Source organism: Elephas maximus, chromosome 16, assembly GCF_024166365.1.
Source record: "Elephas maximus indicus isolate mEleMax1 chromosome 16, mEleMax1 primary haplotype, whole genome shotgun sequence".
In the NCBI taxonomy this organism is placed as follows: Eukaryota; Metazoa; Chordata; class Mammalia; order Proboscidea; family Elephantidae; genus Elephas; species Elephas maximus.
Window position 1 is genome coordinate 41,728,390 of NC_064834.1, and position 72,089 is coordinate 41,800,478.

The following is a 72,089-nucleotide window of genomic DNA, read 5'->3' on the forward strand; positions in this document are numbered from 1 at the left end:
TTCTGCTGCTCCTGGGCTTTCAGCTAGTTTCCTCAAACCCTGCACTCTTCAATAAGTCTGAGAATTTGAAGGGGGTTGAAGGAAACCAAAATTACTTGCAGGCTACGTCTGTTTTCTACATTTCATATCTCCCTGAGACAACAAAGCACAGAGCCATGTACCTGCTTAAATAGGAGGGCGGAGGGATGGGAATGTGGAGAGGAGGGCAGGAAAGTACAGAAAGAAAAATAAAACAAGTTGGCATACCAAAACATTATCAAATCGTAAATAACTAAAATACCTTTAAAAATCAGTAAGAAAAAAATAATGGCTCCAGCAGGAACATGAACCATTTACAAAATAATTTAAAAAATGAAATACATACCATTTATATTTTCATAATGATCAACTTTACTAGTAATTAAATAAATGCAAATCGAGGCATTTTTTAATTCTCAAACTAGCAAAGATTAAAAAGTTTGATAATATTCTGTATTGGAGAGACTACAAAGGCACTCCAGTTAATAGGAATGTAAATAGGATGAGACTTCTCAAGGATATTAGAAAATGTTTGAAAAGCCTTCAAAATGTGCATAGCTTTTGACCCAGAAATTCCATTTCTATGAATTTATCCACTGAAAATAATTATACAAATTGGCAAAGAATGTTTCCACAAAGGTGTTTATAACAGCAACCTGAATGCCCAGTAATAGGAAATTGGTTTTAGACATGGGCTGCAGTGTGAAACGGCACCCTCTGAAATCGTTAGAAGTGCAGTCGATAAGTTAAAACACGTGGATAAAATAGTATTAAAATAGGTTTACCGAACAATCAAGCAATCTTTCTCCTATTTACCCAAATGAACTAAAAATTTACGTTCACACAAAATTCTGCACACAAATGTTTACAGAACATTGCACGAATCTGCGAAAGCACTGGAAGCAACCAAGATGCTCTTCAATAAGTGGACGAGAAGCAAACTGTAGTACATCCAGACAGTGGAGGACGATTCAGCAATGACAAAAAAAAGAGCTATCAAGCTATGAACAGACATGGAGCAGTCTCATCTTCAATGCACATCGCTAGGTGAAAGAAGCCAATCTGAAAAAGCTACATGTTGCACGATTCCAACTATACGGCATTCTGGAAAAAGAAAAAGTATACAGACACTAAAAAGACCAGTGGTTTCAAAGGGTAGGGGGTAGAGGGAAAGAAATGAATAAGTGAAGCACAGGACATTTTAAGGGCAATGAAACTATTCTGCATGATACAGAATAGGTACATGGCTACATGGCAGTATGCCTTTGTCAGAAATCCATAGGATTACACAGCACAAAGAAGAAACCCTAATATAAGCTATGGGCTTCAGTTAATAATAATGTATCAATATTGGCTCATAAATTGTAACAAATGTACTACACTAATATATTAATAGAAAAAAACTGCAGAGTGGAGAGAGGAGGGAATATATAGGAACTCTGTACTTTCTGTGTAATTTTTCTATAAACTTAAAACTGCTCTAAAAAATGAAGTGTATAAATAAAAAGACTAAAAATTCTTGTTGTTTTTGTTGTTAGGTGCCACCAAGTCAATTCCGACTCATAGCGACCCTATACAAAACAGAATGAAACACTGCCCAGTCCTGAGCCATCCTCACAATCTTTGTTATACTTGAGCCCATTGTTGCAGCCACTGTGTCAATCCATCTCATTGAGGGTCTTCCTCTTTTTCATTGACCCTATTTTACCAAGCATGATGTCCTTCAGGGACTGGTTCCTCCTGACAACATGACCAAAGTACGTAAGACTTAGTCTCACCATTCTTGCTTCCAAGGAGCATCCTGATTGAACTTCTTCCAAGAAAGATTTGTTCGTTCTTTTGGCAGGTCCTGGTATAATCAATATTCTTTGCCAACACCACAATTCAGAGGTGTCAATTCTTCTTTGGTCTTCCTTATTCATTGTGCAGCTTTCACATGCATATGAGGTGATTGAAAACACAAAGGCTTGGGTCAGGCACACCTTAGTCTTCAAGGTGACATCTGTGCTTTTCAAGGTTTTGAAGAGGTCCTTTGCAGCAGATTTGCCCAATGCAATGCGTCTTTTGATTTCTTGACTGCTGCTTCCATGGCTGTTGACTGTGGATCCAAGTAAAATGAAATACTTGACAACTTCAATCTTTTCTCCGTTTATCATGATGTGGCTTATCGGTCCAGTTGTGAGGATTTTTGTTTTCTTTATGTTGAGGTGTAATCCATATTGAAGGCTGTGGTCTTTGATCTTCATCAGCAAGTGCTTCAAGTCATCTTTAATCTCAGCAAGCAAGGTTCTGTCATCTGCATTACATAGGTCATTAATGAGCCTTCCTCCAATCCTGATGCCCTGTTTTTCTTCATATAGTCCAGCTTCTCAAATTATTTGCTTAGCATACAGATTGAATAGGTATGGCGAAAGGGTATAATCCTGATGCACACCTTTCCTGACTTAAATCACACAGTATCCTTTGTTCTATTTAAACAACTGCCTCTTGTTCTTGTGTACAGGTTCCGAATGAAAACGATTAAGTGTTCTGGAATTCCCGTTCTTCGCAATGTTATCTATAATTGTTATGATCCACACAGTCAAATGGCTTTGCATAGTCAATAAAACACAGGTAAACATCTTTCTGGTTCTCCGCTTTCAGCCAAGATCCATCAGACATCAGTAATGATATCCCTCATTCCACGTCCTCTTCTGAATCCTGCTTGAATTTCTGGCAGTTCTGTCGATGCACTCCTGTAGCTGCTTTTGAATAACCTTCAGCAAAATTTTACTTGCATGTGATATTAATGATATTGTTCAATAATTTTTGCATTTGGTTGGATCACCTTTCTTGGAAATAGGCATAAATATGTCTTGGTGGCACAGTAGTTGAGAGCTGGTCTGCTAACCAAAAGGATGGTTAGCAAATCCACTAGCAGCTTTTTGGAACCCTATGCAGCAGTTCTACTGTGTCCTATAGAGTTGCTATGAGTCAGAATCAACTCAATGGCAATAAATTCTACTCTGTATAAATTTGTACACATATAAAAAGTCTAAAGTGCCATATAATATTAATGCTGGTTCTTTCTTTGTGTTTATTTTCCTCTTCAATTTTTGTTGTATTTTCTGTGATTTCTGAGTGTATATTAGTTTTATAATTAGATAAACATTAAACATTATAGTTATTTCCATTTAAAAAGAAAGGGAGGAAAGATAAAAGGTGGAAAGGGAGAAGGATGAAATGAAGTGGGGGAGGATGTCTCTTCCGATAAAACTGAAGTGACGTAGCCTAATACAAAGTTTTGGCAGCTCAGAGTGCTAATGGGGGAGATTATAACAAGATCAGTATAAATGACAAGATCCTCAAAGGGACATTGTCCTTTCCTTCACCTGTAAGTCTTCTCTATGCTTGAGTACCATTGGGCCTGGCCTGATGGTAAATTATGGTAGATACACCACTTATACCTCAGATGTTCCCTTATCCAATTCTCCTGGTCTTTCTTCCTTAAGGTTGCTCCGGGATCCTAACCTTGGCCCTTCTACTTAACTACATAATTAGCAGAACTGCATATTGTTGATCTCCATGTTCCTTGCTCCTGTGTTCCTACCCTCTTACCTGTCAAAATGTATACACTTTGATCTCTGCTAAATAGTAACAAATGTTAATGAGCTGATAGATTAACCATGGCTCAACAAAATTTTGTTGAGCAAACATTTTCTTTATAAGGCATTGCACTAGGTGCTTTGGGGAAAATAAATAACAAGCATGGTTCTTACACCCAAGTTTGGGAGACTATAAATAAAATAGGAATAATTAATGGCAACGGTGCAAGCTAGAACACAACGCAATGTGTTTTAAAAAAACAACAAACAAGCCGATTCCAACTTATAGTAAATATGTACTTAAAAAAAAAACTTTAGCAATGTTTAATCAGTGGCTAAGACGAGTGGGAGATTGAGATGTCATAAGACCTGAGTTTGAGACTCGAATTGCTGCTTCCTTGCTAAGTCAAAGTCTTTTAATTCCTTTGTGTCCCAGTTTCTTCATCAATAAATGAGATAGCATGCTGTTAATAGCTTCTCACAGAATTTAAAGAGATGAAATATTCGTAAAATATTGCATCCATGAATGCATAACCATGATCAATGTCCTTCAAAACATCTGTTTACATTACTATGTCCCAGGTAATAAGGCTGCATGGTCTATCTGGTGGTGCAGTGGTTAAGAGCTTGGCTGCTTATCAAAAGGTCAGTAGTTTGAATCCACCAGCCACTCCTTGGAAATGCTGTGGGGCAGTTCTACTCTGTCCTGTAGGGTCACTATAAGTCAAAATTGGCACAACAACAATGGTTCTTTTTTTTAATGAGGGTCTACCTCCGTGTTAAACCAACTCTGTTCACTTCTTCCTGCCCTGGCAAGTACCTGGGTTAATATCAAGCAGGAACAAGACACCTGAGTCACCGAAGCAACCACACATCTAGGGAGAATATGAGATACCATCACTGGATCCCTGGTCCCTCAATGATAACCAGTCATTTCTCTGAGTGATTAAGAATTTCAGGCTACAGATTTCAGTTGAGTGATATTGATAAGGTAAATACCGTGTGAACTTTTTTTTTTTTTTTAATGTTCTCTTTAACTCATGGTTTCTCAGTATGGAGAAGTTTTCAGAAGTCACAGTGAAAATAGAGTAAGACAATCTCCATTTTATTTGTCTCAATCTAGATGAACAATTTTCAAGTGTAAAGGGAAGATTCAAAATTATTTTAAGGACTTGAGCTCTCTCTTAAGATTTCCCACTTAGTTGGACTTTGGTTTTAAAAAGGAGTATTTCAAAGATTGTAATAGAAAAATGCCCAATTCCTTTAGAAATGGCCTATCTTTGAAATCACAGATGTGATGGTGGATTTACTGTTAATCTTTGAGAGATCAAGGAGAATGGGGGCATTGCCAGAAGACTAGAGATTTACAAATAACATTTTAATTTTCAAAGAGAAAAATGAGGTAAAATTCTACAAGTTATAGATTCTCTGAGCTTGTAGTTCAACAATAGAATCCTCAAATTGCTTATGTATTAGGTGATTTATGAGCCTTGAAAATATAATGTTATGATACTGGTTCTCTATAAGTAAATCATACCGTAAATATGGAAGAGCTTTGTAGACTTGTTTAAGTCCATTAGAATGAGCAATAATGCTTTCTGTTTATTTAATATTTACTGATTTCCAAGACGCTTTCACAGTATTTTTTCTAGCTGTACAACAGAGCCATAAGCTAGACATGGGTTTTTGTTCCAATTTCAAACAGGAGGAAACAGACAAAAAGTGCTTAAGAGTCATGTAGGAGCAAAGCTAGTGAATGGACGAGCCCAATTATGATCCTAAGCTTTGTGATTGCTGATCCAGCACCAGGTTCACTACAACTGCACTTCCTCTCCAGTGGTCAAATGTACAGACATGAAGATATTTGGGAGAGCATTTGTAATTTTCGAACTGTTTAACAATAGAATGATTCGTTTTACAAAAAGTAGAGTTCCCATCAGCAAAAAAAAACCAAACTAACAGCTAGGTGACAGATAATTCTCCTATTGGCAAGCCACTCAAGTTCCTTCATTTCTAACTCTTAAATTAGAAATTTCTGGAATGCTTGAATGAGTCAAAAAGACCAGATTTCTCCTGGTCATTTGCTTCCTGCCATAAATTACTTAATTTTTCAACCATTATTACAGGAATTGGCATTGGAATGACTTCAATCTAAGTAAAAAAAAAAAAAAAAAAACTAGTGCAATCACTGATAATTTCTATATAAATATAAATCTTTGTTTTCAGGGTTAATTGGTTCTTTTTTGGTTTTGATCATGCTGTATGTCATCCGTTTGAAGATTGGCCATAATAGTTTTGCATATTTTAATGGATCTAATCAAGATGCAGAAGGATAGACTGTCAGCCACTTAAAATATCTGCATCTATTTGATATCACCTCACAAATAAACATACGTGTGATTTAAAGCTGTTGTTTCCTTAATTGGTATGACCCTATTCTCTAAATGCATATAACCAGCAGGCACTTAAAATTTCTATTTTTTTTTTTTTTAGAATCTCACTGAAAATACTGATCAAAATAAAGTTCCTTTGATGTTATTTTTTCAGCCAGTCTTATACCTGCACTGTTAGCACTGTAATCCTTGCTTACATGCACACACACAGTCACCCAATTACGTGTGAAGAATTTTGAAGATTCCTCCAGGAACACATTTAAGGTTATACAGGATTTAGTCCTGGTCATTTAAATTAGGCTAAGCCACAAACCAACAGCCAATGAAAAATAAGTTTTAGTCCTCTCAGCCCCATTCCTGTGAATTTTCTTAGACTTTCCCCTTTGGTTCCCTTCCCTCATCCCATTCCAATGTGTACATACCTCTGGATATTCTTGGCTTCGTTCAATGTGATAAGAAGTCCACTTATCTGTTTCTGAAACTCAGTGCTTCCCAGGATATTATTGTTTATTTTCAGCCTTTCCATGCATAGCTGATCTGTCACCACCGCAATTCAGCCTCCTAAACCCACAAAGGAAACCCTGGTGGCATAGTGGCTAAGAGCTCTGGCTGCTAACCAAAAGTTCAGCAGTTTAAATCCACCAAGTGCTCCTTGAAAACTCTATGGGGCAGTTCTACTCTGTCCTACAGCATAGCTATAAGTTGGAATTGACTGGATGATAATGGGTTTGGATTTTTTTTCTTTTTAAACCTTCAAAATCAGGGCCTATGCCTGGCTAGCCCCTTTGAAAATAGAAGGAGTGTTCAAGGAGAGAAGACAACAGCGCTCCCTAGCAAAGAATGCTAGTTTGTCAATTCTTTCATCCCCAAGGCATGCACACACCACTCCCTCAGAAAAATAGATAGGGTCAGACTCTTAGAAGTCTTTACACTACCCAGATTCATGCGCTCATGGTTATCACTGTTGAAAATTCAACTGGGACAAGATTTTCCACGGGCATTATATTTCAATCATTTTTGGGGGCCTAATATTCCCTGAGAAAGCACATACAGGAGAAAAGTTGCTAATGTTCAACTGATATGTCTTCTTAATAGGCAGTGAAATGTGGTAATGTCATTTTCTATGACTCAAAAGTATTCATAATAACAGCTGATTTAAAACCATTATGTGGCAATACTAGTTAAAACATTTGGCAAACAAAAAATGACCCTGTTTGAGAAATGGTTTTCCAATGTTACTAAGGAGAAGCTCTCAATCTAAGGACACATCTAAAGGGCATGCATTTAATCCTGAAACAAAGAATTTTACTCCTACTACAAAGCTCCCTTACTTACAAGTATGATAAAGATGGAAAACAACTTAAGCAACCAAAAGAAGATACTTCTGTCCATAAATCCCACTTTAACAGGCCTGTCATGGGGCCACTGATTCAAGCACTTGGAATTGGTTTCTTTGGCTTAATAAACTCTTATCTGTCAAAAGGAGAATAGGCCTACCTTAGTACAATACTTTCATGGGACAACTCAGTCAACTGCCGTAACACAGTTCACAAAATCAGGATCTGCATCCTATTGAAGGGAGTAGCATTTAGGGTCTTAAAAGCTTGCAAGCAGGCATCTCAGACACAACTACGGGTATCTACTCACCAGGAGAAAAACAGTATGAAGGTAAACAAAAGCTCAGAGAAGAAACAAGTCTCCTTGAGCCATGACCTCATCTACCCTGAGACCAGAAGAACTAGATGGTGCCCAACTACTGCCAGTGACCATTCTGACCGGAGTCACAATAGTTAGTCTGGAACAGAATGGGAGACAAATATGGAGTGGGACTCAAATTCTTATTTAAAAAAGAAGAAGCCAGACAAACTGGAACAGTAAAGAACAGAGGACTCCCTGAGACTGTCACTCCGAGACACTCTTTAAACCTAGAACTAAGCCTATCTCCTGAGATCACCTTTTAGCAAAAGAGCAGAGTGGCACACAAAATACTGGATATTACGCATAAGTTCGGTGCCCTACTTAAAAACTATCGGCATGAAACCAAAAGGTCAACAATTACTCAAAAGAAAAGATGAGAAGATAAGGGGGCAGGGAAACTGGAGTACTGAAAAGGGAAAAAACTGAACATAAAGAGAATGTCGACACATTGTAATAAATGTAACTAATGTCACTGAACAATTTGTGTGGGAATTGTCAGATGGAAACCTAACGCTGTGTAAACCTTCACCAAAAACTCAACAAAATATTATTAAAAATAAATCAACAAAATGAGAATAGGCCTGGGATGTATGGCATATTGAGTCACATTTAGTCATTAATCTATTAGGTTGAAATAATTTATCAGACCTTCTTTTTTTTTTTCTCTTAAAGATGAAAGAACTTTGTATGGTTAAAGTCTATTATAGTTCTGTTGGAAGAATGAGAATAAAGAAAAGTGCAGAATGCTGCAAGGAGGGCTATTCTTGACAGAGCCCTGTAGAAAGGTATGGGAAAAAATAAAACATAATTAAAACAAAGATTAAGATGTTTGCTTCTGGGAAGATGAAGTAGACATACTTTTCCTATTGCTCCCACTAAGTACAACTAAAAACTGTTGAAATTATATACAAAACAAACAAAAGAAAACTCTGAAAGGTGGAGAGAAAAAGGGAGACTGACTAGGGAGCTCAGAAGCAAAGATATAACATGGTGGTGAGTTTCCATGAGGAGGGGCTCTTTCTTACTTCTCCCCACATGTCCTCCACTGACACCATGGCGTAGTGGTTTTGTTACTGCTGCATGGTAGTGAAAGTCCTGACTCTGTACTAGGCTTTCTCTGATTCCTTCCCAATGGGTAGGGGGCATCTGGTGGGGATAGAAGTTCGGGTTTCTTACCTGGTCTCCACAGACACTGTGAGGGAAGGTCTTTGTTATCGTTGTATAGTGGTGAGTGTTTTTTGACTCTCTACTCAGCCTCCTCTGATGTTACCCTAGCAAGGAGAGGTAGAGCTGCCTAGTACCACTGGTAGGAATGAAAGTCGAGGTTTCTCATGTGGTCTCCATTAACACTATGGAGAGGGTGTCTTCCTTGTTGCCCGCAGAGATGAAAGTCGTATCTCGCAACCCAGGTAGGGGATTGGGATGACTTGTTTACATCCTGGAAAGGATGAAAGTCTAGACTCTCCACTCAGCCTTTGCTGGCAGAGGTGAAAGTGGGGGCATGGATTTTTTTCTGTGCTATTTGGCTGGAGTACAACAGTTATTGTCTAAAAGTTTTATGTCTTACTCCTTTTTTTTTTTTCCTTTTGGTCCTTTGGCTGGAGAGAAAAGGCTTGCATTGGGACTTCTTTTGTCTGTTCCCAGAGGAATTTCCTGGTGGCTGGCTTCTTCAGTATCCAGCCTGGGAAGCATGAGCCAAAAAAAAAAAAAAAAAAATCCGTGGAATTTTATCTCATATGAATCATACAGTAGAACAAACACTGGACTTAGGAGAGCTAACATTGGTCTTAGGAATGTCTGTCACTGACACTAACAGCTGTGTTGTTTTGGACGAATCTAACCTCACTGGCCTCCTGAACTGTAAAAAGTAAAGGTAGACACCAAGATCTAAGACATTTAAGTCTATCATTGAGTGCCTAGTAATTCTCATGAAACATCTATTTTTCAGGTTGTGAAAACTGAACATAATTTTATCATTGCAAACCATTAAAGCTTACACTTAACACTTGGATGCTTGACGTGAATCATTAGCCAATGAATATAAACACAACTTATTTATTAGGAAAAAAAAAGTTTATGCTGAAAGGGAACACTAGGTGAAAGACCTTTAATGGACGTTTATTTTGAGCCTTTCATAGTTTATCAAGCTCCCATGTTAGGTTGCCTATCTCAACTGAAAAGTACCCAAATCCCTTAATATGCAATTCTTTTGAGACTCTAATTTTCTTAAAATGTTATTGAAATACACATTTTACTAATATGGTGTGATTTTTTAATTAAAAATTTGTTATCCTAGTTAAAGAAAGAAAATATTTGGAGAAAGAAGTTAAAATACGTTAATGGAAATGAACAAGTAAATTGTTAGAAAGTCAAATGAGCTGTCATCAACTGTATTTTAGAATGGAGACATTACTGGTTGTTGAAGAGCTAATAAAATACATTGATTATAAATTGATTTGGATTTTTTATGCATGTTTAATATAATTTATAATAATTAAACATTTGAAGAATTTTCTTAAAGACAAACAAAAGAATATATAAACTAGTGAGCTTTCTATCACTGGAAGTATTCAAGAAAGACCTGATAAATGTTAAACACGTTATTAAGAAAAGTTGTCCATTGAATGAAGGTTTGGCTTAACCAGCCCCTAAGATACTTTCCAGTTTTTAAAGTTTATAAAGTGAAGGAAAATGTAAATTCTATGGCTTGAACATGTTAACTGAGGCATTTTTGAAATGTCGTTTGTAGTCAGGATACAATGGAAAAGACTCAACAGATGCTGAGACATGAATGGAAAAATAAATAGATGTTGTTGTTGTTGTTAGATGCCGTCGAGTCAGTTCTGACTCATAGAGACCCTGTGCACAACCGAATGAAACACTGCCCAGTCCTGAGCCATCCTTATAATCGTTGTTATGCTTGAGCTCATTGTTGCAGCCACTGTGTCAATCCACCTGGTTGAGGATCTTCCTCTTTCCCACTGACCCTGTACTCTGACAAGCATGATGTTCTTCTCCACGGACTGATCCCTCCAGACAACATGTCCAAAGTATGGAAGACACAGTCTCGCCATCCTCGCCTCTAAGGAGCGTTCTGGCCACACTTCTTCCAGGACAGATTTGTTCGTTCTTTTGGCAGTCCATGATATATTCAATATTCTTCGCCTACACCACAATTCAAAGGCGTCAACTCTTCTTCGGTCTTCCTTATTCATTGTCCAGCTTTCACATGCATATGATGTGATTGAAAATACCATGACTTTGGGACAGGTGCACCTTAGCCTTCAGGGTGACACCTTTGCTCTTCAACACTTCGAAGAGGTCCTTTGCAGCAGATTTGCCCAATGCAATGTGTCTTTTGATTTCTTGACTGCTGCTTCCGTGGCTGTTGATTGTGAATCCAAGTCAAATGAAATCCTTGACAACTTCAATCTTTTCTCCGTTTATCATGATGTTGCTCATTGGTCCAGTTGTGAGGATTTTTGTTTTCTTTATGTTGAGGCCTAATCCATACTGAAGGCTGTGGTGATCTTCATTAGTAAGTGCTTCAAGTCCTCTTCACTTTCAGCAAGCAAGGTTGTGTCATCTGCATAATGCAGGTTGTTAATGAGTCTTCCTCCAATCCTGATGCCCCATTCTTCTTCATATAGGCCAGCTTCTTGGATTATTTGTTCAGCATACAGATTAAGTAGGTATGGTAAAAGAATACAACCCTGATGCACACCTTTCCTGACTTGAAACCATGCAGTACCCCCTTGTTCTGTCCAAACAACTGCCTCTTGGTCTATGCAAAAGTTCCTCACGAGCACAATTAAGTGTCCTTGAATTCCCATTCTTCGAAGTGTTATCCATAGTTTGTTATGATCCACACAGTCAAATGCCTTTGCATAGTCAATAAAACACAGGTAAACATCCTTCTGGTATTCTCTGCTTTCAGCCAGGATCCATCTGACATCAGCAATGATATCCCTGGTTCCACGTCCTCTTCTGAAACCAGCCTGAATTTCTGGCAGTTCCCTGCTGATATAATTCTGTAGCCGTTTTTGAATGATCTTTAGCAAAATTTTGCTTGCGTGTGATATTAATGATATTGTTCTATAATTTCCACATTTGGTTGGATCGTCTTTCTTGGGAATAGGCATAAGTATGGACCTCCTCCAGTCAGTTGGCCAGGAAGCTGTCTTCCATATTTCTTGGCATAGACGAGTGAGCACCTCCAGTGCTGCATCTGTTTGTTGAAACATCTCAGTTGATATTCCATCAATTCCTGGAGCTTTGTTTTTCGCCAATGCCTTCAGAACAGCTTGGACTTCTTCCTTTAGTACCATCGGTTCCTGATCATATGCCACCTCTTGAAATGGTTGAACATCGACTAATTCTTTTTGGTATAATGACTGTTTATTCCTTCCATCTTCTTTTGATGCCTCCTGTGTCTTTTAATATTTTCCCCACGGAATCCTTCACTATTGCAACTCAAGGCTTGAATTTTTTCTTTAGTTCTTTCAGCTTGAGAAACGCCGAACGTGTTCTTCCCTTTTGGTTTTCCATCTCCAGCTCTTTGCACATGTCATTATAATACTTTGCTTTGTCTTCTTGAGCCTCCCTTTGAAATCTTCTGTTCAGTTCTTTTACTTCATCAATTCTTCCTTTTGCTTTAGCTGCTCGACGCTCAAGAGCAAGTTTCAGAGTCTCCTCTGACATCCAACTTGGTCTTTTCTTTCTTTCCTGTCCTTTCAGTTACCTTATGCTTTCTTCATGGATGATGTCCTTGATGTCATTTCACAATTCTTCTGGTCTGAGGTCACTAGTGTTCAATGGGTCAAATCTATTCTTCAGATGGTCCCTAAATTCAGGTGGGATATACTCAAGGTCATATTTCGGCTCTCGTGGACTTGCTCCGATTTTCTTCAGTTTCAGCTTGAACTTGCATAGGAGCAATTGATGGTCTGTTCCACAGTTGGCCCCTGGCCTTGTTCTGACTGATGATATTGAGCTTTTCCATTGTCTCTTTCCACAGATGTAGTCAATTTGATTTCTGTGTGTTCCGTCTGGCAAGGTCCATGTGTATAGTTGCCATTTATGTTGGTGAAAGAAGGTATTTGCAATGAAGAAGTCGTTGGCCTTGCAAAATTCTATCATTCAATCTCTGGCATTGTTTCTATCACCAAGGCCATATTTTCCAACTACTGATCCTTCTTCTTTGTTTCCAACTTTTGCATGCCAATTGCCAGTAATTATAAATGCATCTTGATTGCATGTCCGATCAATTTCAGACTGTAGCAGCTGATAAAAATCTTCTATTTCTTCATCTTCATACCTAGTGGTTGGTGTGTAAATCTGAATAATATTCGTATTAACTGGTCTTCCTTGTAGGCGTATGGATATTATCCTATCACTGACAGCGTTGTACTTCAGAATAGATCTTGAAATGTTCTTTGTGACGATGAATGCAACACCATTCCTCTTCGAGTTGTCATTCCCAGCATAGTAGACTATATGATTGTCTGATTCAAAATGGCCAATACAGTCCATTTCAGCTCACTAATGCCTAGGACATCAATGTTTATGCATTCCATTTCATTTTTGATGATTTCCAATTTTCCTAGATTCATACTTTGCACGTTCCAGATTCCGATTATTAATGGATATTTGCAGCTGTTTCTTCTCATTTTGAGTCATGCCACATCACCAAATGAAGGTCCCGAAAGCTTTACTCCATCCACATCATTAAGGTCGACTCTACCTTGAGGAGGCAGCTCTTGCCCAGTTATCTTTTGAGTGCCTTCTAACCTGGGGGGCTCATCTTCAAGCACTATATCAGACAATGTTCTGCTGCTATTCATAAGGTTTTCACTGGCTAATGCTTTTCAGAAGTAGACTGCCGGGTCCTTCTTCCTAGTCTGTCTTAGTCTGGAAGCTCAGCTGAAACCTGTCCTCCGTGGGTGACCCTGCTGGATCAGAATACCAGTGGCATAGCTTCCAGCATCACAGCAACACACTAGCCCCAACAGTACGAAATTTCTACAGATTTTCACAGATGAGGAATCTAGCAGGCCCAGAATCCTGACTCACCTATACCATACAGCTGTTTATTGACAGAGATGAAACTAGAGCCTGCGCTTCTTAATTATTATTTTAGGTTTCTTTCCACTCTACCACTGTAAATAGAGAAAAGTAACATGAGAACAATAAGAATGCATAATATGGGTAAGGCCTAAACGTTATACTACAAGTTTAAAATCAGGGTTTTCTATGAGACAGGCACAGAACTAGTCAAATTACACTGCCTGAAAGAAGTGTGTAGAAAGGAAGTGAAGGTAGCTGAATGACGCAAATCATTCAAGGTAAAGAAAATGCCTGACATTAATTCTTTTAAACAAATGAAAAAAATTAACTTGTGAGAGAGGGGAGAACAGTTTTATATACGCTCTTGAATGGGAAAGAATTATTTCTGAGAACAAAAAAAAAAAGGTCTAGTTCATTCATTCGTTCTTCAATTCAGCAAATATTTCTTAGCCCTTACTATGTGGCATTTCCAGTGCTGAGTCCTTGAAAGATAATGCTGTTTACAAGAAAGGCATGGTCCTAACTATCCAGAAACATACAATCAGGTAAAAAAAATAGAATTTTAACCTAGCAAGGCAAAACATACAAGAGCTATTGTAGCGAAAGGAGAGTGTATCGGGAGAAATTTACATAGTCAAAAAGTGGTAAGGAAAGGCTAGATAGAAGGAATAGTGTTTATCTAAGTGAACAGGATGAGTCAGAATTAGCTATGCAAATAAGGAGGAAAAGAGTGTTCCAGGTGGAGGAAACCTTTCTCTATTACCATCTCTCTTGACTTCTCTGCAGAGTCAGCACAGTTGGCACATTATCTTTCTTGGACTTCACTGGCCACACTTTTCCAATCTTCTATACCAGTTTAACCTCTAATCTGTAAATGTTGCCTCAACCCCTTAGTCCTGTCCTCTATGTTATCACATTTGGTGAGTTCATCCAGATCACTGGCTGTCTCTACATCTGATCTCTCCACTGAGCTATGAACCAATGTGTTCAACAAGCTATTTCAAATTTCTACCTGGTTGTTAATTAGACATTTATTAGACATTAAACACAACATAGTTTAGATGGAGTAGCTTTTCTCCTATCTTGCATCTTTTTTGTTGACTATATAAGCTGTCTTAAAACACACCACTGTTAACAAGAGGAGCTGAAGTTGGTAAGGAGAGAAAAGGAGAGGTATATAAGCTAAGAGACAAAGAATAAGTAGTTATCTATGTAAAGAAGGAGATAAACAATATTGCAAGTCAAGGAAGATCTACTCTATTTTTACCTTACTTAGTTTCTTAACAATAATTGTTTGTATTAAAAAAAATAGGTGATTTTAATTTTCTTCTTCATTCTTTTATGTATTGCCTACATTATTACCAAAAAAATACAGACTATTATCTGTGCTCAATAATGAAGTAATCTTAAAAAAAGAAACATTTAGGAAGCTGGATCACTGGGAGAATGGTGCCAATGCCAGCCATTAGTTTTTGGAGAGAAGCTCTTTGAAACTAGACTTGGTTTTCCATGATTTCTCTAATCCATCTAGATGGACATGCACAGCCAGTTAGACTCATGTTACAATTTGAATAAGTTATAAAAGCAAAAGACAACAAAAATGGTTTGCCGTCTTTTTTTTAATTCCTGGGTATTTAGCCTCATTCGTCAGCCAAAATAATCAAATTTTAACCAACTGCATCCTTTACTGACAGCTTTTTGTTAAAAATTTAGAATATGATAATGAAAACAGTGAATAGTTCAACTCTCACTGATTTACAACAGCAGTCTTCTGATAGAGGGGAAATGAAGACTTGAGGAGATTCTATGAAGTGAAAATTCCCAATTATGTTGTTCCCTTGTATTAATTAAACAGGTACTAGGTAGTTTTCAGAGTAGCACCTCTGAGACCTCTGTTGTGCAGAATTACTTATAGTAGTTAAGTGTGCTCTGCTCAAAGAAAGCACTAACACAAATCCTGATTGAGCATCTCTGAGGTACGAAGTACAGCTCCACTTGGACTCCCTTGAGAAGTTAATGACTAATCCTGAGGCACCTCTTTGATTCCACCAAATTTCATTATTGTTTGTTAAAAAAAATAGTGTGTTTTAGAGGACTTTCATTTTTCATCAAATACTCTGCTGACAAAATTATTTTCTTTAAAAACCTTAGCCCATTTCACCCTTTCCACACTATTGCATCATTCCCAATGTGCATATAATGAACTGTCCATATTTTTAGTCAAGTACTATGGTCTCTCAGAAGCTAGACCATCTCATCCATGTTCATGGCCTAAATTATTCTAAGTTGGTGACTTCAAAATCTGAAGCTTTTGCCAAAACTTCACTTTTGAGGTCCAGAATCTAAGAATCTGTGTACTCAAATTCTCTTCTTAGATACCTTGACATCTAAAATGAACTTGTCAAATTCCATGAAACCATTCTTCCTTCTATATTCTATCTCTTTGAATGAACATCCAATATCTCAAACCAGAAGCCAGAAGTTATTCTGAAGTCTTTCTTTTTCCTTATCCTTCATATTCAGTCCATCACCAAGTTCTGTGAATTCTACTTGCCAAATATGTCTAGAATCCTTCTTATCCCCTCCATTTCCAATTCTGCACCCCCAGTTCAGGCCCTTATTGTATCTCATCTGAACAATAGCCTTGCTAATAGTTTCTTTTCTTCTAACCATGTCCCCTTTCCCACCAAATTGAATCTCCAATCCATACTGTGATTGTGTTTCTTTCTAATTCATAAATCTGATCACATCACTACCATTTTCAAATTTATTTAATGTCTCCCCATGACTAGAGAATGCAACCTAAGCCCCTTTAAGATTTACAAGAACTTTTTTGATCTGGATTCCTGCTTCTTCTCCCTCTAGCCTTAATCTCTTCCCAAACCTCCCAGACACTCGATTTTTCAGTTCTTAGAACATGCCTTCACTCACTCATTACCACTCATACACTTGTGCACATTGGGTTGTTCTTTTCATAGAGCACCTGACCCTTCTTGCTTACCCATTAAACTCCTGTTTATAATTTAACTTTCAATTCAAATAGTATCTGTTGTATAAACTTTCTCTGACTCCTGAGATTTCAGAATCTCCTCTCCCTCTATACTTGAAGATATTTAAAATTATAATGATTATTTTTTCATATTCCTATTGTTTGTTTCCATGTCTGTCTCCTACTAGGTTATAAATTCTTTGAAGTCAGGATCTTTGTTTATATAACTTTACACTTTCATTACTTAGTGTACTGCCAAAATATAGTCACATTCAGCATTTTTAAGAAATTAGCTTGAGTTAGTGAATGAATATATGAAAATTGAGTGAGGTTGATTTAAAAAATAAAGAATTATTTTTACTTCAACAGCTTTCCAACACTATCACTTGTTATTCCAATAGCCTAGGCTTTCTTGAACACTTGAAGTCTAAATCTGCCTTCCTGTTAAGCCCTTTAAAGGTAGTTTTATTCTGTGTAAAAAGAATCAGGGGTAAGTGGGAAGAAGATTTAAGAAAACAAAGATGGGGTTGCCAAAGTCTCTCTCAGTCTTGCATTGTGTGTCTCTACCAAAAATCAAGGCAAATGTATATTATTATCTATTAGTTATTTCAGGTCAGGTAGACCAGTTGACTGCATTTCACAACCAGCACAAAGAAAGTAAGAATAGAATGAAGAACATGATGTTAAGCAAATCCCCATCTTCATGTGAAAGTAAGAACCAACTCTGCTTTGCATTGTATCAGCTTCTAAGACTGAATGCTTCTTTGTCTGTCTTTACACTAGAAATTTGTCCACCCCAGGTCCAAGTTCAGGCCTGGGAGATACAACAGTGCCAAAGGTCTGGGAATAGGGAATGTTCCCTGTGAACTGAGGCTTCCAACCTCACACAAACAAGACCAAATGATGGAAACATAAAATGAAATATAAACAAGGAGAAAAGTGATCCATACACTTTGTCTCACAAGACTGGAAGGACTGACTACATAAATTACCACTTTGTATGCTAAATTTATTAAATTTCCTAAAGCTTATTACAAGATGTCACAGGTAGAATCAGAGATTGTGTTGGAAGAGACTTTAAACACTATGTACTCTGGTGCCTCTAAGAATGTGATCCCAAACATCCTTGGATTCTGATGTGATGCCTTAGGGGCTAAACTTGAGAGAAAAAAAAAAACTTGAGAGAGCAATATTTAATCCCCTCCCTTGCTTCAAGTGAAGCAATTCTACCTTTATCTATTTCATTTGGTCATTTAATCATGGACTCCCACAAGATTTCCTTTGGTGGGTATCATGGATTGAATTATGTCCCCCAAAAATGTGTGTAGCAACTTGGTTAGGCCATGATTCCCAGTATTGTATGGTTGTCCTCCATTTTGTGATTGTAATTTTATGTTGAGAGGATTAGGGTGGGATTGTAACACCACCCTCACTCAGGTCACCTCCCTGATCCAATATAAAGGGAGTTTCCCTGGGGTGTGGCGTGCACTACGTTTTCTCTCTCAAGAGATAAAAGGAAAGGGAAGCAAGCAGAGAGTTGGGGACCTCGCACCACCAAGAAAACAGCACCAGGAGCAAAGCGTGTCCTTTGGACCCTGGGTCTCTGTGCCTGAGAAGCCCCTCGACCAGGGGAAGATTGGGTAAAATGACCTTCCCCCAGAGCTGACAGACAGAGAAAGCCTTCTCCTGGAGCCGACTCCCTGAATTTGGACTTGAAACCTACTAGACTGTGAGAAAATAAATTTCTCTTTCTTAAAGCCATCTACTTGTAATGTTTCTGTTATGGCAGCACTACATGACTAAGACAGTGGGGGATATGAATTCTTTCTTAAAAGTTTAAAATACTTAAGATCTATTTATATGGGGTCAAACTGACAACAGCAACTCAAAAGATTAGATAGAAACCTTAGGGAACAGTAAGTTTATGTTAACAGGGGAGGAACAGCTCAGAAAAGGAGGGTGAGAATGGCTGCAGGACTCAAAGAATGTAATCAATGTCACTGAATTGTACATGTAGAAACTTGAATTGGTATGTGTTTTTGCTTTATATATTCTCATCATCAACAACAACAAAATAATCAATCGATCACTAAAATAAAGTTTAAAATACGCTGATATATTCTAACTCCCCTGATTTATAGAATAGGAATCTGAGGCTCAGAAAGGTTAAGTTATTCATCAAGTTAGTGGCAGAGGACTAGAACCTGTCCAGGTCTTCTAATGATCATTAAAATGGATGCAGTAAAGCTTTCTATGATTTCTAGAGCCCAGCTGCCTGAATTTAAACCAGACCACTGCCACCTTACTTTGAGCAATTTATTTATCCTTTCCAAACCTTAGTCCTTTTCTGAAAAATGGGGTTCATATTGGTACATGCTTCATAGAGTTCTTTTCAGGAATAAATGAGTTAATACATAGAAAATGTGAGGCACATAGTAAGCACTCAATGTCGGACTGCCTGTAGAGTAATATAGTAGTTATAGGCAATGTCGCCTATAACTACTACAATATTACTCTACAGGCAGTCCCTGGGTTACAAACTAGATCCATCCTAACTGTGTCTTTCAGCCAAATTTGTAGGGAAGTCAGAACAGGTGCATTCTGTTCTTATTTAGCCTTACTTTTTTTTTTTTTTTAGTGCAAGAAGGAAACCCTGGTGGCATGCTGGTTAAGTGCTATGGCTGCTTACCAAAGGGTCAGCATTTTGAATCTGCCAGGCGCTCCTTGGAAACTCTATGGGGCAGTTCTACCCTGTCCTATAGGATTGCTATGAGTTGGAATCAACTCAACAGCACTGGGTTTGGTTTGGTTTGGTTAGTGCAAGAAAGGAGCCATAGTGGCACAGTAGTTAAGAGCGTGACTGCTAATCAAAACGTCAGCAGTTCAAAACCACAAGCCACTCCTTGGAAATCCTATGGGGTAGTTCTACTATGTCCTGTAGGGTCACTATGAGTCAGAATCAACTCAACAGCAATGAGTTAGTGCAAGAAAAGGCTCAAAGCCTTTTCAATGATTTAAAAGCTGCATATGCAGGGAGTAAGGTGATTGTGATGAAGAATTTGTTGTGAGTAGGGATTGGTTCAATCGGTTCAAAGTGAGGGCAAATTTACATAACATTAAAGTGCAAGTACAAATTGTTATTAGGACATCTGTAACCCAGGGACTGCCTATAATTCTCTTTCTGCTTTATCAAACTCAAAAGGCTTCAGGGTGAGGTGGTATATTAGTTTCCTACTGTTACCGTAACAAATTACTACAAACTCAGTGACTTAGAACAAAAAAATTTTTATTATCTTCCATTCTGGAGGTCAGAAGTCTGAAATGGGTCTCACTGGACTAAAGTCAAGGTGTTGGCAGGGCTGCATTCTTTCTGGAGGCTATAAAGGAGTATGTGTTCCCTTGTCTTTTCTATCTTCTAAACGCCACCTACATTCCTTGGCTTATGACCCTTCCCTCCATCTACAAAGCCAGCAATGTAACATCTCCCAGTCTTTTTCTGACACTGACTCTCCTGCCTCCCTCTTTGATTTATAATATTGTATTTGGCACAACTGGATAATTCGGGATCATCTCTCCATCTCAAGATCCTTAATTTAATCACATCTTCAAAGTTCCTTTTCCCATACAAGGTAACATTGGCAGGTTCTGGAGATTAGGACATGGACATTTTTGGGGAACCATTATTCTGTTTATCACAGATTAGTAATGTAAATATGCAAAAAGCTTTGTATAAGAGACAAGGGAGAAGCGTGCACTACATATGTCTTACCTAAAGGCAATCATACTATTGTTTAAATACTAGACTAACCAAACTAGTACATCAGGGTTGGATTCTGCATGAGACAGCTGGTTTGTAATCCTTACAGCATTCCCTCGTGTGGTTCTGCTCGGTCTGCATGACATAAAGCAAATAGAAATGGTAACGATTGTCAATCTGGGCTATATAAGAACCCTTGAAAATTCAAGATGTTTTTTCTCATAGTGAAACAAATTGATAAATTCCCATCCAAACTCATGTAGTCTGTTTCCTACATGCTTTAAATACCTGGCCGTGGGGAATGACCCAGTTTTTATCTCCCTCTGTTGACTATTTCAAATTCAACTCTTTAGCAGTCACCAATACTGGAGTCATACCAACAGGTGCTTCATCCTACACTCTTATTTTATGCTTCTTTTTTTAACCATTACACCTGGTAAGTTTGGAGATCCTCCAGGGATGGCATCTGTCATCACTGTCTCCCTTGAAATCCAGGCCCATAGTTGTCGATCTGCTAATGTCGAAAAAAGTCCAAATTGCATTTGTTTCTGTCGTCTCATGGCTTTACCACCATACACCAAATCAAATTACATTTCACTGTGGGCCCTTGAAAAAAACGAAGAAATGTTCAATGAAGGACACCTTCCTTGGCACCATTTCGGAAACAAAATATAAAACCTATCTCTTTTATTGAGTCTGATTTTTCACCTTGCTAACATGGAAAACAGCTTTTTAAAATGGCCACTGGCATCTCCTTCTCCAAACCCTACACGTCAGTCTCTAAAACCTGTTTGTCTTCCCTAGGTGAGAAGCATGCAATGCAAGAGAGTGTCCTTGAGGTGCTGAAAATGAAGATAGTGTGAGCAAGGAATAACAAGTAGGGAGAAGTGAGATAGAAACTAGGGGATAAAATGGAGTTACCATCTGTGCATATGCATGGTAGAGCGGCTATATGGGAAAACAGCTAGGGTGTACTTTTCAAAGGCTTAGATGAAAGAAGGAAATGGTTTGTCTTAACCCGTTTCTGGCTGTTAACTAGGTGAGAGAGTACTAAAGATAATGAACCTAAAGCCTGTGGAACCATTACTTTACTGACATTTCGTTTATCATAATCATTATTTATCTAATAGAAAACCCAAAAAAACCAAACCCGTTGCTGTCAAGTCGATTCTGACTCAAAGTGACCCTACAGGACAGAGTAGAGCTGCCCCATAGGGTTTCCAAAGAACGCCTGGTAGACTCAAACTGCCGACCTTTTGGTTAGCAGCCGTAGCTCTTAACTACTGCGTCACCAGTGTCCATGTTCACATACAAAGTAGCTGAATGGAACAGAAGTATGTATAGTGGGTCAGAGGAACGTAACTACGGCAGCTCATGCATTAGGGAAGAAGCAGAAGTCAATCAAAATTCAATGGAAAGGAGGACATGTCCTTTTATTTAGAAACAAAAAACAAATTAATGGACTTTTGGTTATGAAATGGAAAGATCTAGGCTTGCTAAAATGAAGTTGAGGCAAAGTAAATTCATTTGCTCACAAGCATGACAGGAATATAAGTGTGTGAGCGTGTGTGAGAGAGAGAGAAAGAGAAGGGAGAGAGAAAAAGAGGGAGGAAAGGAGGGAAAGTGAGCTCTACTCAGCAGCGGTGAAATTATAAATTAGCTTTTTTTTTTTTTTTTTGCTGTTCTATGCCACTGCCTTCCAACAAGCTTTGTCAATCATGTTCTTGCCTCTGGATGAAATTTCAAAGGCATAAAGGAGCTTTTTCTGCCGCTCTCACATAAAAGTGCATAGCTCATTTTTTGATATAAGATTCTCAGTTTAGCCCAGCCGAGTATCAAAATCTGTTTCCCTTAAGTCAAACTTTCTTCCCTATTAGCTTGGGCATGATTTAGACTTGGAGAGCTGCAGTAGGGAAGAGAAACTTGATCAGTGCCTGTACATTGCTCTTTTTCTCCTCTTCTACTCACTAGGTTGTCTGGTTTCTCCAAGGTGCTAGAAAGGGGTGAGAGGAGAGAGATGAGGCAGAAGGTTTTAGTTGACTGGTATAGTTGTCCCACCAGAGAAGTGATGGCTGGAAGTTCTCAACCACTGAAGCAAAAGGAGGAGTTTATAGGCAAACTTTAGAACAGTGTTAGCACTGCCCCGTTCTCGGGAACCTGCAGAAATATTGAGAGTCTTCATAAATCAGACTTCTGCTGATTTATGTTTAAAGTTTATTTCCTGTGGATGTCAAACAAGATGGTGGTTTCAGAAGGGTGGAGGACTTGGAAGCATTTGGGATACATATGACTAATATAGTATTCTCTCTGTTCCTTAAACTTTATAGCATAAATTTATAGTAAGAGTGTTTGACCAACTTCAAAAATTTCCACAATTACTGAAAAATACAAATACGGCAACACAGAAATGTTTCACAAGATGCTCCACAGGTATGATTAAATACCTGAAATAATTGATGCGTGAACTACGCACCTACTAGTGCAAGTGTTGTATATTTCATTGACAGTGAGTTTTTAGGATCAGACTGGGTAGCTTTCCCTCTTAAGTCTTTTGAATCTTTATGCTTTTAGTGCTTTATTCCTTGACCTCTCACTTTCATTGTTCCACTGGAAGGTTACATGCTCCCAGGCTCACTTTGAGAATGAGAAAGGGATTATGATCGACAGAAGCAGAGGGCAGGATAGTAATTGGTTTTCCCAGTACTCCAGAAGTCTCTCACAGGGGTCTTGCTATGACCTAAAGGGCAGCGTGTAGAGATGAATTTGTTCCTTGTCATGATATTGCCATGTGAAGGCCAGCTGTGCTAGACTGAGCTGTAAGCCTCGCTCCTTGTAACCCAAAGTCTTATATCTTCTGATATTCCACAGCCTTGTAGGTGGACATATCAAAGACACAGAAAAATGGCTCACACCACTCAGGCTTACCCAGGTCTGATTTGTAAACAGAAAATCAATTTACTAATTATCTTAGTCATCTAGCGCTACTATAAGAGAAATATCACAGTGGGTGGCTTTAACAAACAGAAGCTTATTCTCTGACAGTCCAGTAGGTTAGAAGTCCAAATTCAGGGCGCCAGCTCCAGGGGAAGGCTTTCTCTCTCTGTCAGCTCTGGAGGAAGGTCCTTGTCATCAGCCTTCCCTTTGTCTGGGAGCATCTCAGCACAGGAACCTCAGGTCCGAAGGACGCGTTCTGCTCCTGGCAGTGCTTTCTTGGTGGTATGAAGTCCCCAACTCTCTGCTAGCTTCCCTTTCCTTCTATCTTTTGAGAGATAAAAGGTGATGCAGGCCACACCCCAGGGAAACTCTCTTCACATTGGATCAGGGATGCAAACTGGTAAGGGTGTTACAGTCCCATCCTAATCCTCTTTTATGTAAAATTACAATCACAAAATGGAGGACAGCCACAGAATACTGGGAATCATGGCCTAACCAAGTTAATACACACATTTTTGGGGTGGGGGGGACATAATTCAATCTATGACATTAATTTACAATTCAGATTCAGCTACCACTTGTTTCAAGCATACTACGTGTTGAACGTTGAGCTTGAGGCTTTCTCACCCATGACCTCATTTAATCCTCCTGCCTGTGGTCAGTGGATGTCCCCAGAAGGAGCCTATTTAAGAAAATGAATAAGGTTTGCAAGATCTTGGAAATATCAAATCAAGGCAAAGAGAATTGAATGATCTATGGGGATTTTTCTTGAAATAGAAGGATGCTCTTGAATCTGTGTTCTATACATATACCTGTCTATGAAACCAGTCCTAGTGAGGAAACCTGGCCTCTTCTCCATAGTAGTGCTGGATAATCACTGATCAAGCCTTCTCCTACTCTTTCCAGTATTTTCTGCTGATACTTCATGCCTCTCCACAACATCTTATCCCCTCGTTTACAGCCAAGTTTAAAAATTCAGATCACTTAGAGATCAAATTAAGGGGCCTTGGTGGAAACCCTGGTGGCATAGTGGTTAAGAGTTATGGCTGCTAACCAAAAAGTCACCAGTTCGAATCCATCAGGTGCTTCTTGGAAACTCTATGGGGCACTTTTATTCTGTCCGATAGGATCATAAGGATTTGGAATTGACTTGACGGCAACAGGTTTTGGTACTAGTCGCAATGGACTTGAGGGGACACAACAACAACAGAGATCAAATTACAACCTGCTGTTCCAGACTATCTCTATAGGAGATTCTAGACACAGCAATCATTCCTTAATACACTAGAAATGTTCCCATCTCCTAAATACACGGAAACCCCTTCTCAAATCTAATTTATCTCACTTTCCACAAGAGCATCCTCAGGTAATTTTCTCCAGGGTAATTCTCTAGAGCCTTTCTACACAAATACTGAGAGCAAGGTAGGAGGAGATTTGTGTCCTCTCTTGTTACAGGGTCGTTATGATTTGGGATCCACTGGATGGCAACAGGTTTGGTTTGATTTTTTCTTGCTCTGGCATGCCATGGGGGTGTGAAAAGGAGTAGTATAGATGGAAGAGATTCAAACTTTTAAAATTGCAATCACCTAAAGACAAATAAAGTTATCTAGAGCAATTTTAAAGATTTTCTGGCTTATGTATATAAATGTGTTATTTTTAAAATCAACTAATTTACTTAAACAACGGTGCAGTCCCACAACAGGTGGTATCTAGAGATAAATAAGTCACTCTACTCTCAAGGGATTCATTGTCCAGTGGGGAACACAACACAGGTATGTAAGGAAATAATTTCAGTATAGTGAACTAAAGGTTAGTTGAAGCATAAACATGGTACCACCAGAGAACTGAGGTTGGGGAAATTGTGTCTACATGGTCATGGGAGGTCTCACAGCTAAGGTGACATTTGAGCAACTTTAAATTAAGAACGGAAATTCACTAGACAGGAGAAAGCATGTGTGAGGGGCTCGTGGCGGGGGCAAGGGTATGGAGGGATGTTTTAGGGAGGGCATTCCAAGCTGAAGGAACAGAGGCATGAAACAGCATAGGAGTTTTAAGAAAATATGAGTCACTTTGTATGACTGCGCCAATTTATATGAAAGGAAATGAGTCTGGAGAGGTACCAACGTCAAATCAAAACAGACTCTTAGTATTAAGAATTTTGAATTGCATTCAGTCACCAATAGTTAAAGAATTTAAACAGTATAATTAAAAAAAAAATTTTTTTTAATGGCATAATCATATTTGTGTATCTTTAATAGTATTATGATTTGTGGGATTTATTTTGTTTTGTAACTGCTATGTAAAATTGATATATGAATGATAATATTTGATTTCAGGAAGTATATTAATCCATTCCAATATGTTTAAAATGTTATTTTGATAATCTTGCAAAGAACTATTTCACAGTGTATTTTCTTCCCTTGTTTTGGTTTTTCCAAATCAACCTACTGTATAGTATATAGCTCTGGTGCAACGAGAAGAAGATTGAATCTAGAGGCAGGAAACTTGACTCTGAGTACCTTCTCTTCCTCTTGCTAGCTGTGTCACCTTGGGTAAGTCACTTAACTTCTCTGAGACTCAATTTGTTTATCAGGGAAATGGGGATATTGAGATCCACCTTTTGGGTTGCTGTGAGGATTAAATTATATTGGACATAAAAGGACCTATATTGTTTCTTGTCCTCCAATTCATGAAATCTAGAATGAAGCAGAGTGATATTTATCAGTGTCCTAGTGGCACAGTGGTTAAAAGCTCAGTTGCTAACAAAAAGGTTGGCAGTTTGAATCTACCAGCTGCTCCTTGGAAACCCTATGGGGCAGTTCTACTTCATCCTATAGGGTCATTATGAGTCAGAATCAACTCAACGGCAATGGGTTTCGTTTGGTTTTTTATGATCATGAATTGGAAAATTTAAATCTCTGCCTTTCTTTTCTGGATATGAGCATTGAGGCTCAGAGAGGTGGTAACTGGTAATGGAGCAGGAATTCAAGTCTGGACCTCTAGAACTGGGCAATTTCATGATTCAGAAATGATTTCAGGGACAACTTTATAAACACCAAATTGAAATCACATAAGAAGTTAAAACTTACATAAATCTATTAATATGTGTGGAAAGAGATCCTGAATCCTTGATCCAAATATGATTGATTCGCTGCTTAAATAAAAAAGAATATCTGATGGTTAGGAAAGGGTAACATATAGCCCATTTGTTTTTCCTCCTAATGAAATAAATTATCTCTGTTTCAGACACACCACTAATTTTACTGTAAGCTGATAACCATTTCTGATGTCATCTACTGATTACTGGTTGATTTGCTTGAAATTAAAAAAAAAAACTTAACTGAACAATAATTCAGTTAAAGAGAAATTTCTGGATACCGACGGCACTGGGTTTTTTTTGTTTTTTGGGTGTTAACCCATATGTACTCTGCGATGAAGTGTTTAGTAGCTAGACTTTAGATAAGTCTGTCAAATACTTTTCAAAAAGAGAACAGAGCCTTGCTTATTAAAAATAGACTGTGCTTTTCAATGGATTAAAATTCCAAAATGAAATAGCATAGGATACATGAATTTAAATAGAACCATTCAGTTGGAAAAGGTAAGGTTTCTTTTTTAGAAGTATAATAAAAATCCTGAATATGAAGTCCCATTTCAGAGAAAATGGTGGGCTAGACTATCAGACCAAACCTCCAAACCTCTTGCTAAAAGAAAACTAAAAATGCTGGATAAAACACATGTTTACAAACCTCTTTAAGAGTCCAAAAGGGTTGAAAAGGTAGTAAGACATCATATTATTGTTTGTTAGTTGCAGCCGAGTCAATTCCAACTCAAGGCAACCCCCTGTGGACTGCTTCATAAGGTTTTCAAAGCTGTGAACTTGTGGAAGCAGAACACCAGGACTGTCTTCAGGGTGCTTCTGGGTGGGTCTGAAACACCAGCCTTTCAGTTAGTAGTCCAGCACTTAGCCATCTGAGACACCCTGGAACTCTAAAGGAAGATATTAGCAGGTCAAACTCCAGGAGAAAACATGAAATCAGAAATGCAAGTGGAGCACCGAAGTTACTTTTTCTTCAAGGGTGTTTACCAATCCAGACAAAATTAAACTTCAAATTTGAAGCTTTGTTCAGCAACAAAGAAAGAAGTCAAAGCCTAGAGCTGACCCATGGTGGGAAGCCCAGTAGGAGATCCTGTTCACATTAAGGCGGAACATCAGGAGGGCTAACCCCTCAAGCGAAGATGAACTAGAACTAAAGCACATCCTTTCCACCCTCCAGCCCACCCACAAAGGAAACTGCAAAGAAAAGTTGCATTGTAGAGAAGGGGAAAACCCACAAAAATAAAATAAAAACAAAAATAGACCAAGAAAATAAAGAGGGGGGAAAAGAAGGGTGCAGCGGGCAAGTTACCCATGGCTGGAAAGTTTTAATGAAAAGATGAATGAAAATTTTTCAAGTATTTTGGAGACAGTTATTTTCTGAAGATTGAATTGAATGCCTCCTTATTTCCTTCCAACTATTATAATTTTTAACATTATACAGGTCAACACATTCTAGGCACTCTGTGCCAGATAAGAGATTTTCCATGAATAACCATATTTCAAAACACCAGCTGCCTTAAAATTCCTTTATTTGTATTCAATAATATTTTGGCATGGACATTGGTATACCCCCTGTTCTAAACACCTTTTGAGTGAATTTTCCAGCCTTTTTTGAAACAAAACAACGGGACTTTTTTAATACTTATTGCTATCATAAAATAGAGAAAAATAAATGTGATGCTTGTTAATTCAGTGGATCAATAAACCAGGAAGGCCACTTGTATATTCAAGTACAATTAGCCTATTACTCGTTTTCTCTTTTCAATAAGAGGATTGTTTTAATTCAGAAAAGGAACCATGTGAAATACTTCTAGAGATTTTTTTGAGTTTGTATATTATAAGACAATAATTATATTTAATGTCTTAAATATTAAATGCAGTAGTTATAATTTTATTAACTACTACTTATTTGTCCAAGGAGCCCTAGTGGTGCAGCAGTTAAGCACTGGGCTGCCTACTGAAAGGTCCGCAGTAACCCACCAGCTGCTCCAGGGGAGAAAGATACGCTTCTGTAAAGAATACACCGTTTCCAGTCTAGTCAATTGCCGTCGAGTCGATTCCAACTCATAGCAACCCTATAAGACAGAGTAGAACTGCTTCACAGGGTTTCCAAGGAGCAGCTGATGAATTTGAACTGCAGATGGTAGCTCATGACTGTGCCACCACGGCTCCATAAATATTACAGCCTTGGAAACCCTATGGGGCTATTCTACGCTGTCAATCCATCTTGTCAAGGGTCTTCCTTTTTTGTGCTGACCTTCTACTTTACCAAGAATGATGCCCTTCTCCAGGGACTGGTCCCTCCTGATAACATGTCCAAAGTACGTGAGATGATGTCTCGTTATCCTTGCTTTTAAAGAACATTCTGGCTGTACTTCTTTCAAGACAGATTTGTTCGTTCTTCTGGCAGTTCATGGTACATTGAATATTCCTTGCCAACATCATAATTCAAATACATCAGTTCTTCTTTGGTCTTCCTTTTTCATTGCCAGGCTTTGCATGCATATGAGACAAATAGGTAAATAGGAAAATAGGTGTTTTATAATAGGCGTTTTTTTCTTAATCCTAATATTTGGATATTTGTAGATACATATCTGTTTACTATTTTTGCTGGTGCTTGCTCATGGTGCCTTCTTTTGTGTATGTTTGTGCTTGGTCATCTTTGACCAGTGCTGCTCAGTGTTCTTGAAAAAAAAAAAAATGCTTGTAAGAATAATTTAGGCCTAACGCTGACAAGGAGCACAGTGGTTAAGAGTTCAAGCTGCTAACCATAAGGTCAGCAGTTCAAATCCACCAGCCGCTCCTTGGAAAGCCTGTGGGGCAGTTCTACTCTGTCTTATAAGGTTGCTAGGAGTTGGAATCAACTTGATGGCAATGGGTTTGGTTTTGGTTTTAACATCAAAAATAGCCAAAAAATGAGTATATGGTCACATATGTTGGTATATATGAATATATATGTACAGGTAGGTGCATGTGTATACATATGTGTGCACAGATAGAAGTATCTATATGTATGTGTACTTATAGATACATGTGTACACATGTAAATATTCATAGAGGACACAGTTACAGATACTTCTTGGACAGAACCAAACACCTTGTGAGATTTGTTTGCTGGGTTTGAAGGGTTAGGACCTTAGTCTCATGGAACAATTCAGTCAGTTGGCATAACATAATTCACAAATTTCATGTTCTGCATCCTAGTGAGGCAAGTAGCATTTGAGGTTTTACAAGCTTTCGAGCAGCCATCTAAGATACAACTATTGGTCTCTACCCATCAGGCTCAAAAGAGAAAGAAGGAAATCAAAGTCTCAGAGAAGAAACTAGTCTACAGAGCTAATAGCCTACATAAGCCATGGCCTCATCCACCCTGAGACCAGAAGATCTAGATGGTGGTTGGCTACCACTACCAACCATTCTGATCAGGGCCATAACAGATGGACCCTGATAGATTGGGAGAAAAACGCAGACAGAACTCAAATTCTTAAAAGCTCCAGACTTACTAGACCAGTTGAGACTAGAGGACTCCATGAGACTATTGCCCTGAGATACTCTTTAAACTCTGAACTGCAACTATCCAGAGGTCATCTTTTAGCTAAATAACAGATTGGTGCACAAAATAAAGAATATTACCTGCGTGTATGGTGCTCCATTAAAAAACATCTATATGAGACCAAAAGGTCAACAAGTACTCTAAAACAAAGATTAAGGGAGCAGAGAAATTAGACCACTGGGAATAGAACACCAGAACACAATTAAAGAGAATGTTGACACAATGTGAAAAACATAACCAATGTCACTGAACAATTTGTGTAGAAATTATCAAATGGTAAGCTAATTTATTGTGTAAACTTTCACCAAAAACACGATAAAATATTATTTTAAAAATAAAAAGAAGAGTTTAGGCCTAGAATGAAGGTGCATTACTCCAGAGAGGATTTACATTTATGTCAGCATCTAGGGACACTACCATCTCTGACTACAGTAAATTAAATTCACAGCTTAAAGATTCCTAAACCAATCAAGTAATGTGAATCTGGCGTGAAAATCTATGCAAAAGCTAGTTCATGGCTAAAAATTTTAAGAATTTTTTTCCCCTGCTCTGCTCAGTTGCAAGGGACACTTGTAGACTTGTGGTTGGGCAGAAGTCAGGCTTACTTCCAGTTTTTCTTGTTCTGTATATATAGTGTAGTTATTTGGGACCCCAATTTACTGTAGGAAGGGTCTTCTATTGCAGTCCACACCTTGGATCTTGGGATTTGATTTCTGATTCCTTCACCCTTTGGGAATACCCACAATCAAAATTCAGACTGGCAAATTCCCTCCTGGTAGAAACAATATCATTAAAATTGTAAAATTTTGCTGAAGATAATCCAAAAATAGTTGTAGCTGTATATCAAGAGAGAACTGCCAGAAATACAAGGAATTGACTGAATATCAGTAGAGGTGTTTCAACAAATGGATGCAGCGCTGGAGGTGCTCACTCGTCTATGCCAAGAAATTTGGAAGACAGCTACCTGGACAGCCAACTGGAAGAGATCCATATTTGTGCCCATTCCAAAGAAAGGCGACCCAATAGAATGCCGAAATTATCAAACAATATCATTAATATCACCCATAAGTAATGTTTTGCTGAAGATAATTCAAAAGCTATTGCAGCAATACATGGACAGGGAACTTCCAGAAATTCAAGCTGGATTCAGAAGAGGATATGGAACCAGGGATATCATTGCTGAAGTCAGATGGATCTTGGCTAAAAGCCAAGAATACCAGAAAAATATTTACCTGTGTTTTATTGATTATGCAAAGGCATTTAACTGTGTGGATCATAACAAATTACAGAAAACCCTGTAAAAAATGGAAATTCTAGAACTCTTAATTGTGCTCAAAGGGAACCTGTACAAAGATCAAGAGGCAGTTCTTCGAACAGAACAAGGGGTACTGATTGGTTTAAAGTCAGGAAAGGCGTGCAACAGGGTTGTCTCCTTTCACCATACTTATTCAATCTGTATGCTGAGCAAATAATCCAAGAAGCTGGACTATATGAAGAAAAATGCTCATTAACAACCTGCATTATGCAGATGACACAACCTTACTTGCTTGCTGAAAGTAAAGAGGACTTGAAGTACTTACTGATGAAGATCAAAGACCACAGCCTTCAGTATGGATTACACCTCAAGAAAACAAAAATCCTCACAACTGGACCAATAAGCAACATCATGGTAAATAGAGAAAAGCCTGAAGTTGTCAAGGATTTCATTTTACTTGGATCTACAATCAACACCCACGGAAGCAGCAGTCAAGAATTCAAAAGACTTACTGCACTGGGCAAATCTGCTGCAAGAGACCTCTTGAAAGTGTTGAAAAACAAAGATGTCACTTTGAGGACTAAGGTGCACCTGACCCAAGCCATGATATTTTCGAGCACATCATATATATGCGTGTGAATGCTGGACAATGAGTAAGGAAGACTGAAGAAGAATTGATGCCTTTGAATTGCGGTGTTGGCAAAGAATATTGAATATAGCACGGACTATCAAAAGAACAAACAAACCTGTCTTGGAAGAAGTACATCCAGGTTGCTCCTTAAAAGCGAGGATGATGAGACTTCATCTCACATACTTTGGACATGTAGTCAGAAGGGATCAGTCCCTGGAGGAGGTTATCATTCTTGGTAAAGTAGAGGGTCAGCCAAAAAGAGGAAGAGCTCTGACAAAATGGAGTGACACAGTGGCTGCAACAATGGACTCAAGCATAACAACAATTGTGAGGATGGTGCAGGACCAGGCAGTGTTTCATTGTGTTGTACATAGGGTTGCTATGAGTCGGAACTGACTTGAGGGCGCCTAACAACAACAAGAGCAGTTTTAAGGACCCCTGGTGGCCCAGTGGCTAAGCACTAGGCTGTAAACCAAAAGGTAGGTTGCTGACAAGAACTCAGAAGAAGCAACATGGAAGAAAGATGTGGTAGTCTGTTCCTTCGATTTTAACCATGTAGTTATTTCCTATTTTGTCAGCTTTCTATGATTTTAATAATTGTTTATAACATTTTGTCCAGCAGTTTGTTTTGCTGGTCTGGGCTTGGGAGGGAGATGGAGGCAAGACTGAAAATATAGCCCATCAATACAGGAAATAGATGTCTACAAATTGAACAATTTAAAACAAAATCTTAAAAATACATGTTAATATTGGTTAGCTTATTTTTCGACTCGACTACACTGGGTCTGGGTTGGATTCTAGGTATAGATCAAATCACCTGTGTGATTTATTATCTAATTCAATCACGAAGACTATTATAAATACTGGAATAACCATTTTTAAGCTGTTATATTTCTGTCAAACATATACCATCTGACCCACAATCCTCACAACTGGACCAATGAGCAACATCATGATAAACGGAGAAAAGATTGAAGTTGTCAAGGATTTCGTTTGACTTGGATCCACAATCAACACCCATGGAAGCAGCAGTCAAGAAATCAAAAGACACATTGCACTGGGCAAATCTGCTGCAAAGGACCTCTTCAAAGTGTTGAAGAGCAAAGATGTCATCCTGAAGGCCAAGGTGCGCCTGACCCAAGGCATGGTGTTTTCAATCGCATCATATGCATGTGAAAGCTGGGCAATGAATAAGGAAGACCGAAGAAGAGTTGACGCCTTTGAATTGTGGTGCTGGCGAAGAATATTGAATATACCATGGACTGCCAAAAGAATGAACAAATCTGTCTTGGATGAAGTGCAGCCAGAATGCTCCTTAGAGGCAAGGATGGTGAGACTGCTTCTTACATACTTTGGACATGTTGTCAGGAGGGATGAGTCCCTGGAGAAGGACATCACGCTTGGCAGAGTACAGGGTCAGCAGAAAAGAGGAAGACCCTCAACGAGGTGGATTGACACAGTGGCTGCAACAATGAGCTCAAGCATAACAACGATTGTAAGGATGGCACAGGACTGGGCAGTGTTTCGTTCTGTTGTGCATAGGGTCGCTATGAGTCGGAACCAACTTGACGGCACCTAACAACAACAACAACATATACCATCTGATCCTTTATGAATTGAGAGTGAAACTGCATGGACGAAACATCCAAGTAAATTAATTCTTTATTTAAGGCCGTTTATGAATCCCATTCCCATAGCAACACAGTGCTTTTCTAGATTCTTGCCTTTACACTTCATATTTTGCCTGGTCATGAGTTTTCAAAGCAATATCTTAGGCATTAATTTTGCTATTAAATCAATTGATTCATTGTTAACTCAACTTTCACTCTCTGTCCTTTCAAATAATTTTTTAAAACATACTGATTAGCGCAAAAATAAAAAGTTGTTGTAGAACCAATTATTTTTAAAAAATAGGCTGCTTCTGAAATGTCAACAATACAATGTACAAATAAATGTATTTCTAAATTCAATGATTAGCTTTTAGAAAATGATAGCAAGTCTTTACAGGTAGTAACAATAGTGTGATTTGTTATTTTTTCTCCTTGAGCCAAAATAAAAATTTGATATAAATCAGTCCCTTCTGGCTAATATTTACATTATAAAATAAATATTGACAACGACTAGACTTTGGAGATTTCAAAAATGTTCACACATACAAATATAGAAATGAGTTGCAGTAAATGGATCGGTAAGTCATACCACCCCAAACCAAAAGAAGTTTTTTGTTTTCCCTTCTTCCTAGTCTCTCATATCCTCCCTCTTTAACTAGCTTGTGGCTATAAAAAAGTAACAAAAGGGGCAACTCCAATCTTCAAGAAGTTCTCTTTCCTGCTCCCTTATAGCTAAACTCATTGCTATCGAGTTGGATCCAACTCATAGCCCTTAGACCTACACATTTTAATTTACCCTACCCACCGCCGTTGAGTCAATTCCAACTCATACCAACCCTACAGGGCAGAGTAAAACCTCCCATGAGGTTTCCAAGGCTGTAATCTTTACCGAAGCAGACTGCCACATCTTTTCTCAAGGAACAAGCTGGTAGGTTCAAACCTCTGACCTTTCAGTTAGCAGCCGAGCGCATTAATGACTCTACCACCAGGGCTCCTTAATTTACTCTGGACTTCCCCAAATAGGCCTACAGAACTCATGATTATATTGAAGTGTTTTGGAAACAATTGCAAACATAACTATTCACCACTGAGAGTTACACGGCATTCCAGAATAAGCCTGGAAAAATATCTAGAACTTGCTAATACTCAAGTAGTCAAAAGCTGAACAGATCTCTTTTCAAATCTTGATTAGCTCCGGGACCTTGGGCAAGTTACTCAAACTTGATGTACTAGTAAGAGTTTGATTAGGAAAACAGAAACTGCTTAAGTATTTCAAATAAAAAAAGGGACTAAAGGATTAGAAATTTACAAAACCATTAGGATGATTGATGAAGCAAGGCTCAGGAAAGTCATTGGTGATGTTAAAGAAATCAGGAAGAATAGAAAACACTGGAAATTATCACCGATGATTCATGGGTTGACACAAGGAAGTCACTCATCAAATCTGACATGTGTCACCTTTCTAGTCCACGTGCTCATGAGCCTGTGCCACTGCTTCAGGAGCAATAGTGGCTTCTTCCTCCCTTGAAAGTGCACTTGTTGGCAGAATCTAACATGGCATCTTGCTAGCAGGGATTCTGAGAACACAGGCATCAGGTATAGTGGATTGAATAGTGTCCCTCCCCGCATCCCAAGTTCTTGTTCACTTGGAACCTTAGAATGTGATCTTATTTGGAATAAATGTCTTTGTAGGTGTAATTAGTTAAGGAACATGAGATGAAATCATCCTAGCCTTAAATGCAATAAGTGGTGTCTTTGTAAGAAGAGGAGGGGACACAGAGACACAGAGAAGGAGGCCATGTGAAGACAGAGCCAGAGACTGGAGTTATATGGCCACTAACTAAGGAACACCTGGGGCCAACAGAAGCTGGAAACGCCAAGGAAGGATTCTTCCCTAGAGCCTTCCTTCAGAAGGAGCATAACCTGTTGACAGCTTGATTTTGGATTTCTAGTCTCCAGAATAGTGGAAGAATATTTTTTTATTTTAAGCCATCTAATTTGTGCTAATTTGTTATGGCAGCTCTAGGAAGGTAATACATGTGGCTTTTAGCCTCTGAAAAATGGGGAAAAAGCAGAGAAAAATGAAAATGCTGCTAAATTGGCAACAGAAAACCTAGCGCTTTTCATATGCTTCAGTTCCTTCAAATGTAAAATACTGTCAAGAGTAATTCAAGATTTCAGACTGAGTACCTGCTCCAATATTCTTTTCTGCATCAAATCCCCCAAAGTAAGAGAAAAGATTCATATATGTAGATATCTATACGTATCTATTCAGATATAGATATACATGATATACAGTTATAGATGCTGTACATATACATATAGACATATAGTCATAAAAAAATATAGACATATAGTCATAGGTATACATAATATAGGTATAGCTGTTGTTGTTATGTGTTGTCGAGTAGATTCCGACTCATGTTGTTTTAAGGTTCAGTCAAGCTGATTCTGACTCATAACGACCCTATGCACAACAGAACAAAACACCACCCGGTCCTGAGCCATCCTTGCAATTGTTATGCTTGAGCTCATTGTTGCAGCCACTGTGTCAGTCCACCTCGTTGATTTTCCCCTGACCCTGTACTCTGCCAAGCATGATGTCCTTCTCCAGGGACTGATCCCTCCTGACAACATGTCCAAAGTATGTAAGACACAGTCTCACCATCCTTGCTTCTAAGGAGCATTTTGGTTGTACTTCTTCTAAGACAGACTTGTTCGTTCTTTTGGCAGTCCATGGTATATTCAATATTCTTCACCAACACCACAATTCAAAGGCATCAATTCTTCTTCGGTCTTCCTTATTCATTGCCCAGCTTTCACATGCATAACATGCGATTGAAAATACCATGGCTTGGGTCAGGCACACCTTAGTCTTCAAGGTGACGTCTTTGGTCTTCAACACTTTAAAGAAGTCCTTTGCAGCAGATTTACCCAATGCAATGCGTCTTTTGATTTCTTGACTGCTGCTTCCGTGGCTGTTGATTGTGAATCCAAGTCAAATGAAATCCTTGACAACTTCAATCTTTTCTCCGTTTATCATGATGTTGCTCATTGGTCCAGTTATAAGGATTTTTGTTTTCTTTGTGTTGAGGGGCAATCCATACTGAAAGCTGTGGTCTTTGATTTTCATTAGTAAGTGCCTCAAGTCCTCTTCACCTTCAGCAAGCAATGTTGTGTCATCTGCATAATGCAGGTTGTTAATGAGTCTTCCTCCAATCCTGATGCCCCGTTCTCCTTCATATAGTCCATCTTCTCTTATTATTTACTCAGAATACAGATTGAATAGGTATGGTGAAAGAATACAACCCTGACACACACCTTTCTGATTTTAAACCAATCAGTATCCCCTTGTTCTGTCCGAACAACTGCCTCTTGATCTATGTAAAGGCTCCTCATGAGCACACTTAAGTGTTCTGGAATTCCCATTCTTCACAATATTATCTGTAATTTGTTATGATCCACACAGTCAAATACCTTTGCATAGTCAATAAAACACAGGTAAACATCCTTCTGGTATTCTCTGCTTTCAGCCAGGATCCACCTGACATCAGCAATGATATCCTTGGTTTCACATCCTCTTCTGAAACCAGCCTGAATTTCTGGCTGTTCCCTGTCAATATACCACTGTGATATTAATGATATTGTTCTATAATTTCCACATTCAGTTGGATCACTTTTCTTGGAAATAGGCATAAATATGGATCTCTTGCAGTCAGTTGGCCAGGAAGCTGCTTTCCATATTTCTTGGCATAGACTAGCGAGCACCTCCAGTGCTGCATCTGTTTGTTGAAACATCTCAATTGATATTCCATCAATTCCTGGAGCCTTGTTTTTCACCAATGCCTCCAGAGCAGCTTGGATTTCTTCCTTCAGTACCATCAGTTCCTGATCATATGCCGCCTCTTGAAATGGTTGAACATTGACTAATTCTTTTTGGTATAATGACTGTTTATTCCTTCCATCTTCTTTTGATGTCTCCTGTGTCTTTTAATATTTTCCCCACGAAATCCTTCACTATTGCAACTCAAGGCTTGAATTTTTTCTTTAGTTCTTTCAGCTTGAGAAACGCCGAATGTGTTCTTCCCTTTTGGTTTTCCATCTCTAGCTCTTTGCACATGTCATTCTAATACTTTACTTTGTCTTCTCCAGACGCCCTTTGAAATCTGTTCAGTTCTTTTACTTCATCATTTCTTCCTTTTGCTTTAGCTGCTCAACATTCAAGAGCAAGTTTCAGAGTCTTTTCTGACATCCATCTTGGTATTTTCTTTCTTTCCTGTCTTTTCAATGACATCTTGCTTTCTTCATGTATGATGTACTTGATGTCATTCCACAAGTCACCTGGTCTTTGGTTATTAGTGTTCAACACATCAAATGTATTCTTGAGATGGTCTCTAAATTCAGGTGGGATATACTCAAGGCAGTACTTTGGATCTCATGGACTTGTTCTAATTTTCTTCAGTTTCAGTTTGAACTTCCATATGAGCAACTGATGGTCTGTTCCACTGTCAGCCCTGGCCTTGTTCTGACTGATGATAATGAGCTTTTCCATCGTTTCTTCCCCCAGGTGTAGTCAGTTTGATTCCTGTGTATTCCATCTGGCAAGGTCCATGTGTATAGTCACTGTTTATGTTGGTGAAAAAAGGTATTTGCAATGTTGGTCTTGCAAAATTTAGTCATGTGATCTCTGGAATCATTTCTACCACCAAGGCCACATTTTCCAACTACCAATCCTTCTTGGTTTCCAACTTCCGCGTTCCAATCACCAGTAATTATCAATGCATCCTGATTGCATGCTCGACCAATTTCAGACTGCAGAAGCTGGTAAAAGTCTTCAGTTTCTTCATCTTTGGCCTTAGTGGTTGGTATGTAACTTTGAATAATAGTCTTATTAACTGGTCTTCCTTGTAGGCATATGGATATTATCCTAAGACTGACAGCCCTATACTTCAGGATAGATCTTGAAATGTTCTTTTTGACTACGAACACAATACCGCTCCTCAAGTCGTCATTCCCAGAATAGTAGACCATATGATTGGCTGATTCAAAATGGCCAATACCAATCCATTTCAGCTCACTAATGCCTAGGATATCCATCTTTATGCATTCCATTTCATTTTTGATGATTTCCAGTTTTCCTAGATTCATACTTTGTACATTCCAGGTTCTGATTATTGATGGTGTTAACAGCTGTTTCTTCTCATTTTAAGTCAAACTACAGCAGCAAATGAAGGTTCTGAAAGCTTGAATCCATCCACATCATTAAGATCAACTCCACTTTGAGGAGGCAGCTATTCCCAGTCATCTTTTGAGTGTCTTCCAACCTGGGAGGCTCACCGTCCAGCATTATATCAGACAATGTTCCCCTGCTATTCATAAGGCTTTCACTGGCTAATTCTTTTCAGAAGTAGACTTCTCGGTCCTCCTTTCTAGTCTGCCTTAGTCTGGAAGTTCAGCTGAAACCTGTCCACCATGGGTGACCCTGTTGATATCTGAATACCAGTGACATAGCTTCTAGCGTCACAGCAATACACAAGCCCCCACAGTACAACAAACTGACAGATATGTTAGGTATAGATACAGATATAAATAAAACATAACAGGACAGGAACACAGAAAATATGAAGAATCCTTGAAAGAGAGAAAGGAGATGGGATTAAAGTAATAACAGCTGTGACAAACACAGCTCAAACAGATTTAGGACAAAATCACTGTAAAGATAAGAACAGATCTAAACAAAATCTTCATCGGATTGAAGAAAAAAAGCAGAAAATTATTCCAGAAAATCATTAGGATAAATTAATTAAAGAACTGAATTCAGAAAAATAAGACCAGGCCTTTTCACCCTTATAATGTACAAGCAAACCAAACCCAAACCCATTACCATTGAGTCAATTGTGACTCATAGCCACCCTGTAGGATAGAGTAGAACTGCCCGTTAGGGTTTTCAAGGCCGTAAATCTTTATGAAAGCAGCTGCAACATCTTTTTCCCTGAGGAGCAGCTGTTCGCTTTGAACCACTGACTGTTCTGTCAGCAGCCGAGAGCTTTAAACGCTGAGTTGCCAGGGCTCCTTCACGATGCGCAACACACAGCATGTTTTTGACATACTTTCACTCATTTTTATAGGAGTTACAAGGTTGGTTTTGTACAGGATCAATTTTCATGTAATTTAATTATTTTTATATTAATTCTTTTTGTTTGCATTAATATCCAGGTTCTTAGTTTACAGCATTGTTAACTTAGCATCTGCTAATAGAGTGCTAGAAAATTATGATTTTTATGATACTCTTTAAACTACATTGTGCTGCTTTTGATAGTAATTACACAATTAGATAAAATTATCTTTTACTGTTTATAAAGCTTTACTTATAAGTTATTTTTGGCAGCAACAACAAAATAAATAAGAAATTTTTAAAAAAGCTATTTTGGGGTAAAGTCTAACAATTCAACTGCAAAGTGTTAAATTTTTATATTTTTGATACATTTATGCAATTTTAAAAGTAAGCATTCTAATGCTTAAGAAGAAACTCAGAATAAGCTATTAAAGAAAAAGATCGTATAATAAAAACACATACACATTTTAGTATTTGATTGGCTGTTAACACTGCTTCAAGATTATCTACTATGATGATGGTCTGCTATGTGCTTGAATTTGGATACAAAGGGAAATAAAAAGAGACGAGGCCAAAAAAGGGCATGATGGAAAGAGACAAAGCCCTCTTCCTGGAATTAGGGCATGTTAAACCTGGTTCTCCTACAAGCAGATGCCAAGACTGGATTAAACATGAAAAGGCTTTAAAAGGAAAAACAGGGTAAACTACTGTGACAGAAAATGGGAAAGGAGCCAGGACAGTCTGAGAGAGCAATCAAACCATGATGTAAGTCTGGCCCCAAGTGAAGAAAAAAAGTAAGGAAATTGAGTGGAAGCATCTTGTATTACGGTGCAATCTAAGAAAGGCTTGGGAAGGCCATTGAGGAGTCCCAAGCTAAAATCCCCCAACAGAGGAGGCCTGTATCTTCCAGGAGTGGCATGCATTAATATCGCTGCCTAGACCAGTCATTGACTGGGAGCTATCTGTGGGAAATGAGGGGCAAATGCTGCAATGGACTCAGAAGCAGTAGCTAGGTCCTGGCCCATTAGGCTCCAGGTAGGTAACGGTCTGCCCATGCATCCCCGTGGCCACCCATACAGAGAAAAGGAAAGTCTCACAACCAGCAGAATTTCTGGAGAGCCTTCTCTGTGGGGTTCCCTGGTACCTTTCCTCATGTGATGGTCTAGCCTGAGCACCAGGAGATGATTCTGAGGCAGACTTCAATTTTATGTGGGAGAATAAGTTACTTCTTTCTCTTGTACCCCACTCCATCTTTGGAGCTCAGCCCTTGGGTTTATATAAATGTGTCTCCCACGCAGCATGGAAGTTATCTAAAGCAACTTAGATTCTAAACCAAAATACCTGTTCCTCTTTCCCTTGAAGTATGTGTTTTGTGGGCCACTCTGGATGGAAGCAGAGGTAGAATAAAATGCCTTATGAAATTTGCAGAATTTCAGGCAAAATGCAACTTCAAAACAATACCGCCCAAAGCTTAGTCTATACCTATACCCCATTAGTGTGCTAAAGGTGTGCTCCTCAGCAGCAGCAAACAGACTAAAACGTTCTTGTCCTTACTCTAGAAAACTGGGCAAATCCATAGACCAACTAGTAACATGTTTAGTAAACCAATATTCACTAAAATTGGACATTTATAAATGAAACTTTGAGCATTATTAGAATTTACTGATCCTGGACTGAACAATCAGTCTGATACCTTTACATTAACTTTGTATATGCAGATTTGAGAATTACTGAAACTTTGTAGGGAGAGCCATTATTGTAAGCTCATCATAAATCTTTCTGTATTGACTTGGATATGGTTTTCAATTGTCACTCTTTTTGCAATAATGAATAGATTTGGAAAATAGATGCTATGAGTTTCTAAAAATTATTAACCATTTATACTTTAATGGTTAGATTTTACTCTCCAATTTTTTTTTTTTTTTTTAGTAATCACTTAAGCTCTTTTCCCCTGGAGACTAGGACCACAGGAGATAAGTGGATCACCGGACCTTGTGTCCCATCTAAGTGGGCCATTATCCTTAAAATTTTCGAATCAGTGCCATAACATACACCCTTACCCCTGCTTTAGCCTTTTCCTTTTTATTAATGAGGGAAATGAGACTAGTGTCTGTTTTCGACATGTGAATAGGTAGTTTACTTCACTTTACTGTAGAGATATTTTCTTGTTTTTAATAAATATTTATTGAGTGCTTTCAAAATGCTAGACTTATGTTGAGATTATTTATGCAAAATTGTATTTAATTCACCTAGCAGTGAAGTGGACACTGTTAACATCTCACCTGCACAGATTCTCAAGGAAACTGAGATTCAAAAATAGTAAGCACGTTACCTGACTTCATACTGTTAGAAGTGGCAGAGTTGAGATTTGACCATTGACAATTTTCAAAGCTCATGTGCTTACTCGCTGTGCCAGTGGTTCTCAGACTGGGAGCCCATGGACCTCTGGGGTCAATTGTTTTTTCCTTAAGGTCTGTAAGTCTAGAAATTTAATATCTTTTTCCTTCATTTTGATAAATTCTAAAAATGCATTCCCAGGATCAGCTGGAGGGACACCTTGCAGCTGATTCCTGTTGTGTGATTCCAGCAATTGTATTTGTATTAATACTGATGTCGAAGTCCAAGTGAGGTCTAAATGAGGTTGGAACTTGCTGACGAATGTAGCACTTCCAACAGTTCGAACAGATAAAAGTATTAGGAGGACTGAGTCATCCCATGACAAATGGTAGTGCAGGCATGCCAATTCCAAAGAGTCTGCAAAGCAGCTATGTCTCATGAAAGTTAACTTCAACCTTTAGAGATTGGTAATTTTGATGGATTACTATGTCATTCAGTGTCCAGACAGGAAACAGATGGCATAGTCAAGGGAAATAATGGAGGAGAATTTAATGAAGAGACTATTTACAAAAGTGTGAGCAAGGTTAAGGACGATCCAAGAGAGATGCTGTAGTGTCTTAGTGGGGAACTTGAAAGAGGCTAGGGAGTGAGCTATTATTGCAACCTGAAGACAGAGGGAGAGCTGTGACATTTAGTAGAGAGACACAGTGAGGTCTTAGTGACTCAGCAGAGAGGGTGCCAGAGGATTAAGTACTTTGTCCTCAATCTTATCCCTGCATAGTACCAATCTCTTGCTGGTCAGCCCCATTGCCTGAACCTAACCAAAAACCCAAGGATAAATTGTCCTTAATGCAATTCATATGGGTCAGCTTTCCTGTGACACAAATCAGGATATACTGAAGAGTGGCGCTTGTGAGCCAAATGAAGATACCCAGCCTAGTTATATTACCTAACAATGTGTTGCCTTCCCCTGATAATAACGTTTAAATTGATGTTTTGTTGTTGTTGCTATTGGGTTTTTTGTTTTGTTTTGTTTTTGGAAAGTATAAATATTTATTAATCTTTGCCATTGAATGATAAGAATATCCCAGGCACATCTTTCTTCCTTCAATTGCAGGGAGGTAGGATAAATTGACCCTACCAATATTCTTATTTAAACAAAGAGTTTGAGAATTTGTGTCTCATTTAAATTTAACAAATAATAGTCTCACCCACTTGCATTTTAACTTTTTTTGGTAGAAATTAAGAAGTTGAGTTAGAGAGTAGGGACTTGTATGTAAAAAGTATGCCTTTCCTATTATTGTTTTGAAATAAAAGGCTAAAAATTGCTATTGATGACAAATAATATTGAAATGACCTCTACTTTCTGGAATGATGAATCTGAGTTAAAAAAGGAAAAGATATAAATTCTGTCTCAAAGTTTAAATTGCTCAAAAAGCAAAATGAAAACCATGCCTAATAATAATTCTTCAGCAAAAGACTTACTAGTTTGGATGAACACAAGGCTTTCTGTGAGGTAAGATGTGCCCCAATTGATAAGAAAGCTAATGCAATCTTAAGCCAAAGGAAGGTTAAGGAACTTTAGATAAAGGGAATTAATAATTCAGTGAGGGCTTTGCACTAATTAAACAACAGTTGGAACATTCAACTCCATTTAGGGGGATATTGGCAAAATGGTGATCAAGTAATGAAGGATCTCAAAACTAGGCTATATGAAGAACAGTTTGAAGAAACTAGGGATGTAAAGCCTGGAGAAGATTTAAGGAAGATGTAACGTAGTGAACACCTGAAGCTTTATGGAAGAGGGATTAGACAGATTCCATGTGGCTCCAGATGGCAAAAGTAGAAGCGTAGAGAAAAATTTACTAAAAACTATAGATGTCTGTGGTGGAAAGCTTTGTCTCTTGAATAGGAGGCTGAAAAGGAGAATGGATCTTGGGGTCATTGAAATATTCTTACAATGAAGATGTGGTAAGATTAAGCGATCTCTAGAGTTTTGTAGTCCATGGTTTGATGACAAAAGAGCATCAGTCATATTGAAGTTGATACCCCACTGGAATGGCTACCACGCTAGAGGAAGAAATTAACGGGTTTAAGATTTTTAAAAAAAGGGGAGGGGGAACACTAAGCATGAGTGTATCTGATGATGCACAAAGAGGGGGCAAATAGGGAAAGAGTGAAATAGCCACAGAGATAATGAGGAAGTAAACGTATTCTGCAGAACAGGGAAAGTGATGAAGGAAAAAAGTATGTTGTACCTTTTAGATTTAATTACAGCACTCACTTACTTTATTACCTATCTTTTATGGTTTCTGACATAGAGTAAACTTCAAACAGAATGTATAGTGATACTTTTCCGATATTTTTGACACCAAAATGTCAAATGTGTGTTTGAAATAGCATTCAGAAGCAGAAAGAAGTAATAAATGCTTTTTGTCAATGTCTCAGAAACATTGGATGACTGTTCATGAAAATTGTCAAAGATCTAACATGGAAGCTAGAAATTACGATTTTAAGCAGAACATTTCATTTTTTATTTTTTATTGTACTTTAGATGAAGGTTTATTTATTTGGTAGAATAGAAGAAGTGCCTCAGGATTAGTCAGTAACTCCTCAAGGGAATCCAAGTGGAATTACACTTTGTACATTATAGATGTTCAATCAGGATTTGTTTTTTGTCTTTTTTTTTAATTGTACTTTAGATGAAGGTTTACAGAGCAAACTAGTTTCTCATTAAACAATTAATACACATATTGTTTTGTGACATTGGTTGCCAACCCCACAACATGTCATTGCTCTCCCCTTTCTTGACTTCAGGTACCCCATTACCAGCATTCCTGTCCCCTCCTGCCTTCTTGTCCTTGCCCCTAGGCTGTTGTACCCATTTAGTCTCATTTTGTTTTGTAGGCCTGTCTAATCTTTGGCTGAAGGGTAAACCTCAGGAATGACTTCAATATTGAGTTAAAAAGTATATCCGGGGGCCACATTCTCAGGGTTTCTCCAGTCTCTGTCAGACCAGTCAGTCCAGTCTTTTTTTATGAGTTAGAATTTTGTTCTACTTTTTTCTCCAGCTCTGTCCAAGACCCTCTATTGTGACCCCTGTCAGAGCAGTCAGTGGTGGTAGCCAGGCACCATCTGATTTTGCTGGACTCAGTATGGTAGAAGCTGTGGTAATTGTGGTCCATTAGTTCTTTGGACTAATCTTGCTCTTGTGTCTTCAATTTTCTTCATTCTCTTTTGCTCCAGGCAGGGTGGGACCAGTGGAGTATCTTAGATGGCCACTCACAAAATTTTAAGGGCCCGGATGCTACTCTCCAAAGCAGGATATAGATCATTTTCCTTATAAACTATTATGCCAGTTGAGCTAGATGTCCCCTGAGACCGTAGTCCTCAGCCCTCAGCCTAGTAACTCAGTTCCTCAGAGAGTTTAGAGGTGTCTATGTCCTATAGGGTTGCTATGAGTCAGAATTGACTCGGCGGCACTGGGTTTTTTTATGAATAAGCAGAACATTTTAGTTATTCAATATCTATATCTTCCTAAATGTGTAACAGCTATTATATTGTAAAACGTAATGAATGGGTAAAACATCCTTATTTCTCAGCAATTTTTGTGTCACATTAAATAAGTTCAAAGGCTATTGACCAACAATGAGGAATTTTTTTATATACACAATGGGCAATGTTGTTAAAATCAAATCACAACTCAACTTTCAGGAAAAATTAACAGCATAGACTTTGATTAAAGTTAGGACATTGAATAAGAAGTTTTTAAAGTACAGTTTTAAATAATGGGCTTTAAAGTTGGTTATGTATTATGCTTTTATCTCAAGGAGATGACATGAGGGCTTGGTATCTCTTCTATGGCCTTTGAGATGAAAGAATATGCAACAAGCAACGTAAAGGAGAAATAATGGAAAAAGGTCTTTGGGCTTTTGTGACAAGATTCTTTACCCATCCTTGGAACCATGTAAAGAAAATGAGTAGGGCAAAGAAAAAGAAGGAAGGCACAAAACAACTCCGCCACATTCTCAGCAATGTGAAGCAATCAAAAGTCAACAGACAACAGTAGCTATTTCTAATCATATTGTGAGAATACAATTATCCTAGAACAACGACAGAGCTATAGGCTACAACTGAAGCCAGTGAGGGCAAGCAACATGAATTAAATACATGAATAAAATAGAATTTCTACAGTTGGAAGTGTATGCAGATATGAATTTGACAAGACGCCTCCCCTCAAGAGATATCTAGGGCAGAAGAATGGCATGTACTCTCATACAAGGATATTAAGAAAGGTAAATTCAAAGTGTATGAAACTCAGAAAATGAGAGAAGTTAATTAAAGAGGAATCAAGAGAAGAATGAATGTTGAATCTGAGCCTTGAATGATAGGCAGAATTATATCTGATGGAAATAGTGGGAAGAGGCAGAAGAAATTGCCAATTAAATATGTAAACCAAACCAAACCCAACCCACTGCCGCTGAATCAATTTCAACTCATAGTAACCCTATAGAACAAGGTAGAACTGCCCCATAGGGTTTCCAAGGCTGCAAATCTTTAAGGAAGCAGGCTGCCACATCATTCTCCCACGGAGCAGCTGGTGGATTTAAAACGCTAACCTTTTTGTTAGCAACCGAGCACTTTAAACACTGTCTTGGTTATCTGGTATAACAGAAATACCACAAGTGGATGGCTTTAACAAAGAGAAATTTATTTTCTCACAGTCTAGTAGGTTACAAGTCCAAATTCAGGGCATCGGCTCCAAGGGAAGACTTTCTGTCTGCTCTGGAGGAAGGTGCTTGTCCTCAGTCTTCCCACAGTCAGGGAGCTTCTCAGGCACAGAGACCCCAGGTCCAAAGGATGCACCCTGCTCCTGGTGCTGCTTTCTTGGTGGTATGAGGTCCCCAACTCTCTGCTCGTTTTCCTTTCCTTTTTTCTCTTGAGAGATAAAAGGTGGTACAGGCCACATCCCAGGAAAACTCCCTTTACCTTGGATCAGGGAGGCAACCTGAGTGAGGGTGGTGTTACAATCCCACGCTAATCCTCTCAACATGAAATTACAATCACAAAATGGAGGACAACCACACAATACTGGTAGTCATGGCCTAACCAAGTTGATATACACATTTTGGGGGGACATAATTTAACCCATGACAGACACTGTGCCACCGGGGCTCCTTAGAACTTGAAATTCCTGATAAACCAGCCATTTGCTAGTCACTCCCGAAAGCCTCTTAGTACCCTGCCATGCCTTATTATCTAATAACCCTGAATGGATCTTCCAGGGATATTGCCCCAATTTGAATACATTCTTTTCCAAAGAGAGTATCAGAAAGTTCCTTAGGCCAGCTGACTTAGGAGGAATCTGCTTCTTTGAATATTTAAGGCCAAAGGGAGGTAGAAAGGTACTAGGTGTGAGTTGCCACAGACACTATTTATGTGTGTCTCAGGGATCACGGCATAGAAGGAAGGGCCACACCGTGCTGGGAATGCAGCTAAGCAAATAATTAATTAGGCCAAAATGATTCTAATGAAGTAGCAGACTAAAGAGCTCCACTGAAACAAAGGAAACTATGTCACTGAAACAATGAAAAAAAGACAAATCAACTGTATCCTGCCATGCAAACTTCTTAAGCTCTAGCCAATTGCACCTGAGTGCCCTCATTTAATCAAACAGGATATGTGGAGTCTTAGCAATCAATCAAAGGTGTTGGCTGTGACAAGTCTCTGGCCTGCAAGGCCAGGCCACTAATTGGAATTTTTTGTTCCCTCAAACACAGTGAGCTGCTAAGACCAGCTGCCTCTAGGAGGTGGTTTGGCTATACAACTTTTTTACAACCTATGCCTTAGCTCTGGTCTAAAGGCTAACACAGATGTGGTTGTAATTCATTCCTTATTATAAAAACAAAAACTAAATCCATTGCCATCAAGTCAATCCTGACTCATGGCGACCCCATGTGTTAAGCAGAATGGCTCCACAGGGTTTTCTTGGCTGTAATCTTTTTTTATTGTTGTTCTTGTTGAGAATATACACAGCAAAACATATACCAATTTGGCTGTTTCTACATGTACAATTCAGTGACATTGATTACATTCTTTGAGTTGTACAACCATTTTCACCCTCCTTTTCTAAGCTGTTCCTCCCCCATTAACATAAACCCCTAAGATTTCCATCTAATCTTTTGAGTTGCTGTTGTCGCTTTGATCCCATTCAGATAGTTCTTAAAAGGGCATAATGCTCAAGGCAGATATTTTTCACTAGTTAAACTAAACCATTGTTTGGTTTTAAGAAGACTTCAGAGGACATTTTTGGTTTAAGGTTTAAAGATTATCTCAAGGCAATAGTTTCAGGAGTTCATCCAGCCTCCATGGCTCCAGAAAGTCTAGAGTCCATGAGAATTTGAAATTCTGTTTTGGATTTCCCCCCTTTTGATCAAGATCCTTCTATAGAATCTTTTATCAAAATGTTCAGTAATGGTAGCTGGGCACCCTCCAGTTCTTCTGGTTTCATGGCAATTAACCGCTTCTTCCTCTGTTGTTCTAGGCTAGTAAAGACCAATTGTGGTGGCTTGGAAGGCAACTTGCAGGCTTTTAAGACTCAAGGCAAGTACACAACAAACTAGGAGGTGGAACATCTTGGCTGTAATCTTCATGGAAGCAGATCACCAGGCCTTTCTTCCGTGGCACCACTGGATAGGTTTGAACCTCCAACCTTTTTAGATTAGTAGTCAGGTGCAAACCATTTGCACCACCCAGGGACCCATTCCTTACCTGAGTCTTCAAAATACACTGTCTTTCAATTAGGAAGAGAAGGCTACTAATCCATCTCCAGGAGGACATGGAAGTTAAGGTGGCTTTCTCCCCAAAATGGCAATTATTGTACAGAGCAAGTCCTCTGTATCACCAGGACCCTTCTATAGAATTGAGCAGGCTAGTGGGACATGGCTGCCTTCTGGTATATGAATGACTTGCAACCATGGTTAATCACTGAGCGCATACAATATTCTAGGCACTATGCCAAGTACTTAACATACATCATCATTTCATCCTCCCAGTACACTTAGGAGTTCTCGATGATGTTCCATAGAGGAGAACCTGAAACTTAGAGAGGTTAAGCAACCTGTGAAGTCACATAGTTGCTAATTCGGAGCTTACATGGAGATTACATTCTAGTAGGGGACAACGGAGAATAAACTAATATATAAGTAAATGTGCAATATGTCAGATATTAATAATTGCTAAGGAGAAAACAAAGCGGAGAAAGACGGGTAGGTGGCAGGGGTATTTCTTTTTTTTTTTTCTAGTTGTCTTGTTAAGAATAACACATGAGTAGGCAGGGGGATCGGCCTTATAGATATCTAGGGAAATATCATTGTAGCCAAAGAGAATAACAAGTTTAAATACTGTAAGGGAGGAATATGTCAATGTAGCTAGAGGAGAGTGAGTAAGAAAGAAAGTCTAGAAGTTTCAGCTTTCAGCTGAAACAGGACCCAGACAGTTCATGACTTTTAACTCAGAGAAAAATACTTGTAAGATACAAATATTTTTCTCTGAATAACTAGGGAAACCATCAGATATTTTTGAGCAGAGAAGTAAGATGATCTGACTCTGGCTGTTATGTTAGGGACAGAATATAATGAGGAAAAAGAAGAGCAGATAGGAGGTTATTGCATACAGGCGAGCAGTGATGGTGCCGTGGACTATGGTGGTAGCAGTGGAGGTGGTGACAATGGATCACATTCTGAACATATTATGAAGGTAGAGATTAAAAAAAAAAGTTTTGATTTTTCTTTAGAAGTCAAGTGAACTAAGGTTGACTCTAAGGTTTTGGACTGAAGAACTAGAAGGATGAAATTTCCATTTACAAACTTGGAGAAATTGGTGGGGGGAGTAGGTATGAAGCAGTTGAAATCAGAAGTTTTGTTTTGGATATAATGAGTTTGGGAAGCCTATCTGCGTGGAAAGGCCAATCAGGTAAGATGGATATAGAATTCCAGAACTTAGGTCAATGCTTGGACTAGAGATAATCTGTGTACAGATGATATATGAAGCCATGTGGATAGATGCGATCACTATGGGGATAAATGTAGATTAAGATTTGAGGACTGAGCCCATTGGCCTGAAATTGCATTGGCATGTTTATCATTAGGTCCAACTCTTCAGATGAATGACCATCCACTTGCCAAAATGTAATTTCTCTACCCAGCCGGAAAAAAATTACACAGAATAGTTTCCAATAAGACTTTGGCTATGAGAATCTCATCTAACATTTAAAAAAGTTGAGATGCCTTGAAAAACCAAACCTACATACGTGCACACATTACATCTGTCTTAGTTATCTAGTGCCGCTCAAACAGAAATACCACAAGTGGATGCCTTTAGCAAACAGAAACTTATTTTTTCAGTTTACCCACTACCAACTGCCATCAAGCCCATTTCAACTTGTAGTGACCCTATAGGACAGAGCAGAACTACCCCTTAGGGTTCCCAAGGCTGTAAATCTTTACGGAAACAGACTGCCACATCTTTCTCCCAGAGTGGCTGGTGGGTTTGAACCACCAGCTTTTCAGTTAGCAGCCAAGCGCTTTTACCAGTGCACCACCAGGGTTCACTATCTCACAGTTCAGGAGGCTGGAAGTTGGAATTCAGGGCTCTAAGGAAAGGCTTTCTCTCTCTGTTGCCTGTGGGGGAAGGTCCTTTACTCTTTTCAGCTTCTGTTCCTCAGTTCCTTGGTGATTTTCACATGGCATGGCTTCCTTGCTTCTGTGCTTGATCTCCTCTTCTATATCTCAAAGTGTTTGGCTTAAGACACAACCTCCACTGGTATGGACTCATTAACTTAACAAAGAAATTCCTGCTCACAAATGGGATTATATCCGCAGGTATAAGGGTGAGGATTTATAATACATAACCTTAAAAAAAAAAAAATTTTTTTTTTTTTTTTTTCCATAGGGAGACAAAATTCAATCCACAACAACATCTTTCTGTTATGAGCTGTTAGGCACAACCTCTTTTCTTCTGTACTGGGGCAAAGTCGGGAAGATAAGAATCAGTGAAGGAGACTGAAAAGGAGAAGTCAGTGAGTTAGAAGGAGAACCCACAGATGGTGTGCCAGAAGCCAAAAAGTAAAAGTGCTCAAGAAGAAGGGAATGAAAAATTGTATCAAATGCTGCCGATAACACTGAATAAGAAAATCTGGTTGGAATGTATCCAAGAGAGAAAAAAAAAGAGAAAAGAGTCAAAATGAATGCACCAGTTTGTACTCCCACCAGTAGTTTTTAAGTGACTTCAATGGCAATGGGTTTGGTTTTTGGGGGGTGTTATCACTTATATCAAAAGAAAAATCTCTCTTTGGACATGACCCACTAAAAAGTGTCTGTCTACAAGTCCCTAAATTCTGACCGATCGGCATCCATTCCACCCAGAGCATAAGCTTCAACTTTAAATTATGTCCTCTTTCCTCCTATTCTTCACCTATTAATTACTTGCACCCAATTACTCCTTGGCAGTAATCAAATCCCTCTAAGTCATTTATCTTACTAGAGTCGGTCCTTTTATGTATGCTGATTAATTTTATGTTTAACAGTAAGAAACTGCCTTACTCTGAGATTATGTAGATTAAAATATTACCGGCTGAATCTTTTAGTCTTGCCTGGTTCAGACACTGAATATCAACTCAATCACATCTACTTGTTGAAAATGAGAGTGTATTTCTTTCTAGATTCCCGTGGCAAGTCACAATTCTTGATGAACATACTCCTGGTGTCTTAGGCTGGGTTCTCTAGAGAAGCAAAACCAGTAAAGCATAAAAATACATACAGAGAGAGATTTATATCAAAGAAACAGCTCACGTGATTGTAGAGCCTGGAACATCCCAAGTCTGTGGATCAGGATAGAGGACTCTCCTGATTCACAAAGCCACAGGGGCTAGTGAACCCAAGATCAGCATGTCAGAGAGCAGGTCTCCCGCTCATAGGCTGTGAAAGTTGACGAATTCCAAGATTGGCAGACAAGATGCAAGGCTTCTCCTGATTCATGTAGCTGCAGGGGCTGGCAAACCCAAGATCAGTAGGTTGGAGAGCAGGACTTTTGCTCACAGGCTGTGAAGATCGATGAATCCCAAGATCGGCAGGTAAGTCCCCAAAACTGGAGGTCAGACAACAAGAGGCAGCTGCAGGATCCAGAACAAGCCAAAAGCCTTGGCAAGGCTAGCAGGAAGAAAGTAGGTGGCAGAGGGCAGAGTGATGAAAGCTGAGGGGGCCGTGAGCTGCCACAGGCCCTGTCCCCTCCAGTACCACTCAGCAGATTCCATTGTGGGGGTGATCACATATCAAATTTCAACAAAGAAGTGATCACAAGATTACAGAACCGCCAAAACACTAAGAATCATGGCCCAGCCAAGGTGACACACCATCTTAACCATCACACCTGGCAAGGCAATATCCTAAGGCCTATTTGGATGCCTGATGGTGATTTAATCCATTAGACAGCTGATTCTTTTAGCAGCAGTGAAATACTGCTATAATGTCAATCGGAATAGTTTGGTTAAAAAAAAAATAGTTTTAGTTCTCCCTTCCCTCAAAATTTTATGCTTTTCTATTTACATAGCAGAGAATTAGTAAATAGAACTAGATCTCAATTATTTATCCTGACTTCATTTTGCAAAGGAGGAAACTGAGACCCAAGTTGTATAGAGAGAGAAGACACTTACAACGGTAGCTAGGAGTATGGCTCTGAAGGCAGACTGCCGTTATTAGAACACCGATTTCACTCTTCCTAGCTATGTGGCTTGAATCTATTTACTCCTCTTCCATTGAATGGGCTAGGAAATGATGCTTAGCTTATAAAGTTATTGGGAAATTAAATGATATTATAAATGCAAAGCCTTTCATATGCTGCTTGGAACATAGTCAACCCTCAATAAATGCCATCCATTCTTAAGTGGTGGACTGACAGATGGGTCCACCATATGTCAGTCAGTTTGTTTTGCTGTGGTGGATTGTATGTTGCTATGGGACCTTCAAAGGGCAGATGTCCCAGTGAGTCGAGTTACTCTGAGGAGCACAGCTGCTGGGAAGGAGACAGCTGAGCCTGCCACTGCTTATTGCATTGTTTTTCCCGGACCTAGGATATATTGGGGTTGCATCAGCGATAGGACAAGGTGAGGGTATGGTGCAAGGTGAAAGCTTAAAGACTCCTAACTTCTCTAATAGGACCAGGGGCCTCACCCTCTGGTCACTTTACAGCAAACCTTCCCTTTGTGAATCCTTCACTATGGTTCCTCAGACTTGCTTTTGCAGAACGTTGTACTGTACTTAACTATTTTTAACTCAGACCAAGCACTTCTTTGGGGTGATATAGCCAGCCAGATTTTCAAGACTTTACTGTAAATGCTTGTTTTAGCCTAGTTTTATTTTATTTATTTTTAGCTCCTTCATCTCTCACTTTTTATATGGAAAGGAAGAAGTACCAGAACAAGGGAGATGGTCCCGAGGAAAGTTCTTGGCCTAAATATAGAAGGCAAAATGTTTTTTTATGTCTCTAGTTATCTCTGCATGGGTCATTCCTATTTGGGGACATAAATGTTCCAGACCCAACTTTGATGACTCCTAAATTCAGTTAGCTAGAAAAAGTAAAAAGAGCGCCACTCATTTCCAAAACTTTCTTCCTTGAAAGGTGTGAAGCACTGCCTTAGTACAGAGAAAGTTTTGAGAAACCTTGCAGCATAAAACATATATTGACTTTTTTCATATTTAATTAGACTTTATTTACTAGAACAGTCTTATATTTATTACAGACAGTCCCCATATACAGTTTCCTCTATTACTGACTTCCTACATTAATATAGTACATTAGTTACAGTTAATGAACCAGTTCTGACACTTTCCAAACCGTTGGGTAAATACCTAGGAGTGTGATGGCTGGATAGTGTGGTCAGAGTAAGACTGGCTTTGTAAGATAATGTCAGAGTCTTCCAAAGTGACTGTTCCATTTTACATTCCCCCCAGTCCAGGGTGAGAGTTCTTGAACCTTCATGCCCTCATCAGTATTTGGTAAACCATCAGTTTTTTGTTTGTTTGTTTTGCTTCTGTCTTTTTTTCTTTTTTTTAGGCATTCATTAGGTGTGTCCCTGCCATAGAGTCAATTCTGACTCATGTGACACTATAGGACAGAGTAGAACTGCCCCATAGCAGTTCCAAGGCTATAAATCTTTACGGAAATAGCCTGTCACATCTTTCTCCCCCAGAGTGGCTGGTGGGCTCAAACCCCTGACTTTTGGTTAGCAGTGGAGCACTTTAACCACTGCACCACCAGGCACTTTTCACTTAGATGCACATTCAACACGCATGGAAGGTGCAGTCAAGAAATCAAATGACATATTACATTGAACAAATCTGCTGCAAAGGCTAAAGTGTTGGAAAGCAAAGATGTCACTTTGAAGACTAAGGTGTACCAGATATTTTCAATTACCTCATATGCATGCAAATGCTGGACAATAAATAAGGAAGGCGGAAGAAGAATTGATGCCTTTGAATTATGGCGTTGGCAAAAAATATTGAATGTACCATGGACTGCCAGAAAAACGAACAAGTCTGTCTTGGAAAAAGGACAGCCAGAATGTTCCATGGAACTGAGGACAGCAAGACCTCATCTCACGTACTTTGGACATGTTATCAGGAGGGAACAGTCCCTAGAGAAGGACACCATGCTTGGTAAGGCAGGGGGTCAGCGAAAAATAGGAAGACCTTGATGAGATGGACTGACATAGCAACAATTGTGGATATGGCGTAGGACTAGGCAGTGTTTCATTCTGTTGTATATAGGGCTGCTATGAGTTGAAACCAGCTGAGGTGTGTAGTGGTATCTCGTTGTTTTAATTTGCAATTCCTTAATGATAAATTATGGTGAGCATCTTTTCATATACCATCTGAATACCTTCTTTGGTCGGTTTCCCTTCAGATCTTCTACCCATTTTTTTTTTTTTTAATTGGGTTTGTTTTCTTACTGCTGAGTTTCAAAACTTCTTTGTACGTTTTGGAACAAGTCTTTTATCAAATATGCATTTTACAAATATTTTCACGCAATTGGCTTATCTTTCATTCTCATGACAGTGTCTTTCATAGAGCAGAAGTTTTTCATTTTAATTAAGCCAAACTTACCATTTTTTTTCTTCCATGGATTGTGTTCTGGTGTTGTATCTAAAAATTCACTGACAAACCCAGAGTCATCTAAATTTTCTCCTGTGTCATCTTATAGGAATTGTATAGTTCTGCATGTAACATTTAGGTCTGTGATCCATTTGGGGTTAATTTTTATGAAAGGTGCAAGGTCAGTGTCTGTGTTCATTTCTTCTATCTATATCTATCATCTGTCTATTTATCTATCTATCATCTATCTACCATTATTTATTTTTGCATGTGGCCATACAATTGTCCCAGCACCGTTTGTTGAAAAGACTTTTTTTTTTCATTGAATTGCCTTTTCTCCTTTGTCAAAGATTAAAAATAGATTAGCTGGCTATATTTTTGTGAGTTTATTTCTGAACTTTCTATTCTGTTCCATTCATCTATGTGTCTATTCTTTCACCAATATCACACTGTCTTGGTAACCAAGTCTTTAAGCTGGGTAGTGTCAGTCCTCCAACTTTGTTCTTCTTCACTATTTTGCAGATCTGGGATATTCTATATAAACTTTAGAGTAAATTTATATAGAATATCCCAGATCTACAAAATAGCTTTCTGGTATTTTTATTGGGATTGCAAAATCTATGGATTAAGTTGGGAAGAACTGACACCTTAACAATATTCACTCTTCTAATCTATGAACACAGAATAGATCTTCTTTTATTTAGATTTTCTCTGATTTTCATCAGATTAATGTAATTTTCTGCATATATCTATCCTGCATGTATTGCATTTGATTAACATCTAAGTATTTTTTGTTGTTGCTGTTATAAATAGTATTTTGAAAAATTTTAAATCCATTGTTCATTGCTGATACGTAGAGAAAAAAATACTTTTTTGTATTAAGCTTGTAACCTGTGACCCTGCTATACTCACATATTATTTCTAGGAGTTGTTGGTTGATTCTTGGGGGTTTTCTACACAAGCAATTACATTATCTGCAAACAAAGAGATTTTTATATCTCCCTTCACAATCCATATAGCTTTTTATTTCCTTTTCTTGTCTTATTACACTAGCTAGGCCTTATAGTACAGAAGTAAATAAGAGTGGTAAGAGGGGCATTTTGTCTTGTTTCTAACTGTAGGGGGCAACCATTCAGTTTCTCACCATTAAGTATTGTGATGGTTAAGGTTCTGCGTCAGCTTGGCTAGGCCATGATACTGAGTGGTTTGGCAGTTATGATGTAGTTTGACAGCTATGTAATTATGTAGTCATCTCCCCAGTGAGATCTGATATAATGTAATCACCTCCATGATGAGATCTGCAACGAGCAGCCAATCAGTTGAAAGGGTGTTTCCTTGGGGGTGTGGCCTACATCCAGTATAGGTGGGCTTTCTGGCAAAGCTTGCTGGCTTTTCTCACTCTGGATCCTTATCTGACCTCTGGTTTTTGGAACTTCAGCTAGCAGTCTACCTGCTGATCTTGGGATTCATCAGCCTCCATAGCCTGTGAGCCAGAGGCCTGCTGTCTGACCTACCAATTTGGATTCACCAGACCCAGCAAGCTACATGAGTCAGGAGAGGCCTCCAACTTAACCTATGGACTTGGGACTTTCCAGCCCCTACAACCATGTGAGCCATTTCCTTGATATAAATGTCTCTCTCTCTCTTTCTTTGTGTGTATATATGTGTATACGTATATATATATATGATTTACTGATTTTGCTTCTCTAGAGAACCCAGCCCAAGACAAGTATGATGTTAGTTGTTGGGTTTTTTAGAGATCATTTTGGCTTTTTAAAACCTATGTTTTCCAAACTTATTTGACCACAAGACAATTTATTTGGAACATACCTATTAATACTTCACTGAACACTGGTGTTCCATGGAACATAGTTTAGGAAACACTATATCACAATAATAATTGTTCAGGAGAAACATATCAAATTTGTCCTTAGGTGAAAATAAGATTAATTCCAGAGACATTGCAATCCTGCTACTACCTGGTTGCCAGGACGTTCTTGCAATGGAGGAATTCATAGTCTAGCAGAGAAATAGATACTGTTTAATCTTCAAAGCTGCCCACTCCTTTATAGAGAAAAGAAAGCACCTCAAAACTTCCCCTCAGGGAGAAGCTTTCAAGATAAGTAACTCTATGAGTCTAACTTCAGAAACAACTTCTACTGGGGCTTTTAAAATCATGAAATATTTCAGACATATAAAAAACATACAAAAATATTAGGGCACTCACTCATAATCGACCACTATAAGGTCACTAGGAATTGGGATTGACTTGACGGCAGTCAGTTTTGGTTTTGGTTAATCTACCACTTACTTAGGAAACAGAGTATGACAGTACTTTTGAAGCCCATGTGTACACCTTTACAATTGTATTCAAATTCCTCTCCCTCATCTCAGTTAGGACTCCTGGTGGCACAGTGCTTAAGAGCTTGGATGCCGAGCTAAAGTCAGGAATTTGTATCCACCAGCCACTGCTTGGAAGCCCTATGGGGCAGCTCTACTCTGTCCTATAGGATTGCTACCAGTTGGAATCGATTCAAGGGCAACGGGTTTGATTTTGTTTTGGTTCATCTCAGGTAACTATAATTTTAAATTGGGTACTTATCTTTCCTATGAATGTCTTTATACTTTCCTATGTGAATATATTCCTAAACGATATATACTATTTTGACACAGAGCCCTGGTGGCACAGTGGTTAAGAGCTATAACTGCTAACCAAAAGGTCAGGAGTTTAAATCCACCAGCTGCTCCTTGGAAACACTATGGGGACAGTTCTACTCCGTCCTACAGAGATGCTATGAGCCGGAATTGACTCGACAGCAACAGGTTTGTTTTATTTTGGTACATTTTTAGATTTCATACTCATCATGTCATAATGGGTACAGCCTTCTCCAATTTGCTTTCTCTACTCTGTATTATATTTGTGAGGCATATCCATATTACAAAGATAATATGAGACAAATATAGCTCTAATTCATTTTCACTACTGAGTAATATTCCATCGTATTAATATAGCACAATAAATGTACCCATTCCCTCCTTGATGACATTTAGGCTGTTTCCAATTCATTGCTTTTCCAAACTATACTTTCGTGCACATTACTCCACATGTCTTCTGGGCTTATGTACCAGAGTCTCATTCAAGTATCTGCCTAGAAACAGAACTAATGCCTGGAAGGGGATGTGCATATTTATCTTTACAAGTTTTTGCTAAATTGCTCTCCAGACTGGCTGCACAATTTTTTTTTTTCCCATCTGTATGAGTTCCCATTTCTTTACATTTTTACCAGCACCTTGCCAGTCTGATAGCTGTGAAGTGGTATCTGTTGTGTGTCTGATTACTAGAGAAGTTGAGCATCTTTTCAGGCATGCATCAGCCATGTAGCTTTCCTCCTCAGTAAAGTTCCATTTCATAATCTTTGTCTATTTGTCTTGTAGGGTTATTATTCAAATATGTTTGGTATAAACTAATCCTTTGATAAATTGGCTTCAACTATTTTCCCAGTCTGTACTTGCCCTTTTTTTTTTTCTTGTATGTTGTGATACACAAAAGCTTTTAATTTTATATAATCAAATAAACGGTGCCCACATATTCCTTAACTCTGAGAGCTTTCGAGAACACACTATTCAATGACTAAAACTTCTCTGGTGAAACGTTAGAGACTAGAATCCAAAGGTTGAACCTAATCTAATAACCTTTCTTCTGGCTTTGGTATGGTTTATTTACCACCGACCAAGATTTTAGATAATTAACTCCCCATACTCAAGATGTTTAGCTTTTTTAATCCAGCCCTGTCCTTTATAGCATGATAGAGGCAAAAATGGGTTTGCTAACCCAACCTCATTGAATAGTACTGCTTAGCAGAGTTCCTGAAACATAAACAGAGTTTGGTAAAGGCTGCCCCTCTGAGGTATACAACACTTATTCCTCCCCATATGAATCATGTTATCCAATAAGACAAAACTGATATGTGCCACTGTTTATTCTAGATGTTTGGTCATGTCCTGACCAAAAAAAAAAAAAAATTTCCCTGGTTTATGTACCCATTAACTGACGTAAAGACTGGGGCAGATGTGAATGCTGGAATAGTCAAAGGTGGCACTGTAAAGAAATTCATCCCTATTAACTCTTCCTATTACCCCCTCTTACTCACTTCTGGTAGAGAAAACACAGTCAAAAAGAAGTCCGGGTCTACATGATTGGTTGTAAACCTACTTTACAAAGCTGGATTTGCTTTGATGCTTTTGTGTCGAATTAGGAGAGTTTTCAATAAATAATTGCCACTGAAACCAAAAGGAAAGAGTATTGGTTCACCTAAAAGAAAGCGAATCATTTAAGTCCCATTCTACCATTCACCAGTCAAAAGGCACTTGGAAGAACTGCGTGCGGTTCTAGAAATCAGCTTTTAAGAGGGATTTTTGTAAACTGATTCCTATGCCAAGGAGAATGACCATAATGGTCATGAGTCTGGATACCACATCAAATCAGGACCTAAATGTATCTGGCCCAGAGAAGAAGAATTCTAATATTGGAGGAAGGTAAAAAGGTTTTACAAATCAAGTATTTGGGATCTCCAGAGGCCACCCCTATTTACAATTCTCACATGCTCTCAGACAGAAAGGGGTCTGTATGATAGATTGCAAGGGAAACGTAGGCATCGATTAGTTGTTGTAGTGCCACCTTATGGACCCCTCCAGCTCTGACTTTCAACGCATCTGTGAAAATACGTAAAATGTGTAACGGTAAATAAAGGGGAACAAAGATGCCTGTCTTCAGTCAAAGGCACTTACACTGAATTTTCAAATCACCAGTTTTTCCTGGTTTCAGATGAAAGGAAAAAAAGGGGATTTTCCCCCATCATTCTGGATCGCTTTATTGCTAGCTTGACTCTCTTGGACACATATGACTGAGACTTTAATATCTGCAAAAACCCGGGAACATAATCTCGGAATGAGTCACCATTCCGATTGACAGAGGCTGCCAAAGAAGTTCCACATCAGAAGTGGTATTTTCAAAGCAGGGGCTGTAGTTGGAACAATGTACATTGTATTTCTGGAATTGTCTGCTTTCTCTTTTTTTCAAAACCATCTGAAAGGACTGCCTATAGCACATTGACATTGGAGCTTCAGAACATTTGTATCAAAAGGTAGAAGGCAACAGTAAAACCAATGCAAAGGCCATGCAATTTTTAAACAAATTTTTCCAGTAGGACAATCAAGATGGAAAACACAAGATTTATGTTAGTGACAAAAGCCTGGAAAGCCAAGAGAAGCACTGTTTCTGGTTCCCTATCAAGAAGAGGTCATGCGGGACAACAAAGCCCCTGTGCACAGCCATTATCAAAGACAAAAGTTCTGGGGACATTTATCAAAACAGGAGGGGGTGCATGAGACCAAGCACCATTAAATTGAAGCCTCACTGGACTTGCGGGTAGAGCATGCAGGATTTTTTCATCTCTGCCAAGCCTTGCAGGGCCCAGCTCTTAATCTGGCACTGTTCTGATATATTTCATTCACTGTCAAGGTTGAAAGTATTCAATTTGTCAGCCTTTACAGGCAACCAAGCAAGAAAGCAGCTGCTAGCTTCTTTCTGTGTGCCAGGTGACAGTTCAGCAGAGGTAGTCTTTCTCATTATGCTGATACCCACCACCACCACTGCCATCGAGTCGATTCCAACTCATAGCGACCCTATAGGACAGAGTAGAACTACCCCATAAAATTTCCAAGGAGTGCCTGGCGGATTCGAACTGCCGACCTCTTGGTTAGCAGCCGTAGCACTTAACCACTATGCCACCAGTGTTTCCATTATGCTGATAGAGCATCCTCATTTAAAAAAAAATAAATGAATCACTATCTTGAAACATAGAAGAAACTGGTGGAGTTTTATTTATATGGTCGTCTGTGAGAAGAAGTAAGGCGATAGAGAATAGTCGGAGTTGCCCATTCAGATATTGCCTGAGTCAGAAAACCTTTACTCTTTCTGTGGTTGCATTAGTGTTCCTTCAGGAGTGGTGGCACACCCTAGGGGACATTTTAGAAATTTGTGGAGCAGTTTTGATTGTCGCACTGACTAAGGAACCCTAGCAGTGTTTATTAGGAGTCCCTGGGTGTTTCAAACAGTTAAGTGCTTAAATTACTAGCTGAAAGGTCATCAGTTAAAATCCACCCAGAGGGGCCTTGGAAGACAGGCCTGATGATTCGCTTCTGAAAGGTCATAGCCTTGAAAACCCTATAGAACAATTCTACTCTGCACACATGGGGTTGCCATGAGTTGGAGTCAACGTGCTGGCAACTAACAAAAATGGCAACGGTGTTTATCAGTCAAGTGACTGCAGTGAATGGGACAGTCTCACACGCTGAAGAATTGAAGCCTGCATAACTTGGAATGTACCATAGGACATTTTAACAGATGGAAAACCCGAATACAGTCATCTGAGCTGAGAATCCAACTGCATGTTACACTTAAACAAAAAAATATTTTGCATAATTTTAATATATGCTGGAATTTCCAGGAATGCAACTACCATGAAAACAAAAAAGAACAGAGTACTTGGTTTTTGTTCAGAGCAGTTAAACGGTTGTTCTCCACTTCAGAAAATCATGTCATGGACAACAACCCTCTTCCTGGTAATTGTTCTGAATTTATCCCTGTCAGATTCATAGTGATTCCACATATAATTGCAGGCATCTGAATACTACACTTATGTAATGTAATACATGTTTTATTTATAAATAGTTTTTTATGTCCCCTTATTTACAGTTAAGGCATTATATTGATTGCCTTTGGATATAAACTGTTAGTCAAATAAATATATTGCACTGGACTCCAATTAAATATTTATTTGATCACATGATATTCTTCCAGGTTCTTGAGACACTTTTCATTATTATTTCAAAATTTGTTCTCTTTGAGCTTAAGTTTGGATGGTTTCTCGAGTTATGTATTTAAGTTCACTCTTTTTTCTCTTGTGTCCAATCTGCTTAGATACCACCCATTGAATTTTTTATTTCACATATTTGTCAGTTCTAGAATTTCCATTTGGTTCTCTTTACAGCTGGTAAATCTCACTTGAAATTCCCCAGATCTCCACTCATTATATCCATCTTTTCCTGTAGATTTTTTAGCATATTATGGTTGTTTTTTAATTCTTGCATGATAATGCCAAAATCTGATTGTCTCCGAATCTGTTTCCATTGATCTGTCTTTCTCTTAACTATGAGTCATAACCTCTCATTTACGTCTCTCATAATTTTTCATTTCATGTCAGACATTGTGACTAAAGTAACAGTAGTAGCATAAAGATAGTTTTTGATTTTTTTCCTAAGAGAGAGAGCTCTTTCCTCTGTTAGGCAGACAGTGTGAGTTGCTGAAATGTTTGATCTAATCAGGAGTTAAGCTGGTTGGAGCAGAGTTGTGAGACTAAGAGATCCTCTGTAAACTGAGAGACTAAGAGACCATGAGGCTGAAATATTGTGAGACTGTGAGATTATAAAATTTTGAGATTGCAATATGTAATGTTTCCACAGCCTTTCCTCCATCTTCTCCTGACTCAGCAAAATTTTCTTCTCTAAGAGTAACTTGGAGGAGAAGGTTATTTTTGTATTTAGGGCTGCTCAGGATTGAAATATGACATGCCAGCTCAGAGAATCATCAAAGCTTTCACCGGCTTCTCCTTAGCTGAGCAAAGACAGTCCTTCTCTGGCAAGCCTTCTGCTCTACCCATTCCAATCTCAACAACTGACCCCAGCTATGAAAATGTCCTCTGTTGCCTTCTCACTTAGAATTGGCCTGCCTTTATAGAACTTAAATCCTTTAAGATTTCTTTGTGTTCACAGTTTTTTGATGGCTTTTAAAAACGTGTGGTGTTTTTTTTTTTTTTTTAATTCTGTAATTTTTTTGTTGTTTTGGCAGTGATGAAGGTCTTTGTCATCCTCTGCATCTTAACTGGAAACCGAACTCCATATTGAATTTTAAACTATGTGTTAGATATGTTTCTAATGTATGAACTTCAACTTAGTAAAGGAGTATTGTAAGGTATTAGTTATAATAAGGACAGTGGGGCTGAGAAGTTTACAAATAAATCACTGGGGGTAGAAAGATATGTTATGTTGTGAAAATTATATTTCTTTTGGTTTCTTTGACTATAATATGGCAATAGAATAACCTGCTTTACTATTTTGTGTAGAATAACCTGCTTTACTATTTTGTGTGGCCTGGCCATTATTTCAGAAACTTCCAGAAATTTTTAAAATTATCATACTAGGCCCTACTAGCCTGAAGATTCTGATCCCTTGGGTCTGCAGTGGGACCTACACACCAAATGCTTGAAAAGCTCCTGTACTGATTCCGATGCACGTTCAGGAAAAAGAACCCCTGGAGCAGGGTTTTATAAGGCTTAATAACATGATTTATATTAAAGTGTTTTATAAACTATAAATTTTTATACAAATGTAAGCTATTACCAATATAACCCTTTAAAGTCATTATTTAAATTGTTATTATTGCATTGCCGTGTGCCTTCAAGTCAATTCTGACTCCTAGCAACCCTATAGGACAGAGTAGAATTGCCTTATAGGATTTTCAAGGCTGTAAACTTTACAGAAGCAGGTCACCATGTCTTTTCTCCCGAGGAGCAGTTGGTGGGTTTGAACCACCGACCTTCCGGTTAGTAGCTGCGTGCTTTAACCATAGGGACACCAGAGCTCTGTATTATGGCATTAAGTTACAACTATTCATCCTTCAGGTTCATGATAATATTTCCCATATGCTGATTAGTGAATGAGGTTTGGCTGACAACGCCCTAGAGTAAAGCATTTAGAAAACATCAGAAAAGATTTGATGGATGAGTTTACAATCAATATCAAAGAACATTTGCTATTGGTTTTGAATTATTACGTTAGTTTCATAAAAGCAAGCAAATAGATATGGAACTTGACATTATGAATATGAGCATAATCTTGCCACAGGCCAAGTGCCCATCAATGTAATAATTGCATATTCACCTATAGGGAAAAGAATTGTATTGAAATGTTACTAAGATCAAGGACCAGGATTGAAGTTCATTATCTGAAAAAGGGAATACGTTAGTTATATCCACAAAATCCATGAATCTTTCAGAATCTCCCCATGCAATTTAGTACTTGGAAAATTGCAAATTTCTCCCTCATTCTCTGCACCTGGCCTTTGGACGTAATCTTTCTTCTGCTTACCACTTTCTTGCCCCACACCCCTCACCTATACTTCATACCTTTCATTAGAGTTGAAATTTTAAATTCGTATATGCCATTTTTTGATTTCTGTTGGTCTGTTCTACTAAAAATGAGGCCTGGTGGTACAGTGGTTAAGCACTTGGCTGCTAACTAAAAGGTCAGCTGGCTGGACCCACCAGCGGCTCCACAGGAGAAAGATATGGCAGTCTCTTCCTTAAAAATTACAGCCTTAGGAACCCTATGGGGCATTTCTACTCTGTCCTATAGGGTTGCTATGAGTTGAAATCGACTTGACGGCAACAGCTTTGGTTTTTGGTTTCCTATACTAAAAAAAAAAAATTTTTTTTTTTTTTTTTGCTAAAGCTTAAGTTTATTGAAGGAACAAATTTCAACCTTATCTGTACTGCAGTACCTGGTACTCACTAGGAGCTCAATAAATGTTCATTCAATGACTGATACAATGAATGAATGAAGTCTTACCCAAAAAGCTTGGAATGCATGCTATATTAAATAAGCATTTCTTCCAGTTTTGTTAAATATTAATTTATTTAAAAAAAAAACTACCATTTAGATTTAGATCAAATATCATGTGAGTATTTGAATAGAACTGATGAGAATTCTTGAAAACCTTTAGTCTGTGAACGTATCTATTTTTCTGACAATTTTAGTCACTTTACACATTTTCTTTTCCTAGCAAGGAAGGAGTTGAGAACAGGACATCTACGGGACTCCTCTGAACTCAGGCTGCCTGGATGCAAATGACTTTCTGTTTGCATACTCTTAAAAACATTATCTTTTATAAGCATCCCTTTCCCCATATGTAATCAGAATAATAATAAAACCTATTGCATAAGGTTGTTGGGAGGATAAAATAATTTGTATATGCAACTGCTAGAGCCCTGATGGCGCAGTGGTTAAGTGTTCAGCAGCTCATTAAATGGCATCTCTATTTCACCAGGCCTTAGGGTAAAAGCCTTCTAGTTTCTCATGCAAAAAGCCTTGCAGTCATCCTTAGCTCCTCTCTCTCATACCAAATACCCAAAGCGTAAGCAAATCCTGTAGTTTCTACTTTCAGATATTCAGAATCTAATCACTTCTCACCACCTCCTGCTACCACGCTGACAATTTAACCTGTGCACAGCACCCATTGTGCTCCTGAGAACACTTGTCAGATTATGGCCTCCTCCGATCAAAACCATCTAGTAACTTTAAAGTCTATTCACGGCCTTGTTGTTGTCTTCGTTAGGTGTCGTCTAGTCAATTCCAACTCATGGCGACCCTATGTACAACAAAACGAAACACTGCACCACCCTCCCAACCTTTGCTATTCTTGAGCGCATTGTTGCAGCATTACAGTCTGTGTGTCAAACCATCTCATTGAGGCTCTTTGTATTTTTCGCTGACCCTCTGCTTTATCAAAATGATCTCCTCCTCCAAGGATTGGTCCCTCCTGATAATCACGTCTCACATCTCCAAAGTATGTGAGATGAAGTCTCATCATCATTGCTTCTAAGGAGCATTCTAGCTGTACTTCTTGCAAGACAGATTTGTTCATTCTTTTGGCAGTCCATGGTATGTTCGATACTCTTCACCAACACCATAATTCAAAGGCATCAATTCTTCTTCAGTCTTCCTTATTCATTGTCCAAATTTCTCATGCATATGAGGTGATTGCAAAACCATGGCTTGGGTCAGGCATGCCTTAATCCTCAGAATGACATCTTTGCTTTTCAACACTTTAAAGAAGTCTTTTGCAGATTTGCCCAATGCAATGTGTCATTTGATTTCTTGACTGCTGCTTCTGTGGGCATTAATTGTGGATCCAACTAAAATGAAACTCTTAACTTCAATCTTTTCTACATTTATTGGGATGTTGCTCATTGGTCCAGTGGTGAGAATTTTGTTTTCTTTATGTTGAGGTGTAACCCATATTGAAGGGTATAGTTTTGATCTTCATCAGTAAGGTCTTTAAGACCTCTTGTGTCATCTGCATATCACAGATTGTTGATGAGTATTCCTCCAATCCTGATGGCCAGTTCTTCTTTGTATAGTCCAGCTTCTTGGATTATTTGCTCAGTATGCAGATTGGCCTATGTACAGGTTCCACATAAGCATGGTTAAGTGTTCTGGAATTCCCATTCTTCACAGTAATGTACATAACTTGTTATGACACACAGTCCAATGCCTTAGCATAGTCAATAAAACGCAGGAAAACATCTTTCTGGTATTCTCTGCTTTCAATCAAGATCCATCTGACATCAGCAATGATATCCCTCTTTCCATGTCCTCTTCTGAATCTGGCTTGAACTTCCGGCAGTTCCCTGATGATGCACTGCTACAAACTCTTTTGAATGATCTTTGGCAAAATTTTACTTGTATGTGATATTAATAATATTGTTTGATAATTAACACATTCTTTTGCATCACCTTTCTTTGGAATGGGCACAAATATGGATCTCTTCCCATTGCTTGGCCTGATAGCTATCTTCAAAATTTCTTTGCATAGATGAATGAGCACTTCCAGCGCTGCATCTTTTTGTTGAAGCATCTCAATCTGTATTCTGTCAGTTCCTGGAGCCTTGTTTTTCACCAATGCCTTCAGTTTAGCTTGGACTTCTTCCTTCAGTACCATCAGGTCTTGATCATACACTACCTGCTGAAATGATTGAACACTGACCAATTCTTTTCGGTACAATGACCCTGTGTATTCCTTCTATCTTCTTTGGATGCTTCCAGCATCATTCAACATTTTCTCCATCGAGTCCTTCAATATTGCAACTCGAGGCTTGAATTTTTTCTTCAGTTCTTTCAGCTTGAGAAATGCCTAGTGTGTTCTTCCCTTTTGGTTTTCCAACTCCAAGTCTTTGTACGTCATTATAATACTTTACTTTGCCTTTTCGAGTCACCCTTTGAAATATTCTGTTCAGCTCTCTACTTTGTCATTTCTTCCTTTTGCTTTAGATATACTACATACAACACCAAACTTCAGTTTCTTCTGACATCAGTTTTGGTCTTTTCTGTTTTTTCAGTGACCTCTTGCTTTCTTCATGTATGGTGTCCCTGATGTCATTCCACAACTCATTGGCATTCAATGCATCAAATCTGTTCTTGAGATTGTCTCAAGAATAGATTCTGATGGAATATACTCAAGGTTGTACTTTGACTCTCATGGACTAGTTCTAATTTTCTTCAGCTTCAACTTGAACTTGAACTTGAGCAATTGATGGTCTGTTCTGCAGTCGGCCCCTGGCCTTGTTCTGACTGATGATATTTCGTTTTTCCATTGTCTCTTTCCACAGATGTAGTCACTTTGATTCCTTTGTATCCCATCTGGCAAAGTCCACATGTACCGTTGCTGTATATGTTGTTAAAAAAAGATATTTGTCACGAATAAGCCACTGGTCTTGCAAAATTCTATCATGCTATCTCTGGCATCATTTCTATCACCAAGGCCATATTTTTCAACCACTGTTTCCTCTTCTTTGTTTCCAACTTTCTCATTCCAATCACCAGTAATTATTAATGAATCTTGATTTTGTGTTTGATCAATTTCAGACTGCAAAGGTGGTAAAAATTTTCAGTTTCTTCATCTTTGGCATTAGTGGTTGGCACGTAAATTAGAATGATATATTAACTTGTTTTCCTCGTTGGCATGTGGCTATTATCCTAACACTGACAGCACTGTACTTCAGGATAGATCTTAAAATGTTCTTTTTAACAATGAATGCAACGTTATTCCTCTTCAATTTGTCATTCCCAGCATAGTAGACCGTATGATTATCTGATTCAAAATGGCCAAGACTAATCCATCTCAGTTCCCTAATGCCTAGGGTATGGAAGTTTATGCTTTCCATTTCATTTTTAATGATACCCAATTTTCCTAGATTCATATTTTGTACATTCCACTTTCCTATGGATGTTTGCAGTTGTTTCTTCTCATTTTCAGTTGTGCCACATCAGCAAATAAAGGTCCTGAAGGCTTGACTCCACTCACGTAATTAAGGTCTTCTCTACTTTGAGGAGGCCTCTCTTCTCCAGTCGTATTTTGAGTGTCTTCCAACCTGAGGAGCTCTTCCGGCATTATAGCAGACAATGTTCCACTGCTATTCATAAGGTTTTCACCATTTAATATACTATATAATTTACAAATATATTTTTAATTATATTTCTCTCCTCACCCCACCCATTAGATTGTAAGTTCCATGAAGGAAGTGATTTTTACTTTTTTTTTTTTTCCTATTCCTGCGTTCCAAGTGCCAAGAACAGTGCCTGGCATGTAGATGTTCACTTAATGTTGACTGAATACAAAGGTGAATGAAAGAAATGTGGTAACATTAAAAGCATTTAGCATAGTTCCTGGCACCCAGAAAATTCTCAATGTATGCTGGTAATTATAATTTTAACCTTAACATCTATGTTCAACCTTCCAACTTTTCAGGGGGCATCAAAGCATGTTCTAAGCCTTGGAAGAAGCAGGAAAAGTGTTTTAACTCTTCACCATTGACAATAGTACTACCTAGGTTTAAAAAAATCAAACCTGTTGCCGTCAAGTCCATACTGACTCATAGAAATGTCATAATGCTCCATAGGCTGAAAATTACCTGTACCTGCCAAGACTGTTGCCCACAGAAGGACAAACATTGCTAGAACCCTTCTTGATGTTTTCCAGAAATGAGGAGCTTGATACTCTCTACTATTTCTCCTGTCTTGGATAAAAAACCACTTCCAAATCCCATCAGTGCCTCCAAAATTCTTTCTGACCACTCATTCCTCCAATTCCCATTAACTCTCTGATGCTCACATGCCCAAGTAGCAGCCTGCTGCTTTCTGTGATCTGCTCTTGTCAGGCAAATCTGTTTCTCCAGGTGGGCGTTAACAGAATCAAGCACATGCCTCCAAAACTAGCACTTTCTGAAGGAGTAATTGAGGTACAACTTCTAAAAAGTCCTTTTTCTTAAATGTTAGCAAGCAGCCATCTAAGATGCTTCAATTGTTCTCAACCCACCTGGAGCAAAGGATAATGAAGAACATCAAAGACACAAGGTAATTATGAGCCCAAGAGACAGAAAGGGCCACATAAATCAGAGACTATATCAGCCTCAGATCAGAAGAATTAGATGGTACCCGGCTACAACCGATGACTGCCCTGACAGGGAACACAGCAGAGACTCCCTGAAGGAGCAGAAGAAGAGTGGGATGCAGACCTCAAATTCTCATAAAGAGACCAGACTTAATGGTCTGACTGAGACTAGAAGGACCCCGGAGGTCATGGTCCCCAGACCTTCTGTTAGCCCAAGACAGAAACCATTCCCAAATCCAACTCTTCAGACAAGGATTGGACTGGAGTTTAAGATAGAAAATGATACTGGTGAGGCATGAGCCCCTTGGATCAAGTAGACACATGAGACTATGTGGGCAGCTCCTGTCTAGAGGGAGATGTGAGGGCCAAGGGGGACAGAAGCTGACTGAATGGACACAGAAATACAGGGTGGAGAGAAGGAGTGTGCTGTCTCATAAAGGAGAAAGCAACTAGGAGTATATAGCAAGGTATAGAAGTTTTTGTATGAGAGACTGACTTGATTTGTAAACTTTCACTTAAACCACAACAAAAATTAAAAAAAAAAAAAGTCCTTTTGATGGCAGAAAGTCAACTGAGCAAGGAAGTAGGTTCTTAATTGAGCCAAAAATCAATTTTATTTGTTTTATTTGAACATAATAGATTCACATAGATTTCTGCTGTCAATTCCACTTTATTACTTACATACTTCTTTGAAAATTGTAACTAAGATCAAGCATGCATCTTCCCTAATATAAATCTTCCTAAACCTAAGTACATTAATTATTTTCAGATAGTTGAGTCCCATCCAGTACTCAGAGGTCCAGAAACTTGAATTTGTTATTAATGAAGTCAGAGCATAAAGGCCTCACAGACCTAGACTGCTCCTGGCTTCCATCCCTTTGCTCCTACAACACGAATTCCAGAACTTTAAAATATTAGATTCAGAGATTACCTACTCCAGTTCTCTTGTTTTACATAGGTGGAAGCTGAGGCTCCAAGACACAAAAGGCCTTGTCCGATACCACCGAGCTAGCTAACAGTAACACAGAGATTAGAAATTGGGGCTGCTGGCTTTGTGTCTGCACTGCTTGCTCACCACCCAGCACCCACACTAGCCTCTGGAACTGACCTCGTTGTGAGTCCTGAATATAGAGCACTATAATTACACAAGGGTATCCAAGTTCATATGGGGCAAAAGACCTAAGCAATTTATTTAAACATTTCAAGGTGTTGCAGTGAATTATCACTCTACATGAAGCCAGAGAGAGAAAATGTGGACAAGACAGTATGTTTTGTATTTGCTTGAAAGTTCTTCACAAATCTGATGATAAGCAGTATCTTTTAGAACTTTACTAACTATAGCAAAGGAAGTATTTTCCTTTGGTTATGTCAGAAGTGCAGGACATGATCCATGTCACATCTGTGGTGACAAAGCACCTTTCGTGTAAAGGGAAAAGAATACTTTGTGCTACATTCATATTATCCTGTAGAGTACAAATAAGTCCACAGAAATTGACATACAATACTTCTGTTAACCTATTGGCTCTCAATATAAAAATATTTAAAGTGATAGAATTGTTATTACATATTATACATCTGTAAAATGGAGAGCTGTCTGATATCAAACAGCAATTGGACGGGCCTTGAATTTTTAGGTAGCAAGGTCATTGCCGAGAAACTATAGACAAACAATAATAATTTCACAAACTCTGCCACAGTAGCTCCTAAGGCATCTTCTTCTTTACTTGAATTTTATGAAGCAGGACAAGAATGGCTTTCTGGCTGAGAGAAAAGTGAATACCAAGTAAGAGTCAAAGATATCTTTGGAAATCATTTTTCAAATAAAGATGTAAATTAAGAGACCATTGAACACTAAAGCAAACCACACCAAAAGGTTCTTTCTCCTCTTTTCTAACATTTCTACTTTTAAAACTTACTTTTAATTACTTTACACATTCCCTTATCTTTCTAGCTTATATCTTAATTTAAGAAAAGATGTGTGACTTTGTTTTTAAGTAGTTTGTTAACCTTTCTGGGGCATTGCTGGTAATCACATTCCAATGATGGACCTACCACTTTCCTAGCAGATGGGAACTGGCTGTCTAAGAAAGTCATCATTTTTTCCATGTGGACTTTAATGATATTGCATATAAGTGCATCCACCACAGCATTTAGCAGTTTGTTCTGTAAGTGCATCCTGCACCAGCCAACTCAGACTTCTTGCCCCTTCCTGAATGCAAAGAACCTGTACACCCATATTTCCTTGCTGTTTCCACTGCCTGGAATGTTCCTTCTTGTCACTGTTTTTGTCTCATGAAATTCACCGCATTCTTCAACACTCAGTTACAAATTTACCTCTTTTATCAAGTTTTCTACACACTACTCCCCTCCTTAATGCTCTGTGAATGTAATTATTTTTAGGTGCCCTCAAGTGGGTTCCAACTCATAGTGACCCTATTTGCAACAGAACGAAACACTGCCCAGTCCTGCACCATCCTCACAATTATCGCTATGTTTGAACCCATTATTGCAGCCACTATGTCAATCTATCTCATTGAGGGTCTTCCTCTTTTTTGGTGACCCTCTAATTTACCAAAAATGTCCTTCTCCAGGGACTGTGTTGTCCTTCTCCAGAGAC